The following is a 72,089-nucleotide window of genomic DNA, read 5'->3' as shown; positions in this document are numbered from 1 at the left end:
GATAGGTCAATCTGGGTCATCTGATGTTTCCAGAATTTTCCAGTTCTGGGAAAGTCCCTATTTAAGGAGCTGGTTCCGTGGATCGGGGCCAGCCGTTTCCAATGGAGAACTGACAGCGGATCTCCCCGCCCCCCCTTCCCTTGTCGCGGTATAGCTTTGGTAAATCCATTTTGCAGGTTGGCAAAAGGGGATAGTGGTTGGAATATTTAAGGAATTTATGCAGCTTGAGTCTAAGGCCCCATACACACGAGAGGATTTATCCGCAGATACGGTCCAGCGGACCGTATCCGCGGATAAATCCTCTCGAGGATTTCAGAGGATTTCTATGCGATGGCGTGTACACACCATCGCATTGAAATCCGCGCTGAAATCCTCTGCCGATGACGTGTCGCGCCGTCGCCGCTATTATGACGCGGCGACGGGCGCGACGCTGTCATATAAGGAATTCCACGCATGCGTCAAATCATTACGACGCGTGCGGGGAATCCCTTTAGACGGATGGATCCGGTAAGTCTGTACAGACGAGCGGATCCATCCGTTGGAATGGATTCCAGCAGATGGATTTGTTGTGCATGTCAGCAAATATCCGATCTGCTGGAAATCCATCCCAGGGGAGATTTCTCTGCTGATAAATATCCGTTGGCGTGTACACACCATAGGATCTATCCCCAGAAACCCATTTGATGGGATTTATCTGCGGATAGATTCTATGGTGTGTATGGGGCCTTAGTGGCTGAGCTGTAATTTTATTGCTTACAGTTGATTATATAAGTTTTAATAGGTAATGGTAATATTTTAATAATCATTTTAAATAAACCAATAGTTATGCCGCGGCCATTTTTATTAAAAAAAAAAAAATATATATATATATATATATATATATATATATATATATATATATATAATTTGGTGATGTTAATAAGGTTATTCAATAAAGTGGTCTTGTATATTTATTTATTTATTTAATTTAATTAAAAAAAAAATTGTTTTCTGGTGTGGTCTCAATTCATTGGTATGTCCAGGCATCCTGCGTATAATCCCATGGGCAGTGCTTCCGAAGCGCCTGAAAAGCGATTTGGAGCGCTGCAACACAGGAGTTTTTAAGCCGCTTAAACAGCTGTAAATCAGCGTTAAAACGAACAGCGATTTACCATGAACACGGCCCCAGCATGAAAGGAGTCTAATGCCGCGTACATACGATCGTAATTTCCGACAAGAAATGTTCGATGTGAGCTTTTGGTCGGAAATTCCGATCGTGTGTATGCGGCATTAGTGTTTGCAGGAAATTCTGAAAAATCCTTTGGCAGAACATTTGATCTTGCCATCGTCAACAAATTTTGTTCGAAATCCCTTAAAATGTTCTGTTTTTGGCTAAGGTCCTTGACTTTAAGTTTAGCTACCGTATGTACTTTTGTTTTCAATTCTATTCCTTATGAGACTTTGAGATCTGTAATGCCCCGTACACACGGTCTGACTTTTGATCGGCCAAAATCACATCGGAATTCGGACAGAATTCAATCCGAGTAAAAGAGAACATGTTCTATATCTAAATTCCAATGGAATTCCTCGGAATTTCCAATGAAAAAAGTCCGATGGGGCATACACACGGCCGGAATTTCCGATGGAAAAAGTCAGACTGAAATTCCGATCGTTTGTACAATGCATAAGGCTATCGTGGGGTATTATTCTTAATATACACTCAGGCATAAAATTGCAAGTCTGTCTATGTTATGTATGGGGATTACTTCAAAATCTTTAAACAAAAAAAATTGTATTTGTTTGCGCATTACTTTATTATTTTTCCTCAAACAAAAACAACATTTAAGGTTAGAAATGTATTTGTTTGAGTTTTCTAGTTGAAAACTATCATGAATTTGGTCTCGCTAACCATTAGAAAATCCAACACATGTTCAGAAAAAAATAATTGACTAAAATTCTGCTGTACTGTGGGGTCCAGTCAGTCAGTCAGTCTATATATATATATATATGGCCCCATTTGTCAGTGACTCCTTGTGTCAGGGCTTGTCCTGAGAATATTGACATTGGTATGGCAGAGTTGTGGCCTAGTGCCATAATTGACACCTTCCCTTACTGCCATCTACACACTTCACACCCCCCCACACACTTCACACCCGCACACACTGTTTCACACAGGGACACACTGCAGACTGGGGCGGAGGAGGGACAATTGCAGATATCCTGTATTCATCCTTTGAACATAAAATTACACCGGTGTGCTGTGTACCCCTCATGTCATATGTCACATTATAACTGGATATTTAGTGAATAATAATATACTTGTGCGCTGCTATGTGTAAAACTCAAATAATGTGCTGACAATAAAACAAATGAAACAAACAGCTGCAACCATTGGTAAGCGCACTCCAACACTAGCATGAATTACTGATATATGTAAAATGGTGTGCTTGCTCAATTATCTATATGAATACATTCATAATGCCTCGTACACACGATCCGATTATCATACGACGCATCGTTCGCATTTTGTTGCATAAAACTACTATCAAATACAATAGTGCAAAATGTGTCAAATACGTGTGACCCCCTGTGTCCTTCTGGTTTATTTTCATGTTTTTGATCATGCGTGGTGTTCGTCTATCGATTTTTAGCGTACGCATACTGTACTGATTAAACGATTGTCATACAATGGGCTATCGTCCGAGCAAAGTTTTCATGTTTGTTCCTTCGGATTTTGTTGGACGGACTGTCGTGATAGACTGTCGAAAGCTGTATACTAACGATCAGATTATTGAACGATCAATCCGAAATCGTTTTTTATCATACAATAATCGGATCGTGTGTACGAGGCATTGGTGTAAAACAAAACATGAATTAGAAATATAATAAGTCCAAATAAGGATGAAAATATAAAGTCCAAGTGCAAAAGATGATATAGACTGCTCAATCCATATTGTCTTTGTAGCCCCCTCTTACTTTCAGTATGGGCACTACGCTAAAGTTAGTGGGGAATGGGAGAGTTATTTTGCTCCCATTCATAATTTGCTAAATATGGGCTGCTGTCATTCCTGAACTGTCCTGTAGGTAGGGTTGCCACCTCACCCCTTTAAAACAGAACACATATGAATTACACAGGTTCTGAGGCTAATTTAATGCAGATAAGGCACCAAGTGAGTTTAATTACCACCTTAATCAGCCACAGAACCTGTGTAATTCATATGTGTTCTGTTTTAAAGGGATGAGGTGGCAACCCTACCTGTAGGTCAGTCTGCGCTCCAGGGGTGCCGATCCCACCCCTGGGCGACAGTTGGCACTAGAGGGGTTCTGGCAGAGCCACTTTTCCCCAGCAGACAATTAGAGGGGTTTTCCCTCGCTGGGCATGCTGGGGGAGAGTATATCTGTGTGCACCCCCTAATTTCAATATGACCCACCGCTTCCTTTCAAGGCCACACACCCAAGACCTGCCCTGAGATTTGAGTGGGGACACTAGTTCTGAAGGCCTGGGGGGGCAATGGATTCTCTTAATTTGCAAAGATTTCCTCACTTCCTGTTTGGCTATGGGACAGGAAGTGAGGGGAAATCTCTGCAATGGGACAGGGGTGGTAAAAAATAAACTGTCAGGGAATATAACCCTCCCTTACTCTATCCAAAATAAAAATGTTGCATATAATTCTACTTTAAACACAAATTTCTGAGAGGACTAAGAAAATATAACCATTATAATGGTGCAGCAGGAATCATATAGCACAGTGAGGAAGGTTTGTGGTCCAGGATGATAGGACAGTCAAAATTAGAAGCAGTGCCACCTCCCCCCCTCCCCCCCCCCACAGTTGCGGAATGCCGACCGCCTGCATACCGGAATCAGTGCGGCTGTTTTATGGGGGCGCTAGACTAATGCGCCTCTCAGTCCAGTCCGCCCCATAAAGTGTAGCGCAAGCCGGCGGGGACTCTTTCCGTGCTGCCCCCCTGCAAAGTGCTGCTCTAGGCCTGGGCCTTGTTCGCCTAGGCCAGGATACAGCGTTGCCTTGCAGCCATTCCCTGAGGTGAGCGGCCATTTCTTCTATAGGTGGTGGTTGCTGCTTTTCACCTTTTGTTCCACTGGATGTTTCACCTTTAATCACAATATGGATGGAGAAGTCTTATATATCATTTTTTGCACTTGGACTTTATATTTTAATCCTTATTTGGATTTCTAATTCATGTTTTGTTTTACACTTATGAATGTATTCATATAGATAATTGAGCGAGCTCATTAACTGGGTATTAGTTTTAGGATTATATAAGGACACACGATGGCAGATAACGAGGCTGTTTTCATTAGAAGGACATTTTGACAACTATAGGCGATCTATTGTCATTGAAATGTGATGTCATGTTTAATGGTGGGCAGATGTTTCCCCAGGAACTGAGGATTGGACATCTGCCCTTCTTGTCACCACCAGGAGCCGAGGTGATTTTCCTCCTGATTCTGTTCTTCAGTAAAAAGGAACTTTGCAAGAGACTTTCTAGCAGGTTGGATAATCTCTCTTTGTGATAACAATGACTTGTGAGCATCGGAAGCCTCATTACTGCACCCTATACAGACATATGTCACTAGGAACGCTATAAACCGTTGTACTGTTACCGAAAAGCCTCCTACACATCGACATTTACATACTCAAAGTCTTCTAACGTACCATGCACAGGAAGGTGACCCGATTTTTAAAATGAAATCCATTATTGGCAAATGGTAATCAATTTTATACGCATATTTTTCTCAAATTATATATATGCAGTCAGTGGTGTAGTGTGGGACAAGGCAAGAAATGTGCACCCCGCCGACTTTTAGCACTTCCAGAGTCCCTTAGTACAGTAGTACTGACCGACTTGATTCCTACACTGACCTACCTGACCACTACACTGACCTACCTGACCAATACACTGACCTGATTCCTATACTGACCTACCTGATTCCTATACTGACCTACCTGACCACTACACTGACCTACCTGACCACTACACTGACCTACCTGATTCCTATGCTGACCTACCTGACCACTACACTGACCTACCTGATTCCTATACTGACCTACCTGACCACTACACTGACCAACCTGATTCCTATACTGACCTACCTGATTCCTATACTGACCTACCTGACCACTACACTGACCAACCTGATTCCTATACTGACCTACCTGATTCCTATACTGACCTACCTAACCACTACACTGACCTACCTGATTCCTACACTGGCCACTACACTGACCTACCTGATTCCTACACTGACCTACCTGATTCCTACACTGGCCACTACACTGACCTACCTGATTCCTACACTAACCTACCTGATCACTACATTGACCACTACACTGACCAACCTTATCCCTACACTGACCTACCTGATTCCTACACTGACCACTACACTAACCTACCTGGTTCCTACACTGACCTACCTAATTCCTACAATAACAACTACACGGACCTACCTGATTCCTACACTAACCTACCTGACCACTGCACTAACCTACCTGATTCTTACACTGACCACTACACTGACCTACCTGGTTCCTACACTGACCACTACACTAACCTACCTGGTTCCTACACTGACCTACCTAATTCCTACAATAACAACTACACGGACCTACCTGATTCCTACACTAACCCACCTGACCTCTACATTGACCACTACACTAGCCTACCTGATTCCTACACTGACCTACCTGATTCCTACACTAACCTACCTCATCCTTACACTGACCTACCTAATCCCTACACTGACCACTACACTGACCTACCTGATTCCTACACTGACCACTACACTAACCTACCTGGTTCCTACACTAACCTACCTGATTCCTACACTGACCACTACACTGACCTACCTGATTCCTACACTAACCTACCTGATCCCTACATTGACCACTACACTGACCAACCTTATCCCTACACTGACCTACCTGATTCCTACACTGACCACTACACTAACCTACCTGGTTCCTACACTGACCTACCTAATTCCTACAATAACAACTACACGGACCTACCTGATTCCTACACTAACCTACCTGACCACTGCACTAACCTACCTGATTCTTACACTGACCACTACACTGACCTACCTGATTCCTACACTGACCACTACACTAACCTACCTGGTTCCTACACTGACCTACCTAATTCCTACAATAACAACTACACGGACCTACCTGATTCCTACACTAACCCACCTGACCTCTACATTGACCACTACACTAGCCTACCTGATTCCTACACTAACCTACCTCATCCTTACACTGACCTACCTAATCCCTACACTGACCACTACACTGACCTACCTGATTCCTACACTGACCACTACACTAACCTACCTGATTCCTACACTGACCACTACACTGACCTACCTGATTCCTACACTGACTTCCACACTGACCTACCTTATCCCTACACTGACCTACCTGATTCCTATACTGACAACTACACTTACCTACCTTATTCCTATACTGACCATGACACTGACCTACTTGATTCCTATACTGACCTACCTGAGTTCTATACTGACCACTACACTGCACTACTCACACCTCCCCCCATACACGAACAGTGTAGATCGATTGATCTAGCAACACAACACACTTGGAGGGGCACAGTAATGGTTTTGCGTCCCCCCAAATGTCTGGTCACCCTAATGTACAGCCACCCATAAAAGTGAATGGCTGTTCATGGCTATACGCTGTGGGGCGGCACAGTGGCTAAGTGGCTAGTGGTTCCACCCAGCAGTACTAGGGTCGCTGGTCCAAATACCAACCATGACACTACCTGCCTTGAGTTTTCATATTCTCCATGTTCCTGCATGGGTTTCCTCCAGGTAAGCTGGTTTCTTCCCACATCCCAAAGACATGCTGGTAGTCAAATTGGCCCCAGTATGTATACATGTGAGTTAAGGACCATAGATTGTAAGCTCCTTGGGGGCAGGGACTGATGTGAATGTACAATGTATACTTCATTGGCATCCCAATACGTAGGGTTCAATATTAAGTTGGCCCACCCTTTGCAGCTATAACAGCTTCATCTCTTCTGGGAAGACTGTCCACAAGGTTTAGGAGTGTGTCTATGGAAATGTTTGACCATTCTTCCAGAAGCGCAATTGTGAGGTCAGGCACTGATGTTGGACGAGAAGGCCTGACTCGGAGTCTCCGCTCTATGGGGTAGATTCACGTACGGGCGCCTAAAATTAGGACGGCCTAGCCTACTCTTTTTAGGCTACACCGAATTTAGGTTAAAAGTGATTCTCAAACCACTTACCTTCAAATTTTAGGCGGCGTAGCCTAAAACGAGCGGGCGTAAGCGCGCCTAATTCAAATGACTGGGAGGGGGGCGTGTATTATTGAAATGAGGCTTGACCTCACGTTTTTTGACGTTTTTTACACTGCGCATGCGCTGGGCGACTACATTTCCCAGTGCGCATTGCGGCTAAGTAGGCCGTACGGGCCTATTGATTTCGACGCGTACGTAAACGACGTAAATCCCGATTCGCGGACGACTTGCGCAAACGACGTAAAAAATTCGAACCTCGCGGCGGGAACGGCAGCCATACTTAACATTGTTATTCCACCTCATAGGTGGAATAACTTTAGGCGGCCTATCGCGTACGGAAACGACGTAACTCGACGGTGTAGGCCCGGCGTACGCTCGTAAATCGTCGGGAATCGGCGTAGCCCCTCATTTACATAATCTAGGCCGGCCGCAATGGCAGCGCCATCTAGCGGGCAAAAGAAACATTGCAGCCTAAGATAGAATGGTGCAAGCCAGCCTATCTTAGGTATGTTTAAGTGTATCTCTGTTAGAGAATACACTTAAACATAGGCCGGCTTAGATTCAGAGTTAGGCCGGCTTATCTGTAGATAAGCCGGCCTAACTCTTTGTGAATCTACCTATAATTCTTCCCAAAGGTGTTCTATCGGGTTGAGGTCAGGACTCTGTGCAGGCCAGTCAAGTTCCTTCACCCCAAACTCGCTCATCCATGTCTTTTTTTGGACCTTGCTTTGTGGTAGGGGATGGGGGAAAATGCAAGGGTTAAATGCCAGGTACGCACAATGAGAATATCGGATGAATGATTTTTTTTTTGCATGCTAGTCGCATATCGAACAACTTCTTTAATTTCTACATGCTCGGAAATGAAAGAATACATTACAACGCAATACATTTCTTCCCAAGTTGAATTTTATCGGAGAGTTTTTGTAACTTTAGTAACCTTTTCATGTTTTGGTATGAGACTAGCATGCAAAAAAAAATAAAAAGCACAACAATGCATTGAGTGTATGAGGAATGTAACCCTTGCATTTCCCTTCCATCCCCTATCCCCATCATTGAAAAGGTAGCTTTTTCTTATTCCTGGGGTTCATCTTTACCAACCTTTTTTTTTAATTCAGATTTTATTAAAATATTATTATTATTATTATTATTATTATTATTATTATTATTATTTTTATACGATTGAGATTTATTAAAACAAAAACATATTTAAAATGAAATTGTTTTTAATACTACTAAAACAAACCACAACACAGAAACAAGACAAACAAGAGCAAAACATAAATAAAAAATGTGTAATACACAATACTTAATACGGAACTGCACCTGAGCGTAGCTTGTTTGGTCGTTTTTTTGGGGCGTTTTCTTCCGGCGTATTCATGCGTATTTGCGCGTTTGCATACAGCGTCGTCCAACATTTTTGTACTTCGACGTTTTTTATTTTAGCCAATAGGATAAATTATCATCTTTTCATCACTTGTTGCTATGTTGTTAGATTTTATGTATCTTCTGCCTGGGTGAAATGTTCTATTGATTAAAGCGACAAAACGCCCGTAGCAAACGCTCGTTGACGCGCTAGTCGCTTGAATCAAGCATTTCCATTACTTTCTATGGGAAATACAAACGCTCAAAAACGCCCAAACCGCCCGATTCGTGCGACAAAAAAGGGTCCGGAACTTGTTTGAGCTTCAGGCGTTCGGCGTCAGGCGTTTTGGAGTGGAGATGTGAACCATCTCCATTGAGAATAATGTATTTTTTCCCCTCTAGCGTTTTGGAGCGTCGCGCTTCAGGCGACAAAACGCTCAGGTGTGAATGCAGCCTAAGGCTCCATTCACACCTAGGCGTATATACGCCAGAAGCGCGACGCCGCAGCAGCCCCTAAGACGCTGGAGGGGTGATTTTACATTGCCCTCTATGGAGATGGTTCACATCTCCACGCCGAACGCCGAACGCCGAAACGCCTGAAGCTCAAAACAAGTCCCGGACCTTTTTTCAGGCGGCTTTCGGCGTTCGGCATAGGAGATGTGGACCTGGGGGTAGGCTGCATTCACAATCGCGGCGTTTTGTCGCCGCAAATCGCGGTACAAAACGCCGCAATTTGTAGCCGCAATTCGCGGGACAAAACACCGCGATTAGGTACGCCAAGATGTGAATGCAGCCTAACTGTGGGCAGCTGAAGCTGCTGCCTGTTCACTTCCTGGATTTACTCGGACACACAGAGGCACAACACCAGCTCTCATTGGCCCTCTTATGACTAACCCCCTCCCTTGCTGGGAAACTCTCACAGAGTGAGAGAGAGGGCTGTGCATGATGTCATGAGCCTAGGTTTATTACCAGACAAGAACCAGGAAGTGGGCTGTATAAGGTATTTACTGGCAGAAAAAAATGTTTTAGTCCAGGTTCACACTGGGCTGAGGGAATGAAGCCGTGTGAGTTCAGCTGAACTTGCGCAATTTCACTCCCGCTTGTCGGTCCCGAGTTCGGCCGTGATTACAGAGACATCTGTACAGTTTCTGCACAGATGTCAATGTAAATCGCATGCAGAAATCGCAAAAAGTAGTACAGAAACTACCGTATTTATCGTGGTATACCGCGCGCCGGCGTATAACGCGCACCCCAAGCTTAGAAAGGTAGTTTAAGGAAAAAAAAAAAAACGTACATTTTTGCCCTGCGTCCATCGGCGGCCTTGTCCAGTGTCCATCTGCGGCCTTGTCCAGTGTCCATCTGCGGCCTTGTCCAGTGTCCATCTGCGGCCTTGCGCGGGGTCTGTCCAGCCCTGTGGGTGTCCATCTGTGGCTTCCTTGCGCGGGGTCCGTCCAGCCTTGTGGGTGTCCGTCTGTGGCTTCCTTGCACGGGGTCCGTCCAGCCTTGTGGGTGTCCGTCTGCGGCTTCCTTGCGCGGGGTCCATCCAGCCTTGTGGGTGTCCTTCTGCGGCTTCCTTGCGCAGGGTCCGTCCAGCCTTGTGGGTGTCCGTCTGCGAGTCCATCCGCACCTTGCCCGGGGTTGCAGCGGTGTTTGTTTTTGGATTTGGCGCCTCAGCCGAGCCGAATTTCCTGTGTGTTCGGCTTCTCTCGGCTCCTCTCGCATGGCTGCGGGCAGAGCCAAGCCTAGCCGAGTGTGCAGTACACTCGGCTCGGCTCTAGGCTGCGGCGCTCAGAGGCAGCGGGGATCGGCCTATGTCACGCACCCACGATTTCCCCCTGATTTTAAGGTGGAAAAAAGTGCGATGTATACGCCGATAAATACGGTACTTTTTTTAATCGGTGCAGTGTCACCCCGATTAGGGCGGTGCCATTGCCGGCAAATGCCGCCGATTTGACATGTCAAAACTCCTCAGTGTTAACCAGGGCTTACTATTCAAAGTTAAAATAAGGGCAGAGGATTTAATAGATGGAAATATGAAAAAAATAACGAAAGTTCTGCTTTAAACCAGAGCAATAGTTATCCAATTTTCTCTGATAATAATTTTTTTTTTTTAAAAAAGTACTTTTTAAAATAAAAAATTGGAAGTTTTCATTGTTTGTTGCATTTCCTTTCTGCTGCTCTCCTGCGGCCTTTTTTCAACCACTTGCACTCTATATGCATGGACTGTATGAATGGCTACATAGCATTTGTCAGGGTGGGTTTCCTGTTGGTAACAACGGTGGACCTTGCCTCTGTTGAAATGGCCAATTTTTTCCTTATCAGAAGCAGGTATGTAGGGGGCGACAACGCTGGGAGACAGGGACAGAGTGTTATTACCTTAGAAGTTCCTGAATAAGTACCTTCATTGCAGGATCACCAGTATTGTTTGAATGATAGCTGCATATTTAAAATGATCAGATGTGACTTTTGAAATGTCAATAAAGCGGAGGTAAAAATGGGAGTATGGCCTCAGTTAGGAAATTTGTCGGTACTGATAACTATAGATAAACCAGGATGGATAAAAAAGGCATGTTTATTAAAATTAAAATATTGCATTAAAATTGATGTACAACAGAAGATTTGTCATATTCCCGCTTCTTCAGGAGAACCGTCCTGAGGGACAGTAATGCAATAGTAAATAGTAAAGCAGAGGTCTACACAAAAATGGAGCCTCCACTTTCCGGATTCCTCCCCCCTCCGGTGTCACATTTGGCACCTTTCAGGGGGGAAGGGGGTGCAGATACCTGTCTAAGACAGGTATCTGCACCCACTTCCGGGCATAGACCCCCGCATTATCTGCGGGGGTGCACGCAACGTCCGGAACCATTCGAATTGCGCAGTGCGACTCGTGCATGCACAGTAGGAAACCAAGAAGGCTTCACTTCCTGATCCCCTTACCGAAGATGGCAGCACCTGAGGACCGAGGGACGGTTCGGCCCCAGGTGCCGACATCGCAGGCACGCTGGACAGGTAAGTGGCCTTATTTTAAAAGTCAGCAGCTGCAGTATTTGTAGCTGCTGACTTTAACCTCAGACCAGTTTGTTGCTAAATGACCGGGCCACTTTTTGTGATTGGGCACTGCATCTCTTTAACTGACACTTGCGCGGCCGTGCGACGTGGCTCCAACAATTTTTTTCCTCAGTTTAGGCCGATACGTATTCTTCTACATATTTTTGGTAATTATAGCGTCTACAAAATAGGGGACAGTTTTATAGCATTTTTATTAATATTTATTTTTTTACTACCAATGGCGGCGATCATCGATTTTTATCGTGACTGCGACATTATGGCAGACACATCGACACATTTCCCTTGGACTACAGGAGAGTCAGGACGCTCTCTACGTTGCAGATAGAGAAAGGAGCTGTGTGTAAGTGAGGGTCCTGACTCTCCTGTAGTCCAAGGGAGGGGGCGAGCATGACACTCCACACCGGGGAGAAAGCCTTGCATTACGGTGTGGAGTTACAGACAGAAGAACAGGAAGTGAGGATTTCTCAGAAGAAATAAGGACATTTATAAGCAAAATGGAAGGATGAGGTAAGTGAAGAAGGACTGCACTAAGGTAAAGGAAGCTATTTAGGAAAAAAAAAAAAAAAAATTGTACCTTTACAACCCCTTTAAAAGGAACACTAAAGGCAGATTTTTTTTACTAAAAATAACAAACATGTTATACTTACCTCCACTGTGCAGTGTCCCCGAATCCGGTCTTCTGGGGTCCCTCGGCGGCTGTCTCGGCTCCTCCTCACAAAAGCTTTCCACCTTCATGCGAGCTCGCATGGTGGAAAGCTTTTGCGAGCACGCTTCCGTGATACAGCGGCTGCCATAGCCGCCGACTGTATCACTCGGGCCCACCCCCCAGCGCGCCGCGTCATCCGCTGTGATTGCTATCAATCCTTCCAGCCTAGCCAATCAACGGCCAGGCTGGGAACCGAACAGGATCACGTGGACACGCGCGGGACTTTCGAGGGGTCATGTAAGTAAAACGGGGGGGGGGGGGCGACACCATCGGATGTTTTTTCACCTTAATAAATAGGATGCATTAAGGTGAAAAAACATTTACCTTTACAACCCCTTTAAGGCTGGCCATACATTATACATTTTTTTTTTTTTTTAAACAAGAGAAACATTATACAATTTTAGATTTACCAAAACCATATAACAGAAGGTCAAATCTAAACACTTTCAATATGTATGCAATCAGGCAGGCCCCTCTACTACACAGTTGAAGGTAAATCTAAAGGAAATTGAATAAGAAAATTGTATAATGTATGGCCAGCCTAACGGAACAAGCTGAAGTTAGAAGCCGATTGGCCACCTTGCACAGCTGCAGCAGATTTGACACTCTTAGTAAATCCAGCCCACTATTGATCGGTGTCCAGATGCCTTTTTATAGGAAGCAAACCTTTGTCCGTAAACGTTCTTCCTCCAAGCGAGTCCCCTCCACCGTCGGCCCATAAGCGGCCACATATTGCCTGTCCCCGGGGACTTGGCCTCCTCCAATGTGTCACTCCTGAGAAGGAGGCAGCCAGGTCCAGCTGTCAGCACACACTGACCCTCAGCCCTTTATCAATAGAGGCGACAGCTGTTACCACTGACTCCCAAATTTATTCCGGCCACAGACCTAGAAACGTAGCGCTTTCTATTCAGGAGCTTTTCTTTTCACCTCTCCTTATTTCTTCTGACTAATTAAATAAATTAGCCGGAGCAGAAGGAGCTGGAAGGATCCGCACACCAACCGTTTCATGTCAGGGGAGGGGAGAGTGTGAGGGGTTTATGTTCTGTAAATTGTGTAAGTATGTTCAGCATCATCCAACCACAAGAGGAGGGGGAGGGGATTCATTATATACAAAACGTGATTTCTCTCCTACACACAATCATACAAAGAGGAAGGCAGACGTCCTATTTATTGTTAGTGTAACGAAAGCTTAAAGGGGTTGTAAAGGTTTGTCTTTTATTTTCTAAATTGGTTCCTTTAAGCTAGTGCATTGTTGGTTCACTTACCTTTTCCTTCCATTTCCTTTCTAAATGTTTTTTTTTTCCTTTGTCTGAATTTCTCACTTCCTGTTCCTCCTCAGTAAGCTTTCCCCCATCATCCGAGCTGTTCTGGCTGGGGGGTTAGTCAGCGGGCTCGCCCCCTCCCTTGGGACTACATGAGATGCTCCCCGCAGGGATGTAGTCCCAAGGGAGGGGGCAAGCACGCTAACTAACCCCCAGCTAGAATGGCTTAGATGATGGGGGAAGCTTACAGAGGAGGAACAGGAAGTGAGAAATTCAGACAAAGGAAAAAAAACATTTAGAAAGGAAATGGTAAGTGAACCAACAATGCACTAGCTTAACCACCTAAGACCCGGACCTTTATGCAGGTAAAGGACCTGGTCAGTTTTTGCGATTCGGCACTGCGTCGCTTTAACTGACAATTGCGCGGTCGTGCGACGTGGCTCCCAAACAAAATTGGCGTCCTTTTTTCCCCACAAATAGAGCTTTCTTTTGGTGGTATTTGATCACCTCTGCGTTTTTTATTTTTTGCGCTATAAACAAAAATAGAGCGACAATTTTGAAAAAAATGCAATATTTTTTACTTTTTGCATAATAAATATCCCCCAAAAATATATAAAAAAACGTTTTTTTTCCTCAGTTTAGGGCGATACGTATTCTTCTACCTATTTTTGGTAAAAAAAAATCGCAATAATCGTTTGGTTTGGGCAAAGTTTATAGCGTTTACAAAATAGGGGATAGTTTTATTGCATTTTTATAAAAAAAAAATTTTTACTACTACTGCGGCGATCAGCAATTTTTTTTTCGTGACTGCGACATTATGGCGGACACATCGGACAATTTTGACACATTTTTGGGACCATTGTAATTTTCACAACAAAAAATGCTATAAAAATGCATTGTTTACAGTGAAAATGACAATTGCAGTTTGGGAGTTTACCACAGGGGGCGCTGTAGGGGTTAAGTGTGACCTCATATGCGTTTCTAACTGTAGGGGGGCGGGGCTGGATGTGTGACGTCATTGATCGCCTTTCCCTATAACAGACGATCAATGACAGCGCCACAGTGAAGAACGGGAAAGCTGTGTTTACACACAGCTCTCTGCGTTCTTCAGCTCCGGGGACCGAATGCGGGACTCCGGCGGTGATCAGGTTCGCGGGTCCCGCGGCCACAGTCACGGTCCCACGGCTGGGCACTTAAAGGAGTTGTAAAGGAAATTTTTTTTTTTGCCTAAAATTAATGTCTGCAAGGTAGACAGACAGAATAGTGTAATGATTCTGTTAAAAAACAAGTAAATACCTATTAAATTCCTTCATTTATATCACCTCCGGCGTTCTAGTTTCTGTTCTCTCGTTCACTTCCTGGTTTGCGGCGCTCGTTCATGTAAGAACTACATTTCCCAGTATGCATTGCGGCACGCCCAGTAATTCACACCTCCTTGAAGTCTCTAACACGTAGAGAGCGTCCTGCCGCACAGATGTAGTTCCCAGGAGGGGGCGAGCACGTCACTGACCACCGCAGTAAAGCCTCCCATCACGGTGGTCAGTAACAATCAGACAAGCAGGAAGTGAACAGAACAGGGAAGAAATAGAGCAACTTCTGAGCAAAAACGAACAATGAGGAAGTGAAAAGAGGAATGTCTGCAGGTAAAGGATGCTTATTATGATTTTTTTTTCCCTTTACAACCCCTTTAAAGAGGATGTACAGGTACATGCTTGTGCCCAGCCGTGCCATTCTGCCAACGTATATGTGCAGAAGGCGGTCCTTAAGTGGTTAAAGGAACCAATTTAGAAAATAAAAAAACAAACCTTTACAACCCCCTTAAATCTATATACTTGTCAGTGACTTAGGAAGCAGAGAAGCCAGTTGACTAGCATTTTTTTTGAGGTGTCAGCAATGGCTGTTAACCACTTCCAGCCCAAGGACGTCATATGACGTCCTGGACTTTCAGTGGGGGATATCTGAAAGATGCCTGCAGCCACAGGTATCATTCAGATATCCATCTCTTCAGCCGGCGAATCCCGGCACCATAAGAACAATCATAGCGGTGGTTCCGCCGCTTGATCATTCTTATAGGCGGCGGGAGGGGACGCGCCCCCCCCCCCCGCCCTCCGGTGCTTCTCCGGGCTCTCCTTTGCCATCAGAGACCCGGAGAAACAATCCACCAGCGTCCGATGGAAACCATAGAGTAAACTGGTAACCAGATGGTCACCAGTCATCTCTATGATCGTCGAAGGCCCGGGCGCGATGTTATGATGTCACGCCCGGGTCCTGGAGTGTAAACACAGCCGCAATCGCGGCTGAAAGCATTAGATCGGTGAATTTTTTTTCACGATCTAATGCTTTCCAGCCTGGAGGAGAGATGCGGGGTCTTATTGACCCTGCATCTCTCCATAAAGAGGACCTGTCACACACATTCCTATTACAATGGATGTTTACATTACTTGTAATAGGAATAAAAGTGATCAAAAAAAAAATGTCAAAAAAAGTGTAAAAACAAAAGAAATTGAGTAAAATAAAAAATAAAATAATCAAAAATTTTTTTTTAAACGCCCCTATCCCCGGTAGCTCGTGCTCAGAAGCGAACACAAACGTAAGTCCCGCCCACATATGTAAACGCCGTTCAAACCACACATGTGAGGTATCGCCGCGTGCGTTAGAGCGCCAGCAACAATTCTAGCACTAGACCTCCTCTGCAACTCTAAATTTGTAACTTGTGAAAAAAAAATAAGCGACACCTATGGAGATTTTTAAGTATTGACGTTTGGCGCCATTCCATGAGTGTGCGCAATTTTAAAGCGTGACATGTTAGGTATCTATTTACTCGGCGTAACTTCATCTTTTCACATTATACAATAAAATTGGGCTAACTTTACTGTTTTGTTATTTTTTAATTCACAAAACCGTTTTTTTCCCCCCCAAAAAAGGCGTTTGAAAAATGATTCGCGCAAATTCTGTGCGAGATAAAAAGTTGCAATGGCCGGCATTTTATTCCCTAGGGTGTCTGCTAAAAAAACCATATATAGTGTTTGGGGGGTTCTGAGTAATGTTCTAACAAAAAAAATTATGAATTATGCATGTAGGAGAGAAGTGCCAAAATAGGCCCGGTATGGAAGTGGTTAAAGTAGTATTTAGGCTGGGTTCACATCATATCTTTTGCATATAGGAGGTGGCTTAGGTAGAGGGGGCAGCGCCTTAAATGGAAGGGCGGTCCCTGCATAAGGGGCACCAACCCCCTATCCATGAATCCAGCCCACCAATCTACATGTGGGCGCCGCCAGGCACATGGATTCCAATAAGTTTTTTTTTAAGCATGTGATTAGAGCCTGAGGCTCTAATAGGGTTTAAAAAGGGTGGGCTTGGGGCGCAGCGCACCCTCATTTGTGTGCCAGTAGCAAATGAATATTCGCTATTGTCCCACCGATTCTCCTCCCGGGCCAATCAGAAAGCGGGTCCTGAGAACTGTCACCCGATTGGCTGAAAGGACAGGCGATCCTATTGGACGCTCAGGTGGAGGAGGGAGAAGAGGTGATGCAGAGGAGGAGGAAACGCAATGGAAGCTGTCACCCGTAGGAGAGCTGCCCGCCTGCGACCTAGACGGGGTAAGCGTGGAGCTGGATGGCCGACAGATATCGGGGGAGGGGGGTGCCAGCCGACCAGAACCAGGAAGTGGGCTGTAGAAGGTATTTGCTGGCAGAAAAAAAATGTTTTACTATCCAAAGTTAAAAACAACAAGGGGAGAAGATTTAATAGATGGAAAGATGAAAAAATGACTGAAGTTCCGCTTTAAACCAGAGCAATAGTTATCCGAGTTTCTCTGAAAATAAATGTTTTTTTTTAAAAGTACTTTTTAAAATTTAAATATTTTGTTGCATTTCACTACTGCTGCTCTCCTGCAACCTATTTTCAACCAATTTCACTCACAAAATCACTGTAAAAAACACAGAAAGCACTCAAAAGCAACATGCATAGATGTAAAGCCTTGTACACATGGATTGTTGGCCAACCGAGCGTCTGATTTTTGTCAGAAGGGCGTGTGCCAGGATCTTGTCTTGCATACCAACATTACACAAATTTTTGTGCCACAAACACGAACGTGCCACAAGGAATTTCAGCTCTTGAGCGCCACCCTTTGAGCCCCTTCTGCTCATTTCGTGAACATCGATTCCGAGCATGCGTGTTTGTACTTTCGACTTTTGTGTGACAGATTTGTGTACTGACCATATGATAATCAGACGGCAAACCGTTGTCCACCGAAAATTTACTAGCCTGTCATCCAACTTTTGTTGGCTGGAAGTTGGACAATTGTCAAAAGGAGCGTACTAACAGTAAGATTTTAGGACAACAGTCTGTCAACAATCGTATTGTGTGTGCGAGGCTTAAGGCTTTCTTTCTTCTACTTTACTCTGGTAATCCATTCAGTAAGTCTGTTTTTCAAAAGCACAAGCTCTCCAGCAAAATGTATCAGTTTACATGGATGAGACAAACCACCTAACGCTGGCAGAAGAGGTTAAAGTGCTCAGCGTTTATTTATTCATGCACAACCTTTATGCTAGAAGAAAAACTGTTGCTGTAACTGATTATAAAGTGGGAGCTGGAGTTTGGCTTCAATTTGTTTAGTGTATCTAAATCTGCTAGTACATTTAACACCCCCCCCCCCCAACTGACAGTGCTGCTGTCTACTGTGCCTCCTGTGCGCATTGCTCCAGAGTTGTGTCTCACTAATGAATGAGGTGTGTTATTGGCCAGATCACCAGGTGAAAACAGAACAATAAAAGCCAAAACGGATGCAGCCACCACATCTAATGATTGGTAAGCTGCAATATAAAACATTTTTGGTTTTGGATTTAATAGTGCTTTAACCACTTAACCCCCGGACCATATTGCTGGTCAAAGACCAGAGTACTTTTTGCAATTCGGCACTGCGTCGCTTTAACTGACAATTGCGCGGTCGTGCGACGTGGCTCCCAAACAAAATTGCCGTCCTTTTTTTCCCCCACAAATAGAGCTTTCTTTTGGTGGTATTTGATCACCTCTGCGGTTTTTAGTTTTTGCGCTATAAACAAAAATAGAGCGCCAATTTTGAAAAAAATGAATATTTTTTTACTTTTTGCTATAATAAATATCCCCCAAAAACATATATATATAAAAAAAAAAATTTTTCCTCAGTTTAGTCCGATACGTATTCTTCTACATATTTTTAGTTAAAAAAAAAAGCGTTTATTGATTGGTTTGCGCAAAAGTTATAGCGTTTACAAAATAGGGGGTATTTTTATGGCATTTTTATTAATATATTTTTTTACTAGTAATGGCGGCGATCAGTGATTTTTTTCGGTACTGCGACATTATGGCGGACACTTTGGACACATTTTTGGGACCATTGGCATTTTTATAGAGATCAGTGCTATAAAAATGCATTGGATTACTATAAAAATGCCACTGGCAGTGAAGGGGTTAACACTAGGGGGCGAGGAAGTATGTTCCCTGGGTGTGTTCTAACTGTAGGGGGGGTGGCCTCACTAGGGGAAAATCACTGATCTTCTGTCCATACATTGTATGAACAGAAGATCAGCATTTCCCCCCCTGACAGGACCAGGAGCTGTGCGTTTACACACACAGCTCCCGGTCCCCGCTCTGTAACGAGCGATCGCGTGTGCCCAGCGGCAATCGTGCCCGCGCACGGGAGTGGGGGGCGAGCGCGCCCCTGGTAGCCTGCGAGAGAGCCGACGTAGTATGATGGGCTCTCGCGCAGGAGAGCCAACCTGCCGCCGTAGAATGACGGCAGCAGGTAGTTAAGTTGGTCATACACTAATAGGATTTCTACCCTGCCAAGGCGTCACAAATTAATCCCGAGGGCATCCAGATAGAAAAGTGGTGGTTGAATAACATCCAATAAGATGCAGGCATTGTTTGGGTATTCTGAGAGCCATGGGTGCCGGTGTTCAGCTGAGAAAGGTCCCCCGGTGGATAATACCCACCCTGTACTGCGCAGGCGGCGCACAACGAAGCCGCCGAAAGTCTCCGGTTTGCTCTTCTTTAGCCAACCGCCCCTTACACGATATAATAGTAATACACCCGCCCCTTGCAGAGTTGCACGAGCATCAGGAGCGTGCTGCACCATGTCGTGCTCATTGCGCAGGCGCCGTGCACAGCTGTTCATCTTCTGCGGCTCCGTTGTGCTCGGTGCGGGGCCTGTGCAGTACAGGGCGGGCCTAACCTGCCGGGGGACCTTTCTCAGCAGGACACCGGCTGTCGGAATACAGCAGCCAGCACTGCAGATTCCTCCTCCTGTTTAGCATGGATGGGAGGGGGATCTTAAAAGGGGTTGTAAAGGTTCATTTTTTATTTTCTAAATAGGTTCCTGTAAGCTTGTGCATTGTTGGTTCACTTACCTTTTCCTTCTAACTGCTTTTTTCTTTGTCTGTTTTACTCACTTCCTGTTCCTCCTCAGTAAACTTGCCCCCATGATCCAAGCCGTTCTGGTTGGGGGTTAGTCAGCGTGCTCTCCCCCTCCTTTGGGACTACATCCCTGTGGGGAGACGCACACAGCCAGGATCACACCTCACACCAGCCGCTGCGTTGTATGAAAAGACCCTAAATTGGATCAGATCAACCTTGGATGTTGGAATAGATTTGGCACAAGTATGCTGGAGAGAAGAATAGTGTGCCAAACATAATTTTTTTGAAGCCTTTGTGTATGAAGATTATCATCAAATAACCTTGTTTTAGACGTACTTTGTTTTTTTTTATAGTGTTATGAAGTGCTCTAAACACCTTGACATTGATCTGTATAAATTATCCATACAAAGCCAATCACCACCAATCAGCCTGGAACATTATGATCAAGGACATGGAAAGTGAATAACATTGAGTATCTCATTACAATGGCAATTGAAGTTGTCCCTGAAGTTGATGTGTTGACAGCAGAAAAAAAAAAAAAGTTTGCAAGCCTTAGGCCATAGACACATAGTTTTGCTCGTCGAGTTCCTTGTGAAGCCGCCGAGGATCTCGGCGAGCCAAGTTTCCCCATTGACTAACGAGGAAATAGAGAACATGTTCTCTATTTGGCTCGACGAGTTCCTCGTCTGTTTCCTCGGCCAAATATGTACACATGACCGGTTTCCTCGGCAGAATACGTCTCCCATCGAGTTTCTGGCTGAATTCTGCCGAGAAACTCGGTCGTGTGTACGGGGCCTAAGGATTTGAGCAACTTTGACAAAAGCCAACCTAATGGTTAGACAACTGGGTGAGAGCAACTCCAAGCAGCTCTTGTTCCTGGGTCTGCAGTGGTCAGGAACCAGAAGCGGTCCAAGGAAGAGAAACGATGAACCGGCAACAAGGTCATGGGTGGCCAGGGTTCATTGACGCAAATGAGAAGTGAAGACTGACCCATGTAGTCCAAACCAATAGAAGAGCTACTGTAGCACAGACAGGTGGAAAGTGAACTCTGGTTCCAATAGAAAGGTGTCAGATCACACAGTGCATCAGAATTTGTTGTGGATGGGGTGCGTAGCCACAGACCAGTCAGGGTGTCCATGTTGACATGTCCACAGCCAAAACGTGCCTACAAGTGGCACAGGAGCACCAGAACTGGACCACGGAGCAATGGAAGAAGGTGGCCAGGTCTGATGAATTCAATAATGGTTTGGAGGAACACAAGTTGGAGGTGTTGACTCGACCTCCAAATTCTTCAGATTTCAATTCAATCATGCATTTGTGGGATGTGCCGGAAACCCAAGTCCAGCCTATGGAGGCCTCACTTCGTACATGCTACTGATGGCTTGGTGCCAGATACCACCGCGTACGTTCACAGGTCTAGTGGAGTTCATGCCTGAAAGGGTTAGGGTGGGTGGTTATAAGGTTATGTCTGATCGATGTACTGATCCACTGGAAATATCGAGATTGCATAAATAACTCTTTGGCATCCAATGTCTATAAGGATATTTTTCATCTATTCTCTCCATGGTGCAATTTCCTTGTCTTGTCCCATTTACTGCACGGTGGAAAGTTGGGAACAGACTTGCATGCCTTTTTATCCACCTGTACCTTATGTTTGAGAACAGACCACATCAGAACCCGAACTACAAGTGCAAAGTGCACTTGAAATTGCACTGGAAGTGCAGTCGCTGTAAATCTGAGGGGTAGATCTGAAATGAGGGGAAGCTCTGCCGATTTTATTATCCAATCATGTGCAAGCTAAAAAACATTTTTTTTTTTCTTCCTTGCATGTCCCCCTCAGATCTACAGTGACTGCACTTCCGAATGCACTTTGCACTTGTAGCGCAAAGTGGATTTGCCTTTAGTAACTAACCCATTGTTTTCCAAAGTTTTGCATGTATTTGCGAGGAAAATGCAGGTGAGCGGATTTCCACTTACCTCATTGATGAAATGTGCATGACAGTGCAGAGGCTGCATTTGACCTGCTTTGTGTTGCATTTCCTGAATGGCCTATTGAGATAAGTTTGCACTAAAGGAAAAAGCTGGTTGAAGCCCAACTCCAGAAACACGCATATTGTTGCCACTGGAATTTGCACTGTGGCTAAATGCTCGTGTGAATGGACCTAAATGTGTGAAAGGACACTTATTAATGAATGTGGTGTAGAAATGATTCACAGAATAAGTCTACAAAAAGAAACGTTTTAATATATTAACACAAACACATATCCAGCATGAAGTTGACTTTGTCCCTTCTCACTTTATATAGATGTATATACACAAGGTGTGCAGGGCTGGTCACAGTTATCAGTCTTCATGCTGCCAAGCAGGGGAATGCAGGGATCGAAGATGTCATTGCTGTTTGGAGCGAGGCCAAAACCGGCTGGTGATTGATCCCAATGAAAGAGCCTGTCTTTTACTGAGCTGTGACAACTCTTCAAGTCTTTGCTGCTCCTCCTGGAATGGAAGAAGATGTAAACATGAGATTAATGCAGTCATTTACAATGTAGAACAGGGGTGTCAAACTCCATTTTAGCAAGGACCGCATCAGTAGTTTGGGTAGCAATTGTATCAGGAGTGCGCTACGTACAGAGCGCAGAGCTCAGGAGTGCGCTACGTACAGAGCTCAGGAGTGCGCTACGTACAGAGCTCAGGAGTGCGCTACGTACAGAGCTCAGGAGTGCGCTACGTACAGAGCTCAGGAGTGCGCTACGTACAGAGCTCAGGAGTGCGCTACGTACAGAGCTCAGGAGTGCGCTACGTACAGAGCTCAGAGCTCAGGAGTGCGCTACGTACAGAGCGCAGAGCTCAGGAGTGCGCTACGTACAGAGCGCAGAGCTCAGGAGTGCGCTACGTACAGAGCGCAGAGCTCAGGAGTGCGCTACGTACAGAGCGCAGAGCTCAGGAGTGCGCTACGTACAGAGCGCAGAGCATTCTCCATAGAGAATCTGTGGGGAATGATCAAGAGGAAGATTAGAAATACCAGACCCAATAATGCAGACAAGCTGAAGGCCGATATCAAAGTAATCTGGGCTTCCATAACACCTCAGCAGAGCCACAGGCTAAATCGCCTCCATGCCACGCCGCATTGATGCAAAAGGAGCCCCAACCAAGTATTGAGTGCATATTATACTTTACATAATATACTTTTCAGTAAGCCAACATTTCTGTAATAAAAAGCCTTTTTTTTTTTTTTATTGGTCTTATGTAATATTCAAATTTTATGAGATACAAAATGTTGGGCTTTCACTAGCTGTATCCATAATCATCAAAATTAAAAAGAAAGAAATGCTTCAAATATATCACTCGGTGTGTAATGAATCTATAGAAGTTTCACTTTAATTGAATTGCTGAAATAAATTACATTTTTGATGATATTCTCATTTTTTGGGATGCACCTGTACATATATGGAAATCTGATGCATCGCCTGTATTTTCAATGTGCTACTCCAGATGACCCGGGTCAAGTATTTTCTCCAGTTAAGACAGAATAGGGTGCTGGGCAACATAGCTGCGTTTGCTCCCCTGACACGGGTAAGAATGGCAATATCAGAAAAGCCCCCCCCCCCCCCCCCCCGTCTTGTGCAAACGTTGAATAAGAAAGAAAGTTATGACCAAGCACCAGGGAAGGTGTGAAACACTTTAGCTGTTCTGCATTTGTATCCCCATTGCTGTAAAGATTGTCGTTTTTCTATCATGGATCAATAATAAAGGTGAATTTATGGGAGGGCGGCCATCCAGACTTTTCACCTTATGCAAACGTTATTATACAAAATGGCAGCCCTTTGTAAAATAGGAATTGTATAGCTGCACAATTCTGGCTAAAAAGAGAATCACAATTTTTTTGCATCGACCAGGGATATGCAATTAGCAGACCTCCAGCTGTTGCAAAACTACAAGTCCCATCATGCTTTTGTCTCTGGGTGTTATGCTTGTGGTGGTCAGAGTCTTGCTATGCCTTATGGGACTTGTAGTTCTGCAACAGCTGGAGGTCCGCTAATTGCATATCCCTGGCATAGACTAAAGATCACGATTTGCGCGGTGTAACATCATCTTTCACATTATACAAAAAAAAAAAAAAGGAATTGGGCTAACTTTACCGTTTTAATTCATTAAAGTAAATTTTTTTAAACAAGAATACATCTAGAAAACCGCTGCGCAAATACGATGCGACACGATACGATTGCAACAACCACCATTTTATTCTCTAGGGAAGGGATATGCAATCAGTGGACCTCCAGCTGTTGCAGAACTACAAGTCCCAGGAGGCATAGCAAGACTCTGACAGCCACAAGCATGACACCCAGAGGCAGTGGCATGATGGGACTTGTAGTTGGAGGTCCGCTAATTGCATATCCCTGCTCTGGGGTCTCTGCAAAAAAAATAAAAAAAAATCATGTTTGAGCGTTCAAGTAAATTTTTTTTTTTTTTGCAGAAAATAATGATTTTTACTTGTAAGCAACACATGTCAGAAGAGGTTTGGTCTTTAAAATGGTTAAACTTCCTTCATCTACACACCCGGAGTTCTTTCCTTTGATAAAAGAACAAAGAGATACTTTGTTTCTACTTATTGGGGTGTTGCAATAAAACTTAGCAGGCTGCCTGGATTTTGTTTCCCAGCTGTGAGAACTCTGCACTTGTTAGAAAGTTATGACATGCCGTTTTGAAAATCGGGAAGGGAAAAAGATTGCGATTTCGATTCTTAACGATTAATCGTGTAGCTCTAGTACAGAGTCTTCCACAATTACCTGCTCCAACTGAGTCTGTCTGCGTTTGAAAGCATCTAAAGGATCCTCCTCCAAAGAGTAATTTTCTAGGACAGTGCGAACATCACCGACACCGCTCACTGCAACCGCTACAAGAAAGGAATGTAAAAAGTCACAGCAATTCAGAACATCCAACAGAAAGGTTACTTTATGTGGCTGTTCGCAGTAACACAGCTTGGTTTATATGAAACAAATAGCAAAACTTAAGCAGGCCATACACAATCGAATTTTGAACAAATTTTCTTTTCAAAATCAGAAAGTTCGTTTTTTTTGTGATCCGATGATGCAAACATTGATGTTCGAAATTTCGGCCAAACAAACCTTCATGTTGCCGGAAATATTCTTTTCTCTCCGGGAATATTCTTTTCTTGCACATGCGCATTTTATTCTCCATTACATTTCTCGCACGATTCTCCCATCATTGATCAGAAAATCGTTTGTTTTTCAAAAAACTTCCAACATGTCGGATTCCTCAAATTTGTTTTCCCGCACGGAAATCGGCTGTTGCTGCAGCCCACCAACAGTGCGAAATTCGTACGAAAATTCTTTCAAAATTCGAACCGTGTATGGCCGCCTTTACAGACAAATATCCTCAGAGCAGATCATGTTCCTGTCCTTGGTAGAGATTAGATAAAATTTAGTTCAGACTCAATTTCACCAATCATCCCCAATAAACACATAATAATGCTGCATAGAAGTGACTTCTCATTGCTCATTAGTAATTTGACTGAAGGAAGCCGTATAGAAGTTGTAAAATGAGCCCTCATTGAGCTCTGAAGCTGCAGCCATTGTAGAGGAAATTATCCACAAACTGCAGTTCAATTCAGGTCCCAGCACTCTGCTCTCCCCTTTTCCTGTGTGTCTCAATTGTGATTACACCAGAGAATAGAAGGCAGGCAAACTACCAATTAACTTCTGGGGGGGGGGGGGGCATAATAGAGCTGGGTCTGAGGAACTTCTTAGGTCCAGTTGATGTAAAGAGCTGTATGTTTGTTAGTATAGCAGATAAAGTGACATAAAACATTATATACACTTTAAGTGATCACATCCCCTTTGTTCTCAGCTGCATAAGAGCATTCTTAATGAATGGCTGTGCGGGAGGGTGTTGGTGTCAGCAAAAGTATGATCATTGGAGAACAGGCTGAGTTCCCAGCACATCTATTCTCTGTCTAGTGTGGTCAGTTTTTAATAAGAAAGCAGAGGAACTGGCAGGATCACCAGGGATTTCCCACAAAGGAAGCAATACAAAGAGAGCAGGATAGTTTTTTTTTTTTTAAATAAAAGTACATGGTTACATATATGGAATATGAAATGTTGGATTTACATATTCTTTAAGGACCAGGGTTTCCTTCTACTCACCGAGAACCCTGGGCAAAAACTTGAGGTGAAGAAACAATACAAATCATTAAGTTTGTTGGGTGTAAATGATAATCTTTTATTATCCATGGAATGTCAACATAACCCCCTTCTTCAGGGCTTGGAAGTGCAGAGAGTGATTGATTCACAAGTGGGAAAGTGGCGCCGCTACAACTAGTGTGTGTCTGCATGTATGTTCAAAGTCTAAAAAAATGTTAGGCTACTTTCACACCAAGGCCGTTTTCAGACACTTTAGCGCTAGAAATAGCCTCTGAAAAGCACCTCCCATTCATTGCAGTGCGTCTTTTCACACTGGGGCGGTGCGCTTGTGGGACGTTAAGAAAAGTAGTGCAAGCAGTATCTTTGGAGCGCTGTAAATAGTGCTCCCAAAAATGCCCTGCCCATTGCAATGAATGGGCAGCGTTTCCCGGAGCGCATGAAAAGTGCTTTGAAATCGGTTAAAAAAAAAAAACGATTTGTTTGGTAAAAAGTGCCCCGCTTTTGGCCGAAAAGCGCCGCAAAAACAAGCAACGCTTTAGCGCCAACAGCCAGGTGCTGCCAGTGTGAAAGGGGTGTTAAGGCAGCTATCCAGTGTATGACATGTATATTTTTGAATAGAGAGAGCAGACTGCGCAAAGGACAAAACAATAACAAAGCTGCTGAACACTGAGGGTCAATAAGTCCTTGGTCAGAGTATGTAAAAAAAGCAGTGCAGCGCTACTAACAAAATGATGAAAGTCCAAAAAAAAATAATTAATCAAAATGAAGAGAGGATAAGGGTGACTTCTAATAGGTGATCGGATGAAGACTCCTTATAAAACAGTCAAGTATCCTTAGATAAAAGTACAAGCCGCTCACCTTAGCAGATGGACCTCTGGGTGAGCAGCAGGTCAAATGCGCTGTCCCTCTAATAAGGGGGTATTATAAGATGATAACGGTGCCTCCTCGGTCGATCCTTTTCTCCAAACCGACTTTCAGTGGCGGATGGTCATCTGGTATACTCTCATGTAGTTGAATGGCATGAAAAAGTATAAAGTAGACACATAGTGCTCTCCGTATAGTAACCAAAATGCAATAAGTTTATTTAAAATAAAAGTACTCACAAAAGAGGCACTATATCCTAGTGCATAGAATATGAGCATATATCGATAAAATACCAAGTAGGTGGCTGTCCTGACATCAAAATTGGAAGCCCCCCGCACGCGTATCGTCCCAAGGTACAGGCATCTCAGCCAGCGAGAGTCGTTTTGGGTTTATGAATTGAAAGTAGGTGTACCGTTGGGGTTAAATGTAGAATTTTACCTGAATTGTTTCATTTCAGATCGTTAGTCTTTTTATTCAGTTTTTTATTCTGTGCTTGCTTGTGTTGACTGTGAGCTAATATTTTTGTATTTGTATATTGCATTTTATTATGTTATGTGCCTGGTAGGTGGCTGTGCTGATGTCTCTTTTTTATTTCATTTTAAATTTGTTTTTTCATCTCGCATTATCTCCACCTATCATAGAGTGAAGCCCGCGTTTTTTTGGCTCCCTATGTTTGGAGATTAATTCTATACGGTATAAAACACTCATTGTACTTTTTATCCTTGGTTTTTATGTGATGTGTCCTTGTATTCACGCTGACCACGGTTATTTAGTTATGAATTTTTTGTATCTCTGTTCTTGTCTATGACAAGTGGTCAGTTCGGGGACAATTGTAATTTTGTCTTTTGCCCTCCCCCTCATTTTTGATATTCTGCATTATAGACATTTGCCTTGTTTAGGTTTTGTGAGCCTTTTTTCTGTACCATTTGGTTGGTTAAGGATATTTTATGGCATGGTTTTTTATCATTGCTGCATATGCTTGGCTTTGCTAGCCCGTTCTAATTAGCACTAGACTGCTGCTTATTTGGGCGTCCTTTTAGTTATCTAGCCAGCTCCTATGAGCCTTGTGTCTGCTCGTCACCGCCCACGTTGTCCTGTCATGACGCTCGGGTACCGCCCATGTTGGGTGGCTGGTCTAGCCCTGTTCTCAGCCAATAGGCACTTCCTGCCTTTGGTGTGTCATGTGACTGGTTGCGGTCATGTGACCTATGGAGGACACTGTTTGTTTATGGACACATCCTTTGGTTTGTCTGTCTACCTGAGCCACACAATATGTCATCGCTATGCAAGTAGGTACTGGTCATCTGTGTATGTATGCCTATCTTAGCTGCACAGCGTGATCTTGTGATTCTAGTAGGTACTGGTTATTTATTTTATTTTATTTCATTTAAGTATTGCTTATGTACATTAGATCCGTGTTGTCTGTTTACAGCCATATGATGGGTTATGGTGGCTAATCTGTTTGCCTGCACATCCCGGTAGCATAAGTTTTTCTGCTTATCTGTTCTTTATTTTGTCTGTTGTTGTCTTTTAAATGCATGTCCATGGGTGTTTCCTTACCTTGAGGGGCGGGGTTTTGTCCAATTGGCCAAATTAGGTCCTGGTGGTATATATTGAATCCCGACACCATAGCCCCTTATCCTCTGAAGAAGTCCTGTACCTTGGGACGATACGCGTGCGGGGGGCTTCCAATTTTGATGTCAGGACAGCCACCTACTTGGTATTTTATCGATATATGCTCATATTCTACGCACTAGGATATAGTGCCTCTTTTGTGAGTACTTTTATTTTAAATAAACTTATTGCATTTTGGTTACTATACGGAGAGCACTATGTGTCTACTTTATACTTTTTCATGCCATTCAACTACATGAGAGTATACCAGATGACCATCCGCCACTGAAAGTCGGTTTGGAGAAAAGGATCGACCGAGGAGGCACCGTTTTCATCTTATAATACCCCCTTATTAGAGGGACAGCGCATTTGACCTGCTGCTCACCCACAGGTCCATCTGCTAAGGTGAGCGGCTTGTACTTTTATCTAAGGATACTTGACTGTTTTATAAGGAGTCTTCATCCGATCACCTATTGAGGTTCCAGAAGTCACCCTTATCCTCTCTTCATTTTGATTAATTTTTTTTTTTGGACTTTCATCATTTTGTTAGTATGACATGTATATTGACGTATAGATGGTGTGACCTATAAAGAGATTCAAAAATCCTTCCAAAGGGGTCACAGACAAAACAAAAAAAAAACCCCAGTAGAAGTTCTACAACTTTACCTACACCATCCAAAATAAAACGACTGGCAGAAGTCTCACCACCAATGTAATCAGCAGGAAAGCGGCCCGTCTGTGGCCCCCTATAATTGCCTCATATCAGGCACAGCACATTGATCATTACTGGTACCGACTTTACCCCTAATGCCATGTACACACGATCGGATTTTCCGTCGGAAAAACATTGGATGGGTTTTCCAACGGAAATCCGCTCAAGCTTAGCTTGCATACACACGGTCACACAAAAGTTCTCTGAACTTTCGTCCGTCAAGAACGCGGTGACGTACAACACTACAACGAGCCGAGAAAATGAAGTTCAATGCTTCCGAGCATGCGTTGGAATTGCTACAGACGAACTGAATTTCCGATAGGAATTTTTTCTGTCGGAAAATTCGAGAACCAGTTCTCAATCTCTTGTTGGCGGAAATTCTGACAGCAAAAGTCCGATGGAGCGTATACACGGTTGGAATTTCGGATCAAAAGCTCACATCAGACTTTTGATGGAATTTCTGAGTCTTGAGATATACTCACTCTTCAGGAAAGAAGCAAGATCATAAAGCCCTCGGTCCTCCGAGTTGCCATCCCATTTCTTTATAGCCAGGCCGTTGTAGGGCTGCAGTTTAAAAGCTTCTCTGTTACAGTCCACAATGACAACACGTGCCGGGTCTCTGTTCAGACAGGAGATGTCCTGGATACAAATACACAACATTACACAGAGACACAAATACAGAAGGTCTTCACCAGGATGTAAACATTTAAGCTGTAACCAAAAAAGTTATTTGTAAGGAGCAAAAAGTGTATGAAGCCTGGTATACACCAAGGTTTTCATTCATGCAACCTGAACGAAAAAAATAAAAACCTAACGAGCTTGGGAGGAGATCCCAACCATCTGATGTTAGTACAGATCTCCCTCGCTGAGCTATTGTGTTCTTACAGAGGGACTGTGATCAGCACAGGGCCAATCAGCACTGTCTAGACAGAGGGTCAGGGGTCCTGCAGACTCATAGGACAGTCAGAGGAGAATGAAAAAACTCCTCCTATAAGCTTTACCCAATGCGCAGCCAGACACTGACAGAAGTCACAAGACTGCTGATGAGAAAAGGTATTTAGCAGTTTATATTTAGTAAAATAAATTGCATTTCCATGTTCTGTGGCTCCTGGGTTTAGTAACACTTTAAGCTACACTAACCAATCAATATTCATTCTTTGTGGAAAACAGAAAATGGAAAACCGTCTGTTTTGGGTTACCACATTTTCTGCATCATCGTCACTGCTCTCCACATTGCCCTATAGAGGACTATGCCAAAGACTGTCAGTGGATAGTATTATCATTTAAAGTAACTGAATTAGTCAGATACTCTGCAGGTATACAATGCACCATTACTATAGCTTCATGCTATACACTACGCTTTATCCCATGGAGGGCCACTTAATATTCTGCTGGTCAAGGCTCATCTGGGGAAAAGTAAAGGGCTTGACCTCTTCAGTATTCATCCTTCATATAGACACCTTTAGTTAGAAACAAAGTTAATGTCTTACTTTAACATGATGGCCTTCTGTGTAACGTGTTGCATCGCGGAACAGTCGATACGATATAAAACCATGAGGGTCCATACTGTCAATGAGAGGGAATGCAGTCTGCAGAAGAAGCACAATATGTTTTAATCACATTACTTACAGGGGAGGAATCCAAGAAAAACACACAGAGCATTAAGAAATATATGTTGCAAAAGATTGTTTAAAGCCGGTTCACACAGGGGCGACTCAGCCGCCTGACAAGTCCCGCTCCGTTCAATGGAACCGTTCTAATAGGAGCGACTCAAGTCGCTCCGCCATAGAAAAAGGTTCTTGTACGACTTTGGGGGCGACTTGCATGGACTTCAATACAGAAGTAATTTTGCAAGTCGCCTCTGAAGTCGTCTTGAGATCGCCTTGCCGAGTCGCCCCCAAAGTCGTGCCGCACCTGTGTGAACCGGCTCTTGGGGGCATATTGACAAATCATCTAAGTAAACCCAGCCACAATCTCATTCACATCACAGAAGAGAATGCACAGGAATTGACACATGATTTTAAGCTCCCTTCACATCACCCCCATTGATAACGTCTGTTGATGACGAAACGCGTCTGGTACGGCGCACACTGATGTCACCGCGTTGTACATTTGGAGGAAGGGCTCCTATAGGGCCGGCCGGCAACTTTACATGTTTTTAACAACGTTACTTGTGCAAGTACGTTTTAGTCTTTACTTTTAATACATTTTATACGGAGTTACACTATTGGTCCGTCTCTTTTACATCCATGAATCGAGGACCTGATCGTCTAAGAGGAAGTGACTACACCCTGCAGATTTGCTCTTGGAATCTCCCTGTGTTGGGTGCCCTAGTCCGTGGATTCAATTTCTATAGGCCTTTTAACCTCTTGGTTGCGGTAAGCGGCTTTCCATTAGGTGGTGGTTTCCTCACAAGAAGTCATTTGCACAGTGGCGTGTGTTCATCCTGCTTGTAGGGTCCGCTGTGACCCCTTATCCAATCATTTTGGGACTTTACTATTCTATTGTATTATCCCCATTTTACAAAAATTTTTGGGGCTCAGAGACTTTTGTTTATTCTATTGAGTACTAGCACCCTGTTGCTGGTCTATTCCATTGGCTTATTTTATTTTTTTGTATTACATCACCCCATGCATCTGCCAAACAGAAGTGCGATTCTCATTCGTTTAAGGAAAATATGCGTTCATGAGATGTGATTGTGTGAAACTAATGTTAAAATGCATTTGAAAACACACCTTGCAGTAGGTTTTCCCCCTCCCCCAATTTTCACCATTTTGAACACTCTACATGAGCTTGCAATGTGCAGCGACAAAATGGAACCTGTCCCATCTTATTTGCAATGCAGGGGGGGGGGGGGGGTACAACAGAGCCCTTAGGAATAACCCAGTGTAGAATCCAAAGCTGGCCACACACAGAGTTTTGTCCAATTCCCAACAGGCCAGACTTCATTATGTGGGTGACCCTGCTGGCTCTGTCCTGCCCAATATCCTTCAACAAATGGCCTGCTTCTGTCAGCCTGTCTGCTTTACACACAAGCCAAATGTTGCCCGACGTTCAGCTAGTGTGTACGCCACTTTAGGAAGGGCATCCATAAAAAAGAAGATTTGCACAGGCACCTGTTGGCCCCTTCTGCTATCTGTTTAGGTCAGTTGAGATTAGACAAAGCTTACACTTACCATGCCTGTTTCAGCGGTAAATATAACAATTTCATAAAGAGGGGCAAGTTGCTGGAAGAGGTTGTCAATACCGGCCCTCTTCTTAAACCTCCATCCTGTTTCTAACTAAAAGCAGAAAGCAGCATTAGTAGAGGAAAACAGAAAGTGGATCATTAGTAACGTTAAAAAAAATCATTACATCCATGTATGGACAGGCTGGTTGTACACAAGTCGATCGATCAATGTATGGGCTGCCTTACATTTTCAGAATAAATGAAAAGTGTTCTCTGATTGGAGGAGGAGAGTGTGACATCACCACCTGTCTTCTCCACCACGTCCCTCCCCCTGCTGCTGAGTTGTTGCAGTGCAGCCACTTTTCTTGGTTCATTTAAGATATCAGGCAACATTTTAGAACTGTGCAGTAAGAGTGCAACAAATTCCTGATCCTGCAAGCTCCTCCTATTTTCTCCTGAGGTGTCATGACTTTCATAAGGGACATGTGTAATGCCGCGTACACACGATCGGAAATTACGACAAAAAAAAATGTGGATTTTTTTCAGACGGAATGTTGGTTTAAACTTGTGTTGCATACACGGTCACACAAAAATCCGACCCTCAAGAACGTGGTGACGTACAACACTACCACAAGCCGAGAAATATGAAGTTCAATTATTCCGAGAATGCGTCAAATTGATTCCGAGCATGTGTTTTTTTTTGGTACGTCGGAATTGCATACAGATGATCGGAATTTCCGCCAAGAACTTTTCTTGTTTGAAAAATTGAGAACCAGCTCTCAAATTTTTCCTGTCGGAAATTCCGACAGAAAAAATCTGATGGAGCCTACACACGGTCGTAATTTCCAATCAAAAGCTCACATCAGACTTTTGTCGGAATTTCCGATCCTGTTTACGCGGCATTAGGAGCTTCCTGTGTCTAGAAGAACCATCTGAAGCGGGGACTTAAATAATTTGGATCACTCACCGACCACTCTGGGTGTAGCAGCACATTCTTCAGCTCGAGCACTAGTGTGTAGGGAGGCTGGTAATATGGCTCTTTTAATGGATCTGGAAGAAGTTTCGGACTTGTGGGTTCAATGATCATCTACCATAAAGAGAAAAAAAAAAAAAAATATGATTAATTCCGCTACTTATTAAAGAGAAAGTCACATTTCAATGTCAGTCCAGTGAAAGCTACTGTACATCTTATCCATAGGATAGAGACCTTGTATTTGCCAGGAGTTGGGCGTTAGGCCTCATGCACACTGCAGCCCAGAAGACGCTCCTACTGGCGAGACGCTCCTACTGGCGTTTTAGTTTTTTTCTGCCTGTTAAACACCCATATTGTGCATGGACACATAGGCCAACATGGAGGGGAGGCCAACATGGAGGGGAGTTATCAGGTAGAGAAAGGTAAAAGCTCACATGCCTGTAGGAGCAGCTTTTTTTGAACTGCAGTGTGTATGAGGCCCAAGTCTACATGAACACGGGCTTAAAGGGGTTGTAAAAGGAATTTTTTTTTTTTCATAATAAGCATCCTTTACCTGCAGGCATTCCTCTTTTCACTTCCTCATTGTTCGTTTTTGCTCAGAAGTTGCTCTATTTCTTCTCTGTTCTGTTCACTTCCTGCTTGTCTGATTGTTACTCACCACCGTGATGGGAGGCTTTACTGCGGTGGTCAGTGACATGCTCGCCCCCTCCTGGTAACTACATCTGTGCAGCAGGACGCTCTCTACGTGTTAGAGACTTCATGGAGGTGTGAATTACTGGGTGTGCTGCAATGCATACTGGGAAATGTAGTTCTTACACGAACGAGCGCCGCAAACCAGGAAGTGAATGAGAGAACAGAAAACTAGAACGCCGGAGGTGATATAGATAAAAGAGTAAATACCTATTAAATTCCTTTAACAGAATTCTTACACTATTCTGTCTGTCTACCTTGCAGACATTAATTTTAGGTAGAGGTCGACCGATATGGGTTTTTCTATGGCCATTGCCGATATTTAGAAATCTGTGCGGCCGATATATAATGACAATTTTTGCGGACGATTTTTTTATTTTTTGATAGTCACGGGTGGTGCTGCGTTGTGGGGAGGGATGGGTGGTGCTGCGTTGTGGGAAGGGATGGGTGGTGCTGCGTTGTGGGAAGGGATGGGTGGTGCTGCGTTGTGGGAAGGGATGGGTGGTGCTGCGTTGTGGGGGGGGGGGGATGGGTGGTGCTGCGTTGTGGCAATGAAGATGATTGATTTGCAGTGCATTGTGAAAATGAATGAGGATGAGAGTTACATTGTGAAGAGGATCCCCACAATGTAACTCTGATATGCACCCAGAGTCATCCTCATCCATTTTCTCAATGCCAGCCTCAGCCAGGTTTCACTTTAAAAAGACATACAATTAAGTCTGCAGGGGGGGGGGGGCACAGTACAGTAGCACTTACCCTCCATACATGCTGGTATCTATCTGAATGCACCTGATTGGCTGGACATCTCATCAGCATGCACCTAGCCTATCATTGAACAAGTAAAATACAAGCAGCCAGCAGGCTCCACCTCAGCAGGAAAGGAAGACAGAGCTAGTGCTGGCCACGATCTCCTGCTGGGGGGGGGAGTTACCATGTCAGGTGGAAGATGCTTGTAAAGGGCCAATGATGGTTTCTCTGCCACGTGACTTGCAGTACTGACCAGTGCTCTTAAAGCAATATATTCTTGAATCCTCCACCCGCACGGCCACTATAGAGAAGCTAAGGAGAGATTTCACTGCCATTCATCGTACCACCCCGCCCCCTCCCTCGGCGTGCTGTATTAGAGAAACAATTATTGGCCCTTTACAAGTATCTAATACAGCACGTTGAGGGAGGGGGCAGTACGATGAATGCCAGTGAAATCTCTCCTTAGCTTCTCTATAGTGGCCGTGCGGGTGTAGTAGGAATCAAGAATACATTGCTTCAAGAGCACTGGTCAGTACTGAAAGTCACGTGGCAGATGCTTGTAAAGGGCCAATGATTGTTTATCCAATACAGCACGCCGAGGGAGGGGGCGGAGCGGGGACGGGGCGGTACTATGCAATGCTAGTAAAATCTTTCCTTGCTATCGGAGGTGGCCGTGCGGGTGGAGGATTCAGGGACACACGCTGCTGCAGGGCAGGCGACCATGCCAGCCATTTATTGTAATAGGCGCGAATAATCGGCCGATGCCGATTTAATAAAAAACGGCCAAATATCGGCTGACCGATATATCGGTCGACCTCTAATTTTAGGCAAAAACATTTTTTCCTTTACAACTCCTTTAAAAAAAAATCAAAAAAAAAAATCATGTGTTCTCTTGGGGAGTAAAAAACGCTCATATATAGCATTTTTTTGCACAAAGTCTAGAAGAGCTTTAAAAAAAATTCTGCCAGTGAGCTCCAATCAGGAACACGAACCAGAATTTTTTTTTTTCCTGCCTCTAAACGTTGAGCTCAAAATATGCCTCTAAATGTCCTAATGTACATGGACAATGGACACCTAGGAGAACACCGAGTTGCTTCTACAGGTAGAAATCAAAACAGTGTGCATGGAGCCTAGGCCCCATGTACATGGGACACTGCTAAACGTACGTTCAGAGGCAGTTGGACGCTTTTTTTCATCTGCCGCTGAACTCATTCAATGTTATCCTATGTGACCATGTACACAGTGTTGTTTATTGCCGTTTTTAGAAAGTTGCGTTTAACAGCGTTTCTTTGAAAGCAAAAAAAAATGGGTTCAGAGGCTGAAGATTTCTACGTTTCAGACATCGCCACACCAAATACAACATACTGACTGTCAATAGAGAATAATGTGATGAAGTATACTGGGGGCCAATATGTACTACGCCATTATAATGGCTGTCCCCCAAAAACCTGCAACACAAACACAAGGATGAAGGTAGAGAAGGCCTAACAGGCAACACTTACCTGCCGATAATCTTTAAAATATTGATATGCTCTTCTAAAATGCTGTACGACTGGAGGATCTGGAATCAGAAGTACAAGAAAATCAGAATACTGAATGGAGAGAGACGGAGGGAGTGTGAAAGACAGCAATCAGAAGGCCTCAGTCACACAAGTTAGAGATACACAGATGTTCTGTACAGGCAGTCTCATTCATGTCCATTGGGAAGCAGCAGCCTCATGAACAGAGCCAATGCTCCCAATTTGACATCCGTGTGGGGGTATGTCACCAAACTCACAGTCTGTGTTTGGGGACCCACACTCGCAGCCAATGTTAAGTATGGACGTCGGGCCAGCGTCGAATTTCCTGTCGATTACGTAGTTTGCGTAAGTCGTTCGCGAATAGGGCCGTGCGTCATTTATGTTCCCTTTGAAAGCATTGGCTTTTTGCGGGTTAATTTGTAGCATGCGCACTGGGATACTTTCATATTTTTCGTAAAAAGCGTAATTTACGTGGGGTCACAATAAATTAACATAAAACACGCCCACATGTTCCACATTTGAATTAGGCGGGCTTACGCCGGCCTATTTACGCTATGCCGCCGCAACTTTGCTTTGTGAATACTGCACTTGCCTGTCAAAGTTGCGGAGGCGTAGCGTAAATAGGATATGTTACGCCCGCTCACAAATACGCGCTCCCTACGTGAATCTGGGCCTAAATCTTTTTCTGACACTTGTTTCTCAAGTTAAAAATCAATATTGTTTGCTAGAAAATTACTTGGAACCCCCAAACATTATTTTAGCAGAGACCCTAGGGCAGGGGTGCTCAACCTGTGGCTCTCCAGCTGTTGCGGAACTACAATTCCCATGAGGCATTGCAAGCCGCTGACAGGTACAAGCATGTCTCCCAAAGGCTGAGGCATTATGGGAATTGTAGTTTTGCAACAGCTGGAGAGCCACAGGTTGAGCACCCATGCCCTAGGGAATAAAATGGCAATTGCTGCAATATTTAATGTCACACTGTATTTTGCCCAGCGGCCTTTCAAACGCTTTTTTTTGGGGGGAAAAAAAAATACACTTCAATAAAAAAAAAAAAAAAAAAAAAGGAGGAGAAACAGAAAAGTTAGCCCAATTTTTTTGTTTTAATGTGGAAGATGATGGTTACGCCGCAAGAATCATGATCTATCCTCTAAGCAAAAAAAAAAAAAAAGTGATTCTCATTTTAGCCAGAATCGTACAGCTCTACACCCACACCTCGAATTTCAGGAATCAGATGAAATCTAAGCCGTCTATCGCCAGCATAGGAGAAATTTAATTGGTTAGTATGGACTTCTGCCTTGCACAATTGTTTTCTTATAAAATAAATTGGGGACAGTCCTGAGTCATGAACTATCAAGATATTTTTATCACATGAAAGACACCCAAGTTAATGTTCATTATTCAGTTATTTTACTCTATAAATATACTATACTTGTGTTCTGACATTAACAGGTAGTTTGACAAGAATGCAGACAAATTTAAGCTCTGCTGCTTTCTTTAGAGCTCCATGCAAGATTAGGTTTATACTGGGAAAATGTCCTCTATGATGACAGTCGTGGTTCTAATAAGTCTATTGAAAGGGACCCTTCCAAAAAATCACAGTGCCATGCATGGTAAACCGCACAGAAACCCACATTAGCGCAGAGGATGTTGCCCTTTGTATTCACTTGCTACTGAAGGCTAAAGTTGGCCACAGATGAATCGAAACTCAGCTGGTTCTGCAGGGATCAGACAAATTTCAATCCTGCGTGACACCACCTACTCTAATGTCGCGTACACACGATCGGAAGTTCCTAAAACAAAAGTTCGATGTGAGCTTTTGGTCAGAAATTCCAACCGTGTGTAGGCCCCATCTTTTTCTGTTTAAATTTCCGACAGCAAAGATTTGAGCTGGTTCTCACATTTTTCTGATGGGATAAGTATTTGTCGGAAATTCCGAACGTCTGTATGCAATTCCAAAACGCACCAAAAAAATATGCATGCGTGGAATCAATTTGACGCAAGCTCAGAATCATTGAACTTAATTCTTCTCGGCTCATTGTAGTGTTGTACGTCACCGTGTTCTTGACAGTCGGAATTTTGTGTGACAGTGTGTATGCAACACAAGTTTGAGCCAAAATTCAGTCGGAAAAAAATCCACGGTTTCCTTTTCGGAATTTCTGATGGCGTATACGCGGCATAAGGCCTGGTTCACACATTATGCGTTATTTGGTGCTTTTTGTAGAAATGCACTACAGTTCATTTAACCTGGTTTCCTACGAGACAGTTTCACATCTACGCTTTTTTCAGCCACACAAAAACAGACTTCAACGGAGAAGTTGCAGAAAAGCATGTAGTGCATTTATGATGCGATTTGCAGTTTTTCATCTGCCCAAAAAAAAAAAAAATTTATATATATATATATATATATAGCAAAAAGCACTGCAGAAATGATCAGAAGCAAACTGCATATCTGATTTACAAGAACTTGAGAGTCCAAAATCTGGTGCAGCTGTGTATGGTAGCCAATCAGCTTCTAACATCAACTTAGACGATGAAACCTGGAAGCCGATTGGTTTCCATGTAGATCGGCACTAAATTTTCCATTTTTAGCAAGTCAACCCCAGTTTGAGAGGGGAGGATTCTTCTATCCACCTTGCTTGTGTGGATGGAGAAAGCAGGTTTTTTTTTCTTCCAATCAGTTTATTGGCTGATCAAAAAATAAACTAAAAATAAAAAAAGTAAATCTATACAGCCTGATTACTGTTTTCTCCAACTTCTCTCTATACAAATACAGACAGCCCTGTATGTAGGATGTGAAATACACAGCAAGATGAAGCAAGAAGATGGACATTTTATACTGAAAACAGACAGACCATGGATGTTTTTTTTTACTCACCATTGTCAAACTCATCTGGTATCTGTAAAAAAACAAAAAAAAATATGAAAATGATAAAGTTCAAATAAATATTCTTCTATTTTGTACATATATTATAGAGCTCAGCCCTAGTAACTTGGATGTTTTGGGCCAATTTTACCAACACGTACATCTATATGCATTTACCGTATTTTCCGGCGTATAAGACCACTGGGCGTATAAGACGACCCCCTAATTTTCCAGGAAAAATTTTGGTTTTGGGATATACTCACCATATAAGACAACCCCCTTCTTACTAGTCTTTCTGGAAGCTGAGGGGTAGCCAGAACAACCGCTGACAAAAAAAAAACGCTGACAGAAACAGGCTTTTTTCAAATCTCACTGTGCCGTGACATCACATGCCCCACTGTGCCGTGACATCACTTGCCCCCACTGTGCCGTGACATCACTTGCCCCCACTGTGCCGTGACATCACTTGCCCCCACTGTGCCGTGACATCACATGCCCCCACTGTGCCGTGACATCACATGCCCCCACTGTGCCGTGACATCACATGCCCCCACTGTGCCGTGACATCACATGCCCCCACTGTGCCGTGACATCACATGCCCCCACTGTGCCGTGACATCACATGCCCCCACTTGCCCCCACTGTGCCATCACTTGCCCCCACTGTGCCATCACTTGCCCCCACTGTGCCATCACTTGCCCCCACTGTGCCATCACTTGCCCCCACTGTGCCATCACTTGCCCCCACTGTGCCATCACTTGCCCCCACTGTGCCATCACTTGCCCCCACTGTGCCATCACTTGCCCCCACTGTGCCATCACTCACGTTTTGCAGCTTCTGGCTTCCAGGCCGGGGACAGTCTCCGTCTGCTGCGAGCGTCCATGATTTGAAAGCCGCGCCTTCTCCTCAGACTGTCCTGTGATAGGCGGAACACAAATTTTCCCAGCAGCGCCTCTGTTCCGCCTATCACGGACGTCCTCTCGTCCGAGGATGAGAAGGCATCTGTGATAGGAGGAACACAGAACAGAGGCGCTGCTGGGAAAATCATGGACGCCCGCAGCAGACGGAGACTGTCACCGGCGTAGAAGACGACCCCCGACTTTGGATTCATTTTTTTGCATCCAAAAAGTCATCTTATACGCCTGAAAATACGGTACTACAGATAATGGCAGGCTGTTTCCAACAGCAAAACAACATGGTATCCTATAAACATTTCAGTAGCAGCATTAGTAACTTAGAATGTTACATAAAGTGAAAGAACCGTCTAGTCAGGTCATAGGCCCCTTTCACACGTGCGGACAGATCAGATCCGCCTGTCAGTTTTTTCACCTCTGATGTGGTGTCCAACTGGGGTCTGTGCGCACCCAGAAAAGAAGAAGAAGAAAAGAAATAGGACCTGGTGATCCTACAACGAAGGTCCTGGTTGGGACCCTTACACGATGACAGCATTTTGTCCCCGTCTCCTGCATTGCCCCCTGTCATTTGTGCTTCAAATGTATTCAAGTAGTTTGGAGGTTTTAATGCTCATTACCCAGGCGCGGTCAGTCCGCTGATGCCATGAGCAGGAAACCAACCATGAGAAATGCCATCACTGGAGGGCATGTAGACAGGAAGTGGCTACAGGAAATCAGCAGCATGGAGATGTAAAAAAAATAAAATAAAAATAAATAAATAAATAAAATAAAATAAAATGGGATATAAAAAAAAAAAAAAATGTGCAATTGTTTATAATATACAGTGCTTTGGCAAACTAGGTGTCATTCATTAAGGGTTTCCATCTACACCTAGGAGCTGAATTATGCATAGAGTTTTACAGCTATAGATCACAACTGCCAGAAAGCAGCAGTTTTCACCTCTATAGGCTCATATCATGTTCAGTCAGATGAACAGAAGTAGGTTTACACCAGCTCCAGGACAAAAGATGTTATACACAATGCGTGAAAAGGAAGGACATCTGATAAGTGTGCTGCTAAACACACAATAAACATCAAAGACAAAAGAGCGCCTGCCATCTGCACACCTAGGAGTGTGCCAGAACTTGGTGACAAGTGGGCCAGTCACAGCAAGGTGATACCCCATGCATATCAAAGGCCAGGAGAGGAAGCCGAGGTGTCAACAGGATGCAAGTGTATCTCAGACATGAAAGCCTCCTTGCTGTATACATCTGAATGCTCCGAGCTACCTGGAAGAAGGTGCGACTACCCAAGTGTGCTTTCATACTGGCTTCCACAAGCAGCAGCAGTGATAAGGGTCCCGGTACTTGTACGTGACTGCAGTTCCCGCAAACTATCACACTGATTTTGAGGGGGAAAGCGAATTAGTAAAAAGTGGACAGTGCTAAATGGTGGAAATTATAGGTTATAAGAGCCCCCCCCCCCCCTACCCCCTTTAACCACTTAAGCCCTGAGCCTCTTTCTGATATTTGGTGTTTACAAGTTAAAGCGGTGGTTCCCCCTAAAACAAACAAATTTCTAACAATACATTCGTAAGACTGCTTACACTGCGGGTAGGCTGGCTTTTGTTTTATTTTTTTTTAGTACATACCTCGATATCGCCATTTCGTCCCTTGGCGGTGGGCGTTCCTAGTTGATTGACGTTCCTCCGACGGGCACATACTGCGCGTCACGACTTTCCGAAAGAAGCCGAACGTCGCTGCGCAGGCGCCGTATAGAGCAGACTCTATACGGCGCCTGCGCAATGACGTTCGGCTTCTGTTAGAAATTTGTTTGTTTTAGGGGGAACCACCGCTTTAAAAACAGGTTGTTGTTTTTTGCTAGTAAATTACGTGGAACCCCCGAACAATATATATATATATATATATATATACACACCCTACAGAATAAAATGGCGGTCGTTGCAATACTTTTTGTCAAATCATATTTGCGCAGCCGTCTTTTTTTTTTCTTATTCGATTTACTTTTTTTTTTATTTTGACACCGTTTTTAAAAATACATTTTGGAAGGAAGACAGACAAGAAAAGTTTGATGTGAGCTTTTGGTCAGAAATTCCGACCATGTGTAGGCCCCATCTGACTTTTTCTGTCGGAATCTCCGACAGCAAAAATTTGAGAGCTGGTTCTCAAATTTTCCAACGGGCGGAAGTGACGTTTTGACGTCGCTTCCGCCCTGCAGTGGTATGGGGATCATCTCCATACCCAGCCGGAAAGAGGACGCAATTGCCTCCACCACTGCCGACAGCTCCGGTAAGCGGCTGGGGGGCCCTCTACCACCGCCGATATAAGTGATCTTGCGCTATATCCGCCTCAGAGACCACTTATCTGAAATAGGACTGTCTGCCCTTGAAGAGGGTATCGGGGTCATGGTACCTAGCTGCTACCACAACAACGGTATTCCTCTTCAAATTAGCGACGTATAACAGCAGGCAGTCCATAAGTGGTTAATCAACTCCACTGCATTTCACGATACTAAATCGTTCAGATCTCTGCTGCCCGACCCACTTTTACCACTTTAGCCATTCTATAGACTGCAAGTTACTTAACTTACTTTAAAAATACCCAAATTAAAGTAGATCTAATCCCCAATTCTTATGTAGCAAGGTCCCAGGCCTCCTTCAGTCTAATGAGAACCTCTAGGGACAGAGATAGCCAACATCCTTCTGTATATGGTGGGTTGGGAGGCATGGTGGGTGTAAGGCAGTGTTTCTCAATTCCAGTCCTCAGGCCCCCCCAACAGGTCAGGTTTTCAGGATTTCCATTATTTTGCACAGGTGATTTGATCAGTTTCACTGCCTTAGTAATCACCACAGCCTTTTCATCTGAGGGAAATCCAGAAAACCTGACCTGTTGGGGGGGCCTGAGGACTGGAATTGAGAAACACTGGTGTAAGGCAAGGTAGATTCATTGGACACCAGAGAGATTTTATTTCTCTTGAACAGAACTTTGGGAGAGAGGGATAGGGCCAGGACACCCTTAAAAAGACTCAGATTTATACCGGAGGACAGTCATGCCGGGAAAGGCACCCAGCAAGATGCCACATCTGCATGTGTAGGAATGCTGTCTCCTATGGCAACAGTCTTTAACAGTTTCTAACACAAAGCATAACAGTTCCTTTCACTACAATCACTTCTTGTAGTTCTTCAGTCCACTGAGCTCCCATTCTTTCTCACTTGACTAGATGATTCACTGCCACTGAAACCCTTGAGCTCCCCGAATCTTTACTGTAGTATCTTCCTCAATCGTCACCCCCGCTTCTCTGCTGGGTCCCTAGCTTTGCACTCCAGATACCTCAAGCTTCACCCCACTGGTCTGCTTGGTCCCTGGCTTGACACACAAGACTGCTCTGCATGCGTCACCTCCGCTGGCTGGGTCCCTGGCTGGACACCTGCTGAAGTTTCCTGATTCTTCACCGTCCCCGGTTGGTGAGAATTCTGCTCCGGTACTTGCTTCAGCTACTCACTGTGGTCCCTGGTAATAAGGTGGATGGACCCTTCGTGGCGACAGTGTCCCCTCTACCTCCGACCACGACAGGTTCTCTGGCCAGCAGAGCCGGCACTTCTGGTTGGACTGCAAGCCGCAATCCCAACCATGTGCTGCTCTCTTGCTTCTGGATAGGCCCTCAGACAGCCTAGCAGCCATATGTGCCCGGGATAGGTCCAAAATCCAGCCTAGCAGCTCGGGCAATACAACACACGTCCACCCAGTCGCCCTGGTGGCACAGAACACTGATCACCTGACTTCACAAAAATATACACATTCTACCAGCAGGCCAAGATATTTAAGAAAACCCCTGCCCATTGGCTGAGACACCCCATATATACGCATAATATGACCTTGCAGTGCCCTTGTCTTCTCTAATGCCACCAAGTGCAAAAGAGAGAAGTACACACAGTCCCTAAAATCTCAAAACTCATGAAAACTTTAAAAAAACGCTGATGCAATGTCAAAACTAACATGGACATACAGCGGAGATTTAAATTGGCCACTTCAACATACATTACAGGGGCAATAATCCATTGTTATCCGTAAACATGCCCTGAGAAGTGCCATACAGCCATCACCAAGGTGCATAAAGTCAGGAAAAGGCTGCAAAAAAGAGTCATAAGCACTGAGAACCAACATAGCATGGGAAAAAAAAGGGTATTACAGTTGTACAAAAATATACAGTGCTTTAGAAAACAAATGGCACTTACTGAATATGTAAACCCTATGTGATGAAGTGATGAACATGGTTATATATCTAACACTATAACCTGGGGACACAATACACTGTCCAAAGTTGCAAATGTTTCATGCTTAGTGACTGATCATGGGAATTCTAAGATCAGTTATGGCTTTTATAATATAGGCTTTACCTGTCCTGGCACGCCGGCTGTGTCATGATATCACAGAATGTACAAAGGGATAATAACAATTAGAATGACTAATGAGCTCATTAAAAAGCCTCAGAGGACATTTATATATAGTTTACGGCACACAAAAGTCCTAGCACCAGAGTACAGCGCCATGTTATCCATTAATAATAGAGAAGAGACGAATTAATGCAATTTCATTGTTTAACTAATTGCACAGATTTAAAAGCGGAAAGGATTTCATCTCCAGTAATCAGTTATCCCATTAATTCTATCATGTTAATTCTACTTTTACTACACATATATGTCTTCCAAGTGTAGAAATTCAACCTTAGTGCCAACCCCGAGTACTCCGGTGTCACTTCATTGCTCTAATGGCCGTTTGGGTAGCAGGCTTCAAAGCACATCAAATGGGCAATTGACGTACAGTTAGGCTGAAAGCTTCCTCTTCACATACTACTCTTAATAATAAAAAAGGACTATACTGCTCTCCCCCTTATTCTTACATCCTCATCACCATCAAAGCCAAACGGGAGGAAGTGGTCTGGCCTGTCGGCTGATGTCTCATGAAAAAGAGTGAGACCTCTAATGACGGCCTGGACACACTTGGCACTTCACTGTGAAAGGGAGCCAGTTCATGGGAACATGCGACTTTCCCAGAGCTTCAGGATTTAAAAGCTCAGACTTCCCCGGAAGGAAACTTCACACTACAGACACCAAAATCACATGAGATGATCATTGGGTGACGATCCCAGTGTCAGCTGGCACCACTAGACAGCCACAGAAATTCTGACCAGCTTGGAGATATGGCTTATGCTGGGTCCTTCTAGATGCTGTGCATATAGTTACCGAGCTGCTGCACCTCATCAATGTCAATTAGACCATCTCTTCTAATTTTCCCATCATTTCCTCTCACTTAGTTCATGCACTATCCAAGCCATGATAAAAAGGGGAGTAACAGAGCCCCCAAAAACACTTGGCCATTTACCTACACCTTAATATGAAGTAATTAAAACTAGCGTTGCACCAATACAGGTATCAGTGCCAATAATAAGCATTTGTATGAGTACTTGTACAAATCCCTCAATACTAAAACCAATATCTTTAGATGAGATTCACGTGCGAATTGTTAGACTCCTTTCACACTGGGTCGCTTTGCAGGCGCTAGAACGCTAAAAATAGCGCCTGCAAACCGACCTGAAACAGCCGCTGTTGTCTCTGCCTTCCTGCCCCATGCTGATGAAGTCCCGCCCACGGACATAAGGCGTACGGGGGGGGGAGCCAAGTTTGACGTCACCCGCGATCACCGCTGTTTGTTTGTATACATGCTGTATTTGTTAGCACTCGCATTCTGAATGCTCTAACATGCGAGTAGTTTTTTTATATGTTCTTAATTTCATTAAACTTTCAAATCAGAGAGCACTAGTACCTTTTTTGTTTATTTATATGGTGGAGCATAAGAGTCGGTTCACACTGGGGCGACTTGGGATCCGACTTGAGGTCGCCTCAAGTCGTCCTAAGTCGCGCTGTAGAGAAAAACAATGCAAGTGAATGGGAGCGGTGTTAATACACACTGCTCAAGTCGCTCCGACTTCAGAAGAGGTTCCTGTACTACTTCAATCTGACTTGTAGGCGATTTGTACCCATTGATTTCAATGGAAGTCGCCTCCAAGTCTGATCACTGTCTTAACTGAAGCGAATTTCCAGGAAGAGAACATACATTTCTCAGGCAAACCTCTCCCTCCCCTAGAGCCGATTGTTGTTTGATTGGCCACTGGAAAGTCTCCTGTCCTGGAGACGACTTCAAGTCGTGTTGTATATCTCCCCAGATCGCCCTGTGGTTCATGCTCAAGTCGTGTTGGAGTTGCCTCTGAAAGTCGCGCTGGAAGTCGTGTCTCCCTAGTGTCAACCGACTCTAACTGCAAGACTTAATTCCATTTGAGGTTTAGTATCAGCACTCATACTTGCTCTTAAAAAACTGGTATCAGTGCATCCCTAATTAATACTTTTGTGGATTCTTCTAGCACTATTGTGATGTTCTCGGGGTCCCCAAGTTAGGGGCACCCTGTTTCATGAGAGAAGCCACACAAAAGCTAGCGAGTTCCATACAGTCAACTGGTCTTCCACAATCATGAGACATCAATTATGGAAGATCTCAACCTTTTAAACATGAGGAACCCTTAAAATAAAACTTTCTGGTCTCGGGGAACTTCTGCTAAAAAAAATACTATATCTACAACTCATGATACATGAGTGTGATGGTCAGAGGGAAGAATGCTCCTTACACTTGTGGTCACTGGGGGAAAAAAAAAAAAAGAAAGAAAATTGGTGTCAGTGGGAACTTATCAGATATGGTGACAATGCTTATTACGCAAGGAACTCCTAGAAGCCTCTGGAGGAACCCTGGTTGAGAAACTCTGATCTAGCATATCTCACAAACATTCAGATCTTTCTGGATGACTTGCAGTGCCTTGTAAAAGTATTCACACCCCCTTGAAAATTTTCCAAATTTTCTCATGGTATAACCAAAAATTAAAATGTATTTTATGTGATAGACCAACACAAAGTGGCACATAATTATGAAGTGAAAAAAAAAATAGTTTTCCAACTTTTTTTTACAAATATCTGATATCAAAATGTTGAGGTGCATTTGTATTCAGCCCCCCTTTACTTGGATACCCGTAACTAAAATCTAGTGGAACCAATTTCCTTCAGAAGTCACCTATAAGTCCACCTGAATGCAAATTAATCTTGGTATAAATACAGCTGTTCTGTGAAGCTTTAAGAGGTTTGTTAGAGAACCTTAGCGAACAAACAGCAACATGAAAACACCAGACAGATCAGGGATAACGTTGTGGAGAAGTTTAAAGCAGGGTTAGCTTATAAAAAAAAATATCCCAAGCTCTGAACATCTCATGAAGCACTGGTTAATCCATCATTTGAAAATGGGGGGGGGGGGGGGGGGTAGTGTATGGAACAACTGCAAACATACCAAAACATATACGTCCAACTAAACTGACACAGAACGGGCAAAGACAGTATTGATCAGAGAAGCAACAAAGAGGCCCATATAACTCTGGAGGAGATGCAGAGATCCACAGCTCAGGTGGGAGAATCTGTCCACAGGACAACTATTAGTCATGCACTCCAAGAAGAAATCCATAAGAAGTCCTGTTTGCAAGAAGCCATGTGGGGGACACGGCAAACATGTGGCAGAAGGTGCTCTGGTCAGAGGAGACCAAAATTGTACTTTTTGGCCTAAAAGCAAAATGCTATGAGTGGCTGAAAACTAACACTGCACATCACCCTGAACACACCATTGTACTTGGTGGTGGCAGCATCATGTTGTGGGGATGCTTTTCTTCAGCAGGGTCAGGGAAGCTGGTCAGAGTTGATGGGAAGATGGATGGAGCCAAATACAGGGCAATCTTAGAAGAAAACCTGTTAGAGTCTAAGAAAGACTTGAGACTGAGGCAGAAGTTCACCTTCCAGCAGAACAACAACCCTAAACATACAGCCAGAGCTACAATGGAATGGTTTAGATCAAAGCATATTCATGCGTTAAGCCTCATGCACAGGATCGGACTTCGGACAAAAATCCATGGATTTGTCTGATGGAAGGGCGTTGGCCATGAACTTGTTCTGCATACAGACGGCAGAACTTTTTCAGCCAACATACACGAAACTATGTTTTTCCCGCTCTTTAGCGCCACCCTTTGGAGCATACAGACGATTGGATTATGCAACGAAACCCTTCCATCACACAATTGTCGGAATATCCGATCGTGTATACGGGCCTTTAGAATCTACATTGTTCTCAGTTATCCGAGGAATACAGAACCATGTCTTTCCACGATATGGACAATAGCAGAGAGGCAATGTCCGGTTGTCCCAATACTGTATGGTGGACAGACTTGTGTACACACGATCGGATAATCCAACGGAACACATTTGTTGTTGGCCAATTTGAGAGCATGGCTATCCAACATTTGTTTTCGGAAATTCCGCCAACAATTGTCCGATGGACCATATAGACCAGGGGTGGGCAATTATTTTTTCGATGGGGCCACATGAGAAACTAAAAATATTTTGGAGGGCCGGGCCAAAAGGCTAAACTCAATACTGCATAAAATCATTTTTATTTCTTTATAAAAAGCAGTAAATATCATTGTTGGAAAACTCGTACGAGTACGTGTTATAGACATGGCACAGGAGTGGGACAGAGGCTGGGGACATGACACAGGAGGGGGACAGAGGCTGGGGACATGGCACAGGAGGGGGACAGAGGCTGGGGACATGGCACAGGAGGGGGACAGAGGCTGGGGACATGGCACAGGAGGGGGACAGAGGCTGGGGACATGGCACAGGAGGGGGACAGAGGCTGGGGACATGGCACAGGAGGGGGACAGAGGCTGGGGACATGGCACAGGAGGGGGACAGAGGCTGGGGACATGGCACAGGAGGGGGACAGAGGCTGGGGACATGACACAGGAGGGGGACAGAGGCTGGGGACATGACACAGGAGGGGGACAGAGGCTGGGGACATGGCACAGGAGGGGGACAGAGGCTGGGGACATGGCACAGGAGGGGGACAGAGGCTGGGGACATGACACAGGAGGGGGACAGAGGCTGGGGACATGACACAGGAGGGGGACAGAGGCTGGGGACATGGCACAGGAGGGGGACAGAGGCTGGGGACATGACACAAGAGGGGGACAGAGGCTGGGGACATGACACAGGAGGGGGACAGAGGCTGGGGACATGAAACAGGAGGGGGACAGAGGCTGGGGACATGACACAGGAGGGGGACAGAGGCTGGGGACATGACACAGGAGGGGGACAGAGGCTGGGGGACAGAGGCTGGGGACATGACACAGGAGGGGGACAGAGGCTGGGGACATGGCACAGGAGGGGGACAGAGGCTGGGGACATGACACAGGAGGGGGACAGAGGCTGGGGACATGACACAGGAGGGGGACAGAGGCTGGGGACATGACACAGGAGGGGGACAGAGGCTGGGGACATGGCACAGGAGGGGGACAGAGGCTGGGGACATGGCACAGGAGGGGGACAGAGGCTGGGGACATGGCACAGGAGGGGGACAGAGGCTGGGGACATGACACAGGAGGGGGACAGAGGCTGGGGACATGACACAGGAGGGGGACAGAGGCTGGGGACATGACACAGGAGGGGGACAGAGGCTGGGGACATGGCACAGGAGGGGGACAGAGGCTGGGGACATGGCACAGGAGGGGGACAGAGGCTGGGGACATGGCACAGGAGGGGGACAGAGGCTGGGGACATGGCACAGGAGGGGGACAGAGGCTGGGGACATGACACAGGAGGGGGACAGAGGCTGGGGACATGACACAGGAGGGGGACAGAGGCTGGGGACATGACACAAGAGGGGGACAGAGGCTGGGGACATGACACAAGAGGGGGACAGAGGCTGGGGACATGACACAGGAGGGGGACAGAGGCTGGGGACATGACACAGGAGGGGGGCAGAGGCTGGGGACATGACACAGGAGGGGGACAGAGGCTGGGGACATGACACAGGAGGGGGACAGATGCTGGGGACATGACACAGGAGGGGGACAGAGGCTGGGGACATGACACAGGAGGGGGACAGAGGCTGGGGACAGGCAGCCACTGTTTAATCAATAACAATTGATTAAACAGTGGCTGCATGTGATGGCACAGTGGTTGCGTTTGATGGGCACAGTGGCGACAATTGATGGCACAGTGGCTGCGTGTGATGGGCACAGTGGCAACAATTGATGGCACAGTGACTGCGTGTGTTGGCACAGTGGCTGCGTGTGTTGGCACAGTGGCTGCATGTGATGGCACAGTGGCTGCATGTGATGGCACAGTGGCTGCATGTGATTGGCACAGTGGCTGCGTGTGATGGGCAGAGTGGCTGCGTGTGATGGGCAGAGTGGCTGCGTGTTATTGGCACAGTGGCTGCGTGTGATGGGCACAGTGGCTGCATGTGATGGGCACAGTGGCTGCATGTGATTGGCACAGTGGCTGCGTGTGATTGGCACAGTGGCTGCGTGTGATGGGAACAGTGGCTGCGTGTGATGGGAACAGTGGCTGCGTGTGATGGGCACAGTGGCTGCGTGTGATTGGCACAGTGGCTGCGTGTGATGGGCAGAGTGGCTGCGTGTGATGGGCAGAGTGGCTGCGTGTGATGGGCAGAGTGGCTGCGTTTGATTGGCACAGTGGCTGCGTGTGATTGGCACAGTGGCTGTGTTTGGGAACAGTGGCTGCGTGTGATTGGCACAGTGGCTGCGTGTGATTGGCACAGTGGCTGTGTTTGGGAACAGTGGCTGCGTGTGATTGGCACAGTGGCGACAATTTATGGTGGCACAGTGGCTGCGTGTGTTGGCACAAGTGGCTGCGTGTGTTGGCACAAGTGGCTGCGTGTGTTGGCACAAGTGGCTGCGTGTGACCCCTCCCGGCCCTGCCTACTGTTATCACCGCGGCGGGGAAAATTAGACAGCGTTCGTTTGAACAGCTGTTTTCCCCGCTGCGCATAGACACTCCCCCTTGGACGGATCTGTCCAATCGCGAGCAAGGGGGAGTGTCTATGTGACTCCCCCTTGCTGTGATGGGCACAGTGGCTGCATGTGATGGGCACAGTGGCTGCATGTGATTGCGGAGGAGAGACAGGGCGGTCTCTGAGCCGACAAAACCGACAAAGTGGACCGGAGTGGACCGACAAAAACGGTCCACTCCGTGTGAAAGAGGCCTAAAGGAGTTGTAAATAAAAAAAATGTTTTTGCTGAAATGACTGTTTACAGGGTATAGAGACATAATAGTTAACTGATTCCTTTTAAAAACGATTAAAAATAGATAAAAATCAATCATATAATGTACCTGTAGTTTCTAGTTTCGTTTTTGCATGCCGTTTCCTGCTTCTCTGCTGTACAGAGCCAATACAGGGCAGTGATGGTTTGGAAAACGAAGCTGATTGGTGCTGAGGGGTTTTAGACACACAGTAATCACACCTCCTTGATTAGTGACCACAGAGAGAAAGCTCCCAGTACTGCGGTTATCAGGAAACAGACAACCAGGAAGTGTGGAGATCAGATAAGAATTCCAGCAACTTGAGAACAAAAACAATGAGGACATGAAAACAGCACTGCTTTAAGGTAAAGGAAGCTATTAAGATTTAAAAAAAAAAAAAAAAAAATCCTTTTACAAACCCTTTAAGCCCTGCACACACGGCTGAGAATCCAGTCGTAAAAATAAAAGTTTTTCTTTACGCGCTTCTTGTCTAGCTTTCCTTACATACACACTGTCAAGCCAAAATCTCGTCTTTCTCAAACGCGGTGACTTACAACGGCACTATAAAAGGGGAAGTTCGATTCCACTGGCGCCACCCTTGGGGCTGCTTTTGCTAATCTCGTGTTAGTAAAAGTTTGGTGAGAGACGATTCGCGCTTTTCAGTCTGTTACAGCGTGACGAATGTGCTATCTCCATTACGAACACTAGTTTTACCGAAGATGCGCTCCCGTCTCATACTTGATTCTGACCATGCGCAGGTTTTTAAGACTCGGAAAAGCAGCCCGCCGAGAATCACGACGAGAAGATCGAGACCCCCGACGAGAAAATAGAGAATCTTTTTTTCTTGTCAAGATTCACAACAGTTTTCTCGACGAGAAACCATACACACAAATGTTTTTCTCTGAAAAAAGCTCTGCCAGCAGTTTTCTTGCCGTGAAAAACGAGCGTGTGTAGCGCTAATAACGATTGAATTTCAGTGAATGTACACTATAAAGTGACGAGGCTTTATAATGTACATTCTGTCACCTGGTGTGACTTGAGCCAGTGTGCCTGCACCAGAACATCATCTTGGGGTTGGTAGCTCTAGTGTCCTACCCAGTGGTTGGTGGGACTCAAACCCCTGAGAAAGGGGTGTTTGTACACCCCAAAATGTTGGGTTTCTAGACCTCACTTTCTACCTGACTGTTTCTTTCCGGATCCCTTAAGTGGCTCATATGTTTATATGCCTGACTAACTTCTTGCTCTGGTAAGCAGTTAGAATATAAGTGGTGGAGGATTCTGTCATCTGCTATACAGATTCACAATATCATCTGGATATCTAAAATCACCTATTCGGAGAACTTTGTCACTTATGTGAACTTTTTATGATACATCCTTCTCATGAACTTTTGCACTTAATTTTTTCACTTAATTTCATATATTGTACTGGTGTTTTGTGTGCATCACTTATAGCATAATTGATATTTATGCTTATTCATGTTACAGCGCAGCTTTACCTTTTTTGTTTACTATTTATGTTTATCTGACATATGAGCTGCAGCAGTGTTTTTATTATTTCTTTATTTTTATATTTTATTTTTCGTTTTTTGTATAGTCTCAGCACTATTCACTTGTCTTTGGACCTGCGCAGTATTTTTTTGTATACATGAGTATATTAGTGCTCTTTGTCAGAAACTCTTTGACTTTAGTACAAATATTTATTTTTATTGTTTTACATTGGTGGGTGTACTTGTTCTTTTATTATATTTGAGTTTCCCTTAAACTCGGGATGGAAGAGTACATTGAGCAGAGTGGCTGAATAGACACAAGCCTTTAAAATACTCACTTCTCTTTGTGCTTCAGCAAAGATAACGCCTGAATCTTTATGTAGGATTTGGGGTTTTAAACCGCTCCAAGTTAATGGGACAATGCTTACAGAAGATGGTATTGGGCAAAATATATAATCATGCCTGATAAGATTTGTACACAGAGTAGGATATCGTTTCCGCAATTCAATTTACGAAGTGTTCCCAAAATGGTTGTAAAATCAGATTATCCAAAACAAGGGATTACTGCTTTATATAGAACCAATCTCTACTCCAACCTATGAACACAAAGCATTTCAACTAAAGAGTGCCCTCTAGTGGTAAATTTGATAAGCCGGAAAATATGAAAAAACACTAATGCCGCGTACACACGATTGAATTTCCTGTCAGAAAAACATTGGGTGTTTTTTCCGACAGAATTCCGATCAAGCTCGGCTTGCGTAAACACGGTCACACAAAAGTTCTGGGAACTTTCGACCGTCTAGAACGCAGTGACGTACAACACTACGACGAGCCGAGAAAATGAAGTTCAATGCTTGCGAGCATGCGTCTGAATTTTGCGTGCCGGGAATTGTTACAGACGATCGGATTTTCCAATAGGAATTTTTTCCGTTGGAAAATTTGAGAACCAGCTCTCAATCTTTTGCTGGCGGAAATTCCGACAGCAAAAGTCGGCTGGAGCATATATACGGTCAGAATTTCTGTTCAAAAGCTCACATCAGACTTTTGCTGTCGGAATTTCCAATCGTGTGTACAGGGCATACTACTACTAAATAACAAATTGTATTGATTTGTAGAATTATAATAATCTTGAAATAATGCAGACAAAGCTCTTGAGATCTTAAAGTATGGTCATCAGCTGCTCATAAATGCCTCCAACAACGATCAGCCAGAACCACAGACACAGTTAAAGTGATCCTTTACCCGACCACAGACAGGTAAAGTGATCCTTTACCCGACCACAGACAGGTAAAGTGATCCTTTACCCGACCACAGACAGGTAAAGTGAATAACATGGACTCCATACAATGGCATCTGAAAGTGGGTAAGATATATTAGACAGGGAGTGATGTTGAGGTTGACGTGTTGAAAGCAGAAAAATAGGCAAGTGTAAAGAACTGATGGACTTGGACAAGGACCAAAATGTAATGGCTAGATGACTGGGTCAAAGCAGCTCCAAAACGGCAGCTCTTCTGGTATATTCCCACTCTGCAGTGTTCAGGACCAAACAGAAGTGGTCCAAGAAAGGAAAACTGGGGACAGGGTCACGGACAGCCAAGGCTCATTGATGCATTTAGGGAGGGGAGCGAAGGCTGGCACTTGTAGTCCATTTCAATAGAAAAACTACTGTAGCTCAAATTTAAAAAAAAAAAAGTTCATGCTGATTCTAAACACAGTCAGAGCGCACAGTGCATCACTGTTTGTTGTGTATGGGGCTGCGTAGTCGCAGAATGACCAGGGTGCCCCATTCTGACCCGTGTCTACAGCCAAAAGTGCCTGCAATGGGCACCTGAGCACCAGAACTGGACCACAGAGCAATGGAAGAAGGCCTGGCGAATTACGTTTTCTTTTACATTATGTGGATGGCCGGGTGCATGTGCATTGCTTACCTGGGCAAGAGATGGCACCAGGATGCACTAAGGCAAAAAGCCAGCAGAGAATGTGAAATGTTCTGCTGGGAAACTTTGGGTCCTGCCATTCATGTTGACGTTACTTGGCACATACCACCTACCTAAACATTGTAGGTGACCATGTACACCCCTTCATGGAAAATGGTATTCCCTGATAGCAGTGGTTTCTTTCAGCAGATAATGTGCCCTTCCACACTGCAAAAATGGTTTAAGAATGATTTGAGGAACACGACGACGAGTTTGAGAGGTTGCCTTGGCCTTCAAAACTTCCAGATCTCAGTCCAATCCAACGTCTGTGGGAAGTGATGAAAAAAAACAAGTCCGATCCATGAAGGCCAGACCTCACAGGACTTAAGGATCTGCTACTGATGCCTCGGTGCCAGATAAAACAGTATAGCTTCAGAGGTCTAGTGTTGTCCATGCCCATGGACCTGTCACACAGATTCCTATTACAAGGGATGTTTACATTCCTTGTAATAGGAATAATAAAAAAAAAAAAAAAAAAAAAGTCAAAACGCCCGTCCCCATTCTCTCGCGAGCAGAAGCGAACATCCATGCAGGTCCCGCCCACATATGTAAACGCCTTTCAAACCCCACATATGAGATATTGTCGTGTGCGTTAGCGCGAGAGCAACAATTCTAGCACTAAACCTCCTCTGTAAGTCGAAAATAGTAACCTGTAAAAAATGTTAAAGCGTCACCTATGGAGATTTTTAAGTACCGAAGTTTGGCGCCATTCCATGAGTGTGCGCAATTTTAAAGCGTGACAGGTTAGGTATCTATTTACTCGGCGTAACATCTTTAACATTATACAAAAAAATTGGGCTAACTTTACGGTTTTGTTATTTTTTAATTCATGAAACCGTTTTTTTTCCCCAAAAAAATGCGTTTGAAAAATAATTGCGCAAATACCGTGCAAGAAAAGAAAAAAAGTTGCAATGACCGCCATTTTATTCCCTAGGGTGTCTGCTAAAAAAATAATATATATATATATATTATAAATATGTTTGGGGGTTCTGATTAAATTTTCTTGCAAAAATGTTTTAATTTTTACATGAAGGAGAGAAGTGCCAAAATTGGCCCGGTGGTAAAGTGATTAAAACACTCAGACGCTATATATCTCTAAAAATAGCACCTCTTCTGTCATTCCAGTGTGAGAGCCCGAGTGCTTTCACTGATCTGGATCAAACATGCATATCAGGAAGGAGTTGTGTCAGAAGTACTTATCTGCATGCTTGTCAAGGACAGAAACTCGTGATTGCATCGAAACCTCGTATATAGCGTGAAAACTAAACTGACTATGGAAATATAGGCACAATGGTGTGACAAAGATCTATAAAAAAACAGACCACACCAGTGAGGATTTGCTCATGTGTTTGGTGTGGTCAGAATATTACAGAAACAAAGGAATACTGGCAGCATCACCAGATATTTCTGAACAAAGAACTTAAAAAAACAGGCTACATTTACCCAAAACATGTCAATTCTATAGATTTTTGGATTAACACTTTAACTGCAACCAGAAGCAAACTACAAACTTTACAGAAACACTTTAAATGACACTACAAAAGCTTAAAGCTTAACTCCAGACAACAAAAACGTTTGTTCCATGCAGCGGGGCTGTGCTCGCATTGCATGGGTTAGACCCCTTTCACACTGAGGCAGTTTTCAGTTATTTTATCTGCCTCTCGGGTGTGAAAGCCTGAGTGTCCTTTTGTCCCATTTACCGTAATCAAGCAACACCCTCCTGTCCGTCCTATAGTACAATGATGGCTGGGCGGGAGCACTGTTCTGGGACGACGTCATATGACATGGTCCTAAAACGCGCTTATTTTTTTAACATATCGTCACCAGTCAGTGTCCCTGATCTCCGCCACACCAGTTATATGATAGTGTTGTACTTCACTGGCGATTCATTTTTTTTAATTTCCCCCCCAAAAAAAAAAAAAAAAAAATCTATAAAAACCACGACATGGATGTAGTAAACTTAGATTTCACATGCAATAAATCTTTTAGTAAATTGGAAAAACAAATTGTGGTTGTTAAACATTTATATTATGATTTAGGGAACTAATGCTTGGATAAAAAAAAAAATACAACGGGAACTGCAATCAAAGTAAGCCTGCAGCAAGAATCATTTCATTCTGAAGGATCTCCACTACCCTAATGTAAATTAGCATAATTAAAGAAGAAGAATTAATAATATATGGAACATATGGAAACTGATTTATGTTTTGTACATAAGGTGAGCAGATGTTGTCAGGCTAACTATATCCCATTAAGGTGAACACTGACCTCTAGTGGTATATTTAGAAATTGCAAACACTAATGGATTGACATTGCAAGGGAGCAAACTGATCGCCAAGTCATCAAGCTGAGCAAATCAGATTCCACCAGGTAAAAAGTTATGTTCTCATTACCTGGAATATCTGCATACTTATTGGCAAAACTACACAATTTACAGTGGAACTATTAGGCAAAATAACCAAACAGCCCTTTCACAAACACATCAGTCTTGGATACTTTATTTTTCTATCCCCTTTCTTCAAAAGGGTGACAACGCCTTTTTCTCTGCAGTGAAATTGCACAGAAGTGTTATCTGTGGACAGACTTTGAGTAAGTGACAAAAAATGTATACAAATTGTGCTCCATGTTTAATGCTATACTGTATATGTTTAAAGATGGAGGTTCCCAGAGTAGATTTAGAATCCACACTTCACATCATTTTTGTATTTCTTTTGTGAATTTTTTTTTTTTCATGTGTATCTTACTTTAAGGCCCCATACACACGATAGAATCCATCCGCAGATAAATCCCAGCAAATGGGTTTCAGCGGATAGATCCTATGGTGTGTACATGCCAGCGGATCTTTTTCCGCGGATATATCTCCCCTGGGATGGATTCCAGCAGATCGAATATTTGCTGACATGCACAACATATCCATCTGCTGGAGTCCATCCCAACGGATGGATCCGCTGGTCTGTACAGACTCACCGAATCCATCCGTCCGAAGGGATCCCCCGCATGCGTCGTAATGATTAGACGCATGCGTGGAAATCCTTATATGACAGCGTCGCGCACGTCGCCGCGTCATAATCGCGGCGACACGTCATCGCCAGAGGATTTCGGCACGGATTTCAATGCGATGGTGTGTACACCCCATCGCATGAAAATCCGCCGAAATCCTCGAGAGGATTTATCCGCGGAAACACTGGAAATCGCACGCAGTACTGTGCGATTTCAGCCCATTCAATGTACAGCCTAACAATTTATAACCACTTCCAGCCCAAGCCAATTCTGGCATATTCCTCTCCTACATGTAAAAAAATCGTTTTTCTTTTGCTAGAAAATAACTCGGAATACACACACATTATATATATATATATATATATTTTACACACACACACACACACACACACACACACACACACACAGTGGAATCTCGGATTGCAAGTAACACGGTTAACAAGCCTTTCTCAATACAAGCACTGTATTTAAAAAAATAATAATAATTTGTGACTCGGTTTGCGAGTGTTGTCTCGCGAAACGAGCACGATTCAGGCCAAAGCGGTGTGCAGTACCGCTTTTGGCCTGAGGTGGGGGGGGGGGGCTCCAGAGCCGAACGTCGCTGAACGGTGCCGTTCGGTAATGCACAGAAAGGCCCGAGGACAACACGGCTGACCTCTGCAAGTCTCAGGTAGGAAGTGTTTCCAAGGTTTGCCGAGGAGGTCAATCAAAGTGTCCTCAGGCCTTTTCCGAGGCTCTCCGGCACCCCCCACCTCTGGTCGCATGCGGTATTGCATGTCATTGAAGTTAATGTGGAACAAACTATTTTCGTTTCCATTAACTTCTATGGGGAAACTCGTTTTGATAAGTACTTTGGATTACGAGCATTCTCCTGGAACGAATTATGCTTGTAATTCGATGTTCCACTGTATATTTTTATTTTATTTTTTTAAGCAGAGACCCTAGGTAATAAAATGGCGGTTGTTGCATTTTTTTTTTAATGTCACATTATATTTGCACAGCAATTTTTGAAAAACACACTTTCATGAAATAAAAACAAAATACAATATTTTACCACAATTTTTTTGCAGAATGTGAAAGATGATGTTATGCCGAGTAAATAGATACTGCGCACATTTGTGGAATGGCGCCAAACATTGTTCCTTAAAAATCTCCATAGGCGACGCTTTCATTTTTTTTTTTACCGATTAGCTGTTTAGAGTTACAGAAGAGGTTTTGTGTTAGAATTATTGCTCTCGCTATAATGTATGCAGCGATACCTCACATATGTGGTTTGATGGCCGATTACATATGCGGGTGTGACCTACACATGCATTCGCTTCTGCATACAAGCACGAGGTCTCTAAAAAAGAGAGGCGAAGGACTAACGGGGCTGGTTGAGTGGGCAAATCCTCTCACTCCCTTATAGGGAGTCCCTCTGCCCCGTTGGGCTTCAAAGCGGAGCAGGTAGGGCGGGCTGTGTGGGAGGACCCCCTCACACACCCACCATTGCCACCCGGGGCATGGAGAAAGGTGGCAGATTGCCTCTGGGGGAGGCCTGCCTACTCCCAACTCCTGCAGTCCGGCTCCTCTCTCGAGTACACGCACAAAATACACTTTAAAAAAAAAGTAAATAGGAAAGTATATCATATTTACTTGTTTTCATTTTTTTTTTTTATACATTTCTTCAGTTACTTCCTGGTTTTCATGCCTAAACAAATGATGTCATACATCCCAGGAGCACACACTCCTGCCTACATACCAAAGCTAAGGGCAGGTGGATTGTAGGAAGTAAACGTTACATAAATCATCTGCCCTTACTTAAGATGGTCAGCAAAATAAAGCATGGAGATAAAATAAGTATTATTTTTTCCTTTTTCAGCCAGCGATTTCCTTACATGTAAAAGCCATCATAGCGGCTGTTTAGCCGCTAGATTGCTGTTTTTTTTATTTTTTTGAACAGGCGGCAGATGGCTAAAAAAATAAATTTAAAGATTGCTTTGAATATTAAAAAATTAAATGAGGTTTTTTGTGCTAAGATGTGGTTACAGTCATGTAGCGTAGTTCTACTTTAAGAATTTCAGAAACTGGAACTGACAAAAAGATTTAGTCCAGTAAAAAAAAAAAACCCAGCCCTCATTTGTTGACAGAAAAGGACTGCAGACTTGACTGACTATTGTGGGCAATATATAGAAAGAGACAAAGAAAGAGGCTGAGTGTAGTGCATTCCTTACCTTGTTCCCTTGCTCATCCACAGAACTGCTACCTGCAGAAAGAACACAGGAAATTGAGAAGACGTCACAAAGAGCAGTAGTAAGGATGTGCCAAATGCACCAAAATATATCAATTAGTAAGATTACTATACAATGAAAGCAAAATCCTCATTTGTTGCCATAGGTTACAGCTGACCTGCAGCCTTGCACCGTTGCACAGGCTCCTCTTCTATACTGAAATAGCTTACTCCAATTTCACTGCACACTGTGTGCTTCTCACCTTATGCATTGGAAGTAGTGGTGCAACGGATCGTCGATCGTGATCCGAACGGGTCACCCTGTTCGGATCGGCACACCACGTGGTGTTTTCACATTAGCAAGCATGCAAGGTCAGCAGGTTTGCTGCTGCTTTTAAAATCTAACATGTAAACAGTCGGTCAGATTTACATATACTGCATTTAAAACACATAAGCTCCGTTTTGTGTTGAAAATAACTGAAAACTAAAACTCCGGTGGGTGTAACAAGATTTGTCATTTTTTTTGCGGATCCGAAAAATGATCCGATCCGTGGCTCTGATCCGAGTTTTTTGATCCGTTGCACCCCTAATTAGAAGCATAGTCAGGTAGAGCCTGCTCCATTTCCTGAATGGAGGACGTCCCACACTTTCTAGTCCTTTACTCCACAGCTTTACTGTCCCTAAGCCTGCTCCATTTTATTTATTTAATTTCAGTCATGGAGGCACAGCATGACATGTGGAATTACCTTGAATGCAAAATATAAAAAGCACATTAAAACACCTTTAAACACATATGCTATAGTGGAACATATATTCAGCATTATAGCCGATACTATCCTTTGCGTTTAAAGTCTTTAAAGGCATACCCCACTTTTAAGTACACAATGGTATTTACTATCGCTGAAGAGTTCAAAATCAGGCTAATTTCTGCATAGAAACCAATGAGCTTCCACGTTTGATTACCAGGCTTAATTGAACAAGCTGGTGTTAGAAGCTCATTGGTTTCTATGCAGACGTGAACCCAATTTTGCACTCTCCAGCGATAGTAAATAAACCCCATTGTGTACTTAAAAGTGGGGTATGCCTGTACTTACCTGAACTTTTCAGTGGAGCCCAAATCCTCCACTTCTTGGGTCCCTCACTGCCGCTCCTGGCCCCCATAGCAAGCAGCTCTTATATGGGGGGGAGGGGGGTTGGGGACCACTCGAGCCACTGCTCTGTGTGTCCATTCAGACACAGAGCCGTGGCTCAGCCCCACTCCCCCTTTCTCCGCACTGGCTCACCGATATTGACGGACAACAGCAGGAGCTCCTATTGAGGAGGGGAGTCCCATACAGCCAAGACTCATGTATCGAGATGGGGCTCAGGTGAGTATTAGGGGGGCTGTTACACACAGAAGGTTTTATATCTTAATACATTAAAATTAAAACTTTGTGACTTTACAGATACTTTAAAGAGGAAGTAAACCCTAAACTAAAGGTTTTACTTCCTCTTTATTTCGCTGCAAAAGGTAAAGCATAATAGGCTATGCATCACATAGTAGCCCATTATGTGTCACTTACCTGAAATCGAAGCCTGCAATGTCCCCAATGTCTTCGCTGGCTGGAGGCTTCCATCTTCTCCCCTCTCATTCCGGGGCTGCGGGCTCCGGCTCTGTGACTGGCCGGAGTCAAATGCGCACGGGAGCCGCCAGTCACGGCATGACCCCGCTAGAAACGGCACAGTGTGCCCTTTCTAAAGTATGCATGCGCAGAATACATGACCGTATGAGGACATTGGAAATATCCCCTAAACCATGTAGAATTAGGAGATATTTCCAGCACCGACAGGTAAGCCTTAATGTAGGCTTACCTGTAGGTGAATGTGGCTGTACAGAGTGTACAACCACTTTACCCAGCCTTCAGACTGAGCTTGTGAACATAGGCGAGTGTTTACCAATTATCTGTACAGCGTCTCTGAGCTACCTGGAATTTCACCCACTCAAAAGGGAGCAAACCAGGCGAATCACCTGTCCCACTGAGCAGCACTCTGCCAAACCTCAAATCTTCCTATCAGGGATTTTAATAAAACCCAGATTACTGAGCTGCTTCCTGACAAGCACAGTCGTAATGTTTCCTTGTTACTAGTAGCAGCTTACCGACAGCCAATTAGATTTAAAACTGAGAACTTACCGAAGGTATATACAATAAAGCCGCTTCCCACAACTCCAAAGATTCCCGCTGTCCTCAAGAGAAATTTTTTGGCTCTGGCTTTATTTTCTTTCTGCTTTTTCTGCTGCTCCTCAGATTCAGCATTGGCCTGGGGGTCCTCCGAGGCCTGTAGAGTGAAAGCATAACACTGGGGGGTCAATATGACGAGGGTACAGTAGTGCCTTATTAAGAAAATGATGCCAGCCCCTGGGGCGAAGACTGAAGAACAGAAGCTGTAGCCAGAGAGACATTTTCATTATTGTAGCATTACAATGAAAGAAGAGCTAGCATAGGATGTATAGTAGTACTCTTTATGGTTGTGCTCGGCCCTTTGGAGATTTCCAAAGACTTTCTGTTCTTCTGATACAATGTCACCGATAGAGAAAGATATGAAAAAATCTCTCCATTGAGAGCACCGGCAGCAATAAAAACCTGGCAGGATGTCAAACCTTACCCCATTTGCTTATATTGAATATGCCAATATAACTAACATATTGACATAATAGTAGTAACCACTTAAAAACCGAGCCGCTTTCTGAGATTTGGTGTTTACAAGTCAAAAACTATTATTTTTTTGCTAGAAGATTACTTAGCAATTAACTCCCTAGAGAATAAAATGGCGGTCATTGCAATACTTTATTTCACACTGTATTTGCGCAGCGGTCTTACAAGCGCACTTTTTTTTGAAAAAAAAACACTTTTTTGAATTAAACAATAAGACAACAGTAAAGTTAGCCCAAATTTGTTTTACATTGTGAAAGATAATGTTACGCCAAGTAAATTGATACCCAACACGTCACGCTTAGAAAATTGCACCCGCTCTTGGAATAGCGACAAACTTTCATCCTTAAAAATCTCCACAGGTGCATTTCTTGAGTTACAGAGGAGGGCTAGTGCTAGAATTATTGCTCTCGCTCGTGACGATACCTCACATGTGGTTTGAACACCGTTTTGATATGTGGGCGCTGCTCAGGCCAGGCTGAGTGGCGAAGAGGATATCGGGACGGCGCGGGACTTTCGAGGGGTCAGGTAAGTATAACGGGGGCGGCAGCATCAGATGTTTTTTCACCTTAATGCATAGATTGCATTAAAGCGGTTCTCCACCCTAAAGTGGAGTCCCGCTGATCGGAACCCTCCCCCCCTCCGGTGTCACATTTGACACCTTTCAGGGGGGAGGGGGGTGCAGATACCTGTCTAAAGACAGGTATTTGCACCCACTTCCGGCCCAGCAAAAGACGGGCATTCCGTCACATCCCGTCGCCCCCCCCGTTGTGTGCTGGGAACACTCGGCTCCCAGCACACAGCGGGAGCCAATCGGCGGGCGCGGCGCGACTCGCTCATGCGCCGTAGGGAACCGGGCAGTGAAGCCGCAGCGCTTCACTTCCTGGTTCCCTCATCGTGGATGGCGGGGGGAGCAGCAGAGAGACGAGCGATCGCTCGTCCTCTGCTGCGATCGGCGCTGGACTCCAGGACAGGTAAGTGTCCTAATATTAAAAGTCAGCAGCTGCAGTATTTGTAGCTGCTGGCTTTTAATATTTTTTTCCCATGGCACAACTGCTTTAAGGTGAAAAAACATTTTCCTTTACAACTCCTTTAATCATAAAAAAAAAAAAAAAAAAAAAAAAAAAAAAAAAACTGAGATTGCGATTCTTCCTCCCTCACGATCTTAACACAGCATTTCAGTTCAGAGAGTTCTCTGCTCAAGCCAACAGCTATCAAAATAAAAAACCCAAGCAGGTTGTCAAGTTTATCACAACATCGCTTAGGTGGAGAAAACGAAAAACATTGTAACATTTTATTCTTTTTAGATCAAACAAAAAAACTTCTGTCTGTAAATGAGGTCAGTTTAACCACTTAAAGCGGGGGTTCACCCGAAAAATAAATTTTAACATTAGATTGAGGCTAATTACTGGAGGCAGAATCGGGTGTTTTTTTTTTTTTAAATCAATGCAGCACTTCTGGGTATGGTCTTCGGGACTGGGCGTTCCTATTTGATTGACAGCCTTCCGACGGTCGCATACAGCGCGTCACGAGTTGCCGAACGTCGGTGCGGCTCTATACGGCGCCTGCACACCGACGTTCGGCTACTTTCGGAAACTGGTGACGCGCTGTATGCGACGGTCGGAAGCCTGTCAATCAAATAGGAACGCCCAGTCCCGAAGACCATACCCGGAAGCGGCGGAAAACATCTATCTCTAAAACGGTAAGTACTGCATTGATTTTAAATAAAACACCTGAATCTGCCTCCAGTAATTACCCTCAATCTAATGTTAAAAATGTATTTTTTGGGTGAACTCCCACTTAAAGACTAAACCTTTTTCTGACACTTGTTGCTTGCAAGTTAAAAATCAGTATTTTTTTTTTTTTAGGAGCGGCGGTGGCTCAACGCGATTGGCACTGCGCTGACAAGCCATTCACCTCTGCAGCTAGGGGTTCGGATCCCGGTCTCGGCTACATGTGAATTGAGTTTGGTGGTCTCAGCCCGGCTCCCGGTGGGTGTGCTATGCGAGGTAAGCCTGCGCTTAGTACGCCCACAAAAACCACCACACTTACACACACTCGAAATTGGGTTAACATGCACGCACTTTGACCACACGGTCTCTAAAAAGAGAGGCGAAGGACTAACGGGGCTGGTTGAGCGGGCTAGATCCTCTCACTCCCTTATAGGGAGTCCCTCTGCCCCGTTGGGCTTCAAAGCGGAGCAGGTAGGGCGTGCTGTGTGGGAGGACCCCCTCACACACCCGCCATTGCCAACCGGGGCATGGAGAAAGGTGGCAGATTGCCTCTGGGGGAGGCCTGCCTACTCCCAACTCCTGCAGTCCGGCTCCTCTCTCGCGTACACGCACATAAAATACACTTTAAAAAAAAAAAAAAAAAAACACATTGACAGAAAATTACTTAGAACCCCCAAACACGTGTACGTGTGTGTGTGTGTGTGTGTGTGTAGATATATATATATATATATATATATATATATATTATACACACACTGGAACCTTTATTTTATATGGAGTACAATGCTGCATGACCACACAACTGTCAAAGTGTGAGAGCGCTGAAAGATGAAAATTGTCTTGGGCAGGTTTCCGTCAGATTAGGTGACCCGTCAGAATGTGTAACGGAAGTGACGCATCATCACCACCATCTTGCTACACCCGTCCACAGTAGGAATAGTTAGAAGGGGGTAAGCAGACATCTTGTTACACCCACCGGAGTTTTGCATTTTACACTTATAACCGTAAACTCAGCTTATATAGTGAAATCCAGTACTTAGAACTCCGTCTGACTGTTTAGATGTTGAATTTTAAAAGAAGCGGCAAGTGTGCTCATCTCACAGGTTTGCTAATCTGACAAAAGTTCACCGCTTTTAAAATCTAAACAGTCAGACAGAGTTCCAAGTACTGGATTTCACTATATAAGCGGAGTTTACGGTTATAAGTGTAAAGTGCAAAACTCTGGTGGGTGCAACAAGACGTCCACTTGCCACCTCCTCACTGTATCCTTACTGTGGAGGAGTGCGGGGTGTAGCAAGATGGCGGCGACAAAATGTCACTTCCATTACACATTCTGGCGGGTCTCCTATTCTGATGGAACACCTGCCTAGGACAATTTTCACCTTTCAGCACTGTCACGCTTTGACAATTGCGCGGTCATGCAGCACTGTACTCATTCTCAGGTCGCCTAATCTGACGGAACACAGGAAAGGGGGTGACAGTGCCTGGGTAGGCAAGGGATTAATGTACCGTAGCTTGTTGCCATTCCAGGTGCGCAATTTCAAAACAGGACATGTTTGGTATCCATTTACTCCGCGTCACACAATCTTGTATATTTTACCAATAATCTGGGTATTTTATTGCGCTTGTTTGCACTAAAATGCATTAAAGTAAAAAAAAAAAAAAAAAAGAATTGCATTTAAAAACACTGCTTTGCAAGCACCATGTGCCACAAAAAATATGGAACAACCACCATCTTATCTCAAGGGCCTCTGCTTATAAATATACAATGTTTGGGGGTTCCAAGTAAATTTCTAGCAAACAAATGTTGATTGTTTCCCCATCTATGTGAGAAGTGTGAGGACTGGCCTGGTCTTTCAGAGGTAAAGACCTACATTGGACCCCTCCATGCCCTGACCTCTGTATACACCTGGACACTTCCGGGGGGAACCCTCCAATCACCGCACTGGGCACCAAGGCCACTGACAGCTACAGAGGTCAGGGGTCACAGCCACATGGAGGTCAGGGGTCACATGTCTCTCACCTCCTGTTGGTTCCGCAGTTTGTCCTGCAGTACAGTCCCGGTCAGGCTCCCCCCGGGCCCGGAGCTCAGCAGCCGACATCCCAGCAGTGCCCGGGTAGACAGCACAAGCCGCCCCGTCCTCCCGCACGCAGGCACCAACGAGGCCGCCATCTTCCTCACACTGCACGCACCGGCCAATCAGAGAGAAGCCGGTCAGCGCGTCACTCAATGAGTAACCCTTTGCGGCACAGCAAATCACAAGCTGCAGACCCTTCGGCCAATAAGGAAGCCGATTGCACGCCGTTAGCCTACGGCGCAGTCTCAATGTCATCGTCGAGCGGCCATGTTGTGTATGGCAGCTGAAGGAAGCCTGTCAGTACACGTGGTGGGAGGAGCCTAAGGGTCATGGACCCGCCCATTTACAAGAATGGAATGCTGAAATCTGTTCCAATGTAAATGGTCCATGAATGGGAAACAGAAACACCTCCACTGTCATCCTTCATTCATTGTGTTCAGCTGACTGGTGTGAACTGACAGCACCAGCTTTATTTGTCTGGAAATGTGAAAAAAATAAGTCAATTAACCACTTGTTTATTATTATTTATTTGTAGCTTGTTGTTTACTTTTTTTTTTGTATAATTTTCTTATTATTTTTTATATTATTTTTCTTATTCTTTACTTTTTAATTACTTTTTTATTTTATTTATTTAATTAATATTTCTTATTAATTTTTATCATTTTTTTTCACTTAACTTTATTGCTATCACACAGGAAAAAACAATTCCCCGTGTGATAGCAATTGGAGGTGACATGTTCTCTTTATTGACCCTGTCACCTCCAAAACAGGAGTCCTAGCACTGTGCTAGAACTTGTCACAGCTGAGATGGGAAGAGCACAGCTCACCCCTCTAACTTTGTACATCAGCGACAAGGACAGGAGACAGACTCAGGGGCCGGGGACGGAGGATGGAGTCCTGAAGATAGAGCCAGCAGAGAGAGGTATGTGGGAGGGGGGCGGACGGCAGCACACATTTTACAAGTGATTTCGGCGAGCGTGCGAGCAGATTCCCCCACACTACATTTAGTCCTGCTAAAAAACAACTTACCGCCCTTAACTGTATGTTCGGGGGAGTCCATGCTGCTACCGCCCCTTGGCGCCCTGAGGCCTGGCCTCGGTGGCCTTGTGGGAAATCCAGGCCTGTCTACCAGGGCAATTTTAAATTTCTTTTTTAACACCTGTTAAAATCTGCACTTTTTTGCCCGAAATTACTCATAACGTCCTCGAAAAAGTATAGATATTCTGAAAGCAGAGACCCTGGGGAATAAAATTGTGGTAGTTGCAGCCTCTTTTGTCGCACAGTATTTGCACAGTTATTTATCAGAAAACTTTATTGGGAAATTGTTGCGACACAGCCACACTTAAAGACGCGGTCCAGTCTGGGCAAAAAAAAAAACATTAAAGACAGCAGCTACAAATACTGCAGCTGCTGACCTGAAATATTAGGGCACTTACCTGTCCGAGGAGCCCGCGATGTTGGTATCCCAGCCGCTGCCATTCGATGGTAAGGGAACACGGCAGTGAAATCTTTCAGGTTTACAGCTGGTTCCCTACTGCAGGAAGCGTGCTGCGCTTTTTAATTGGCCCAGGGGGGAAGGAGGAGGGGGGCCGAACTTCCAGGAGATTGGGTCGCGGCCCGTCTCCAGAAGTGGGGCAGGGGACCTGTCAAAAATAGGTCCCCGCTCTCCCCTCCCCCTCTTAACCACTTGCTTACTGGGCACATATACCCCCCTCCTGCCCAGGTGAAATTTCAGCTTTCGGCACTGCGTCGCTTTAACTAACAATTGCGCGGTCGTGCGACGTGGCTCCCAAACAAAATTGACGTCCTTTTTCCCCACAAGTAGAGCTTTCTTTTGGTGGTATTTGATCGCCTGTGCGTTTTTTATTTTTTGCGCTATAAACAAAAAAGAGCGACAATTTTGAAAAAAATACAATATTTTTTACTTGTTGCTATAATAAATATCCCAATTTAAAAAAATAAACACATATTTTTTCTCAGTTTAGGCAGATACGTATTTTTCTACATTTTTTTGGTAAAAAAAAAAAAAATATCACAAAAGTTATAGCGCCTACAAAATAGGGGACAGAATTTATTATTTTATTTTTTTAATTTTTTTTACTAGAAATGGCGGCGATCTGCGATTTTTATTGGGACTGCGACGTTATGGCGGACACATCGGACACTTTTGACACATTTTTGGCGCCATTCACATTTATACTGCGATCAGTGCTATAAATATGCACTAATTACAGTATAAATGTGACTGGCATTGAAGGGGTTAACACTAGGGGGTGAGGAAGGGGTTAAATGTATGTATTGTGTTTTAACTGTAGGTGGAGGGGGGGTGACTGGGGGGGTGACCGATCTGTGTCTCTATGTACAAGGGACACAGATCGGTCTCCTCTCCAGAGACAGGACGCTGTCTCTGTGTAAAACGGCAATGAGAGATGATCTCATATGTTTACATATGAGATCATCTCTCATTGGCCGCACAGATCGCATTGCAAACGGCCACTCTGATTGGCCGTTTGCGTCGAACTGTAATTGGCTGTGTCCAAGGGACAAGGGACACGGCCAACACAGAGTTTCCACGCTGCGCGCTCTGGAGCACGCGCGGGGAACGCCCTAAGGGTTTGGACGTCAATTGACGTCCAGTTGGATTTTCAGGTCCGTGCTGTAGCCATCATTCGGCTATAGCGCGGGTCTGAAGAAGTTAAACAGGGCTGGACTGGGAAAAAAATGTGGCCCTGGATCTTTATCCAGAACGGCCCAGGGAACAGCATATCAGGGTACAGCACATCAGGGTACAGCACATCAGGGTACAGCACATCAGGGTACAGGGCACAGCACATCAGGGTACAGCACATCAGGGTACAGCACATCAGGGTACAGGGCAGAGCAGAGCACATCAGGGTACAGGGCAGAGCAGAGCACATCAGGGTACAGTGCACATCAGGGTACAGGGCACAGCACATCAGGGTACAGGGCACAGCACATCAGGGTACAGGGCACAGCACATCAGGGTACAGCACATCAGGGTACAGGGCACAGCACATCAGGGTAGAGGGCCCAGCATTTGTTACAGAAACACTGTGATGACATAGAAGATGGAGCATGGAGGATGTGGCTTTAGGCAGCTTGGACGTCTGAGGATCCAACAATAGCAATAGCGGCTACTTAGGCCGCTCAGATGACAGGAAGAAAGAGCAACTCTGTATGCATATGATATACTGACAACACTGTTTGGGATTTCAGTGAAGTAGAGGCAGAGTTGTCAGCTAAAACAGGAAGTTTTGAATTTACTCAAAACAAAGAGACCAAAAATTGAGGAGTTGTGCATATATTGAATCTATGTGTGTGTGTGTGTACACAAATATATTGTGGCACGGTGAGCCCGTGCCACTATTTATTACGGCGGTCTGGGACAGATTTTTTTGGATGATGCAGGTGTGTTTTGCATTCATCTTGGAGCCAGGGTTAGAGCTCAGGGCCCCACCCTCCTGAGGGGGTCAGTAAATGAAAGGGAGCCGTACAGGGTGCACATTGCCCCAAATTGTCCAGGACAGATTGAGGCACAAGCCTTAGCGAGAGAAAGTCTGGGACGCTGCTGAAAAGATACAGAGCTAAGGTACAACGTGTGTGCACAAGCACTGGGACTGTGTGTTAGATGGTCTGGTGGACCAAGGCATGAGGCCAGAGCAGTAAAGCTGCAAAGAAAGCGACAAGGCTGAATATTGTTTGTTTATCATATTAATGGTGAGAACCCTCTGCGTGGGAAGATATCCATGTACATTTTTGTATTCATTTTAAATAAAAGTGGGCAAAAAAAGTCCTAAAACGTACTTCTATAGTGGAGTAAACTCACTGTTTGACACTATCAATATGCTACAAATTCCCCAACTTGTCACAATATATATATATTTTTTTTCCATAGACATAATAAACACATACATGTACTTTAATGGATCTGAGTCAAAAGCTGCTTTTATCAGTAAAAATGATTTTATTAGCCTATAAATAATTTTTGTATAATATTTAGATACATATAACAATGTAGAAATACAATGGCTTCAATTGGGAATCATAATATAAAAATACAACAAACAATACATTGTTTTCAATCAGAATACAAAATATATAAAACTTTAAATATAGTAATAGTTGTATAAAAGAATACAAAATAGGTTATAGAGCATAAATGAACAAATATAAAATCTCCATGTTTGAGCCAAGACTTTAAGAAATTAAATATCTTAAATAAATATGCTATAAATAAATTAATTAATAATAAAAACATTTAAAATGAATGTACTTCGAAACAGAATTTTGCCAGTATCGTAATTTTCTTATTTGGGATACTTCCAAATCGTTTTAAACAAGAGATAAAATATTCTGTGCGTTATTAAAATATATATAAGCCAAAACATATTTATTTTTATTTTGGATTGATTGATAGGGAATGGTTAAAACCTCTTTTAGTTTTCTTTTTGGTATCCGTGTCCATTTGAGGAAATGTATCTTCACTTTCTATACAGTAGAAGTAACTGAGAGGAAATGTGAGGAAAATCCTCTGTTATGCCTCGTACACACAGGCGGACTTTTGACCGTGCAAAAGTCCGCCGTGACCCTGTCGGAAGTCCGACAGACAAAAAGAGAACAGGTTCTCTATCTAAGGTCTGTCGGACTTCCGACAAAAAAAGTCAGATGGAGGCTACACACGGCCGGACTTTCCGAGAAAAAAAGCCTGTCTGACTTTTTTTCTCGGAAAGTCCGGCCGTGTGTACGAGGCATTATGCCGCGTATACACGATCATTTTTCGGCATGAAAAAAACGTTGGCCCATATTCTCATAGAAGTTACGATGGAGTATCTCAGGATACTCCATCGTATCTCCCTTTTTTGGCCCGTGTATCTATGCGACTGATTCTTAGAATCATTTTCGCATAGATACACTTAAGATCCGCCATCTGTAAGTCACTTACACTGGCGGATCTTAAATGTAATGACGCCGGCCGCCGCTAGATGGCATTTACGTGAAGGACTCATTTGCGTATGCAAATGATCCTTCTACGCCGATTCCCGAACAAGTTCGCGTCGCGTAACCGTCGCTAACGTCGTTTGCGTAAGCGGAAACTTACTCCTGCTATATGAGGAGTAAGTTTCCGCAAGTCCCACGTAGGCCATGTTACGGATGGCGTCGGGTCCGCGTCGTGTTTTTTCGTCGGGTACGTCGTTTCCGTAAGTCGTTCTTGAATACGACTTTACGTCAATGACGCACACGTCGGCGTCATTGACGTTTTCCGCCGAGAACTGGAGCATGCGCACTGGGCTTTTTGAAGCCCGGCGCATGCGCAGTTCATTAGAATCGGGGGCGCGCTTAATTTGAATACAAGCCGCCCCCTTGGAGATCCGCCAGGCTACGCCGGGGCATTTACACTCAGCCGTCCCAACTT

The 72,089-nt window shown here is 44.4% G+C and overlaps 1 protein-coding gene across 1 annotated transcript; it reads right to left on the bottom strand.

Annotated features, from left to right (window-relative positions):
• Positions 1-22,291: 22,291 nt before the first annotated feature.
• TIMM50 (translocase of inner mitochondrial membrane 50) lies at positions 22,292-66,920 on the bottom strand. The gene is made up of 11 exons (XM_040323375.1): positions 66,601-66,920; positions 62,326-62,470; positions 60,159-60,190; positions 39,396-39,417; positions 36,503-36,561; positions 33,558-33,677; positions 32,598-32,702; positions 30,912-31,010; positions 29,904-30,060; positions 24,858-24,964; positions 22,292-22,566 (listed from the first exon to the last, which is right to left on the bottom strand). The coding sequence occupies exons 1-11, from the start codon at positions 66,748-66,750 to the stop codon at positions 22,462-22,464; spliced, it is 1,101 nt and encodes a 366-aa protein (XP_040179309.1). The 5' UTR covers positions 66,751-66,920; the 3' UTR covers positions 22,292-22,461.
• Between the last annotated feature and the right edge of the window lie 5,169 nt (positions 66,921-72,089).

This window comes from Rana temporaria, chromosome 9 (genome assembly GCF_905171775.1).
Source record: "Rana temporaria chromosome 9, aRanTem1.1, whole genome shotgun sequence".
In the NCBI taxonomy this organism is placed as follows: domain Eukaryota; kingdom Metazoa; phylum Chordata; class Amphibia; order Anura; family Ranidae; genus Rana; species Rana temporaria.
Note: the sequence above shows the minus strand (reverse complement) of the source record. Positions and strands in the feature narration are given on the sequence as shown.

What these genes read in the sequence shown, in the direction of transcription:
- TIMM50 (XM_040323375.1), bottom strand. Translation starts at nt 66,750, where the DNA reads ATGGCGGCCTCGTTGGTGCCTGCGTGCGGGAGGACGGGGCGGCTTGTG. An exon ending in TGGATGAGCAAGGGAACAAG is followed by an intron (nt 39,418 to 60,158) that starts GTAAGGAATGCA and finishes GTTTTTTTACAG; the next exon opens with ATACCAGATGAGTTTGACAA. An exon ending in TGCTACACCCAGAGTGGTCG is followed by an intron (nt 32,703 to 33,557) that starts GTGAGTGATCCA and finishes TTCTGCTTTTAG; the next exon opens with TTAGAAACAGGATGGAGGTT.